The sequence below is a fragment of the Pseudopodoces humilis genome, chromosome 8, assembly GCF_049639895.1.
Source record: "Pseudopodoces humilis isolate 2021_Gansu_Grassland_sample_001 chromosome 8, ASM4963989v1, whole genome shotgun sequence".
Classification (NCBI taxonomy): domain Eukaryota; kingdom Metazoa; phylum Chordata; class Aves; order Passeriformes; family Paridae; genus Pseudopodoces; species Pseudopodoces humilis.
The window spans coordinates 28,870,361-28,942,449 of record NC_142207.1 but is presented as its reverse complement, the minus strand read 5'-3'; positions in this window follow the sequence as shown (position 1 = coordinate 28,942,449).

Genomic DNA, 72,089 nt, shown 5'->3' with positions numbered 1-72,089 from the left:
GAGTGGAGAGCACTCCCTGGTGTGGCTGCACCACTGTTCTGCTTGAAATCACACAGGAGGGCACCAGCCAGGGACATCCAGACTTCCTCTGACACTCTGCTGTGCCTACACAGCAGTGAAAATGTCCATGTGGAGATACCTAAGCTGGCTCTGTGGAAAAGAGCAGGACTCCCTAGAACAATATGTTTTCACTCAGGGCAGCAGTGCAGCCATTCCTGCCATCTCTGGGTAATTCATCACTGTGGGCCCCTGTGCTTTTATTCCTGCTGGGTTTCTCTGGATGGTGTACATGCTGGACACCTGTGGCCTGAAGACAATTCCACCCTCTCAGGGCTTCAGAAGAGCCTGGGGCTGCAGGGATTTTGGTTAGGAGGTGGGGTTCTTCTTGCTGGTGGGATGGGACAAGTAGATCAGCCTTGCTTTCACCCTTTTGCCTTTCCAGAAAGCCAAACCAATGAGTGCAGTGTTATGGCCTTGTGGTTTTTACAACACATAAAATATGTACAAGACAAAGAAACCTGTGAACTGCTGGCTGCCATGAAAGAATGATGCACTTTAGGCAACAATACAGTTAAATTTACTTTTTACTGGTTTGTGGAGGGGCTATACTTAGTGTTTTCCTTGTGGAAGGTGTCAATCCCTGTTAACTTTCCTGATGACTTTCCTCAGCTCTGAATGCTCTGCCCTGGATCCTGCAGGAGAGTTTCCCACTGCTAACATCTCAATTCCAGTTTAGTGCTGATGGTGGTGCTTGCTTTTCCTCGGTGGTCTCCCTCAGGCAGCTGGAGTAACTGCAGTCCCCTCTGAATGAGGGGCAGGGGGGATGCTCTGACTTTTTGTGCCTTGCAATGGTGTGTTTGTGTGTGCTGGAGGGGGCAGAGAGAGGGGGCCAGCAGCCTCAGCAGTGCTGGAGTGCCCTGGCTTCGATAGGTTTCTAAGAGAGAACTGGTGTCTTGGCTGGGTGGCATTGGGCTCACTGAGTGCTTGGCAGCAGCAGGGTGTTCGTGCACGTTATCAGCAAGGTCTGATAAAGCTGTGCTCAGGGAGAGCATGTTGTGTACAGGGAAAGATCTTTCCTGTTATTTCTCAAGTGTTTATATAAGGAGGGAACAGTGGCTCACTTAAATACTGAAGGAAAAAAAAAGCTGTTTAACTGTGGTGTTCTTTCTGTGAGAGAGTTTTCATGTTCTGCTTTCATCCTCAGAAAACCCCAGTTCACAGGGTTTATGTGCAGCAGGAAGATGGGATTCCACCCTGCAAAAGCTGCTGTAAATAGGAATTAGGTGAGTGAATTATGCGGGAGCCAGAACTGAGGAAATAGAACAAAGTAGTAATAGTCCTTTGGAAGGGCTTTATTATATCTAGACAGAAACAATAGTTGTTTTTAGAGTTTATGGCTGAAGCTGAGCCAAAGCCCTTTTGTGCCATTTGACCAAAGTGGAATAAGTGAGAAAATGAGACATAGAATAGCCTCTAAAGGCTTTTTCTTTGTACGTAGTTGTCAAAGAATGTACAAGTTGCTAACAGTTAAGAAAATACAACATTTGAACTAATTTCCCTAAAAATAAACTTTGACATATTTCTTCCCAAATCATTTTAACGTTAAACATTACTGCTTTATAAAGAAAATTAAATCCTTTATACTACATAAAGAGAAAAAAAAATCCATGTTTGGAATAACTGAAAGCAAAACTCCATCCTCATCCACCATAATGACCAATGCATATGTGTACCCAGAAAGTGAGAGATTAAACTCTACTAGGTATTTGCAGTTTCTTCTGATGAAGTTTAAGCAGATCTGGATCTTATTAATCACTTTCACATGCTCCTCTAGGCCACAAATTACTTCTTCACATGAAGATGTGACTGCAGATTTCATGTATACATTCTAATGCTCCCAAGATGAATGCAAGAGCAGCAGTGTCATAAAATATATTCATTGCTTGCATTTGTTGTTGGTTATTACTGAGAAGTAGTAATCCAATGTTTGCTACATTTTTTTTTTGCTACTCCACAAATAACTCGAGGCAAAGGTCAGATTTTTTTTTTTTTTTTCATTGGGGATGGGAATTTTTAGAAAAAGGATAATAAGGAAGAAAATATTCACAAGCCTGCACGTATATATTTTAAATTTGTTCTATTGAGAAAACGGTATACATTGGAAATTACAATTATTTTGCAGCTAGGTGCAGGAAAAAAATATTTTCTCAAGCTCAGAAGGTCTGAATGAAGAACTCATTCATAACTTTTGGTCTGTGCTCTCTGGTCATGGGTAAAGACAGGCTTGAGGAGCAGGGGGAGATACAGCTCAGGTATCTTCGGTTTAAAAGGAAGTAGAGCTCTGGTTTGGGAAGAGAAAATGTGGCTGCTTCCTCTGGTGACTCTAAATAGCACAAAACAGCACAAAAATCAGGGGGAGGGGTGGGTGAGAAATAATAGAGGCTTGTCAAGTTATTTTCTGTTGTTGTGTAAAATGTTATGTTGTTGTGTGTAAGCTGTTCACGGTACAGCAGATTCTAAGTTCACTGAGCACGTGTACAGCATCTCACACAAAGAATGGAGACCTGAAATGAAATTGTAACCTATCACTTTATTTGCTTTGCATCTGAAATACTTTCAAGCCCAGTTTTCATCAGCATGACAGTCACAGCTACACTTAGACAAGCAGTGATTTTCTGGTTGCTTGCATGTGCTTTTCTGGCAGAAGGCACTGGCATCGCAGAGCCCCTGGGTAAGAGGTGCTGTGCACCTTGGGCAAAGCTGCCCCAGCTTTGGGGAGGACAAGAGGGAGATGCTGTAACTTGCTGGCTGAAAATGGCACTACACATTTCATAAGAGGACTTTAGACCCTTTTCCCATTTTTTTGCAGAAAGATAGAGAACTGTGCTAACAATTAGGGCAGTTCTGAGGATTTCTCATGTCATCTGATTAGATTTCTTAGAGACTTGGGATATAAAATTCATGTTCATATGAATTCAGGCCAAGACAATAGTCTAAGACCTTTCTGGAAAAGAGAAGGCTTCAGGGTGACCTGATTTGGTATCTGAAGGGAGCCTTCAAGAAACAGAGATTATTTACAAGGGGATGTAATCACAGGACAGGGGGAATGGCTTCAGATTGACAGAGTGAAGGTGTAGGTTAGATATTAGGAAAAAATTCTTTACTGTGAGAGTGGTAGGGCACCTGGAAGAGGTTGTCCAGGGATGCAGACTCCCCATCCTTGGGAGTGTTCAAGGCCAGGTTGGATGGGGCTCTGAGCAACCTGGTCTAGTGGAAGGTTTCCCTGCCCATGGCAGGGGTTTGGAATGAGATGATCTTTTTGGTCTCTTCCAACTCAAACCATCCCGTGTTTCTGTAATTAACATGTATTTCACACATGGCTAGCCAGACCCTTGAGAATAAATTATTGGGTTGAATCTGGTAAGAAACTCTTTCATGGAAGAAAAATTCTTTACAGGCAGGACTGTTCTAATTTCCTTGTTCCTGAGTAGATCATACTTGAATCAGAGCCCTCTTGTCATCCAAAATGAGGTAGGGAATAGGTATAGACAGGCTTTTATATATGTGAGAGCCCAAGTGACATAGCTGAGGATCTGAGTGAGAAGCCAGTGAAAAAGGTGTTTTGTGGTTCTGGCAAAACTCTTTGCAATCCTTTTCAAAATTCCTTGAAGTAATAACTTCATCTTACTCTGCTTTGTTCTAGTGTCATTCAGTCCTTTTCTTTCACAACCAATTGGTTCTCTAACCCACTGCTGTAGACATGAAACTACCACTTTTATGATAGGAGTCCAAGAGTTTTAGCATTCAGAAAGTGTGTTTTAATACAAATGGTTCTCCCTGAATACAGTGGCAAAGCAAGATATTTGTTTGTCGTGGCTCAGAGCAAACTGAGAAATTAATACTGGAAAAAAAGGGATCTGTTTTTAGGGCTCACATGGAAAAGGAAAAGAGGTATGGGAGGGTTTCAGCAGAACAGAAATGGCATCACTTACTGCTTAATGCAGGTCTGTCTGGAGGAAACAATATGATTTTTATCAGGTTGACCCATCTCCTTGAGAACAGTCCACACTGTTCTGCAAGCTAAGGTTGTCATGGATAAGAATATCTGAGAAAAATCCAAGACAGAACTTCTGATTCATATCCTCATGTCAAAGGAAACAGCAGCTTTTAATTCAGCAGACAAAACTGAGAGCACAGGCTCTCAGTGGGGTGTGCAGGGACCACCAGACCCTCTCCCTGGGAACAGGGCCAGGCATAGCAGGAAACAAAACCCAGCCTTGCTCTCTGCTTGCACCAGATCTCTGCTTCCTGGCCACTGTAAGGACATCTCCCAAGCATTTTGGTAGCCTCTGTAGCTTCAGAACAAATTGAAGTCCAACACAGACATTTCCCTGTTGATTTCCTACAGACACTTTGAATAAGCTAAGAGTTTCACCTATTTTTTAGACTTCTAACAAACACTTGGGAGTGTACCCCTCTCACTGAACTTCTGATCCTTTAAAATGAAATTACTGTCACTTGGTAAACCAGATTAAAAAAAAAAATAAAAAAAATACATAAAGCAGAATAATCTTACCTTGCCCCCTTGCCCTGGTTTTCCTGATTAAACACTATTAGGATGGATATCTTCCCCCATGGGAATTATTTCCTTGAGGTACACCCTGTTGGACAGTCCTTCAGTTATTTGTAAAAGCTACAAAGGGATTTTTTAATGTTTCTGTGTTTCAGAGTTTGGAAATAATTATTTCAAACATAAACAGAGCTCTGCCCCTAAACTCATCAAAGCTTTTCCTCAAATAAACAAATCTTTAAATGTATATTATGTTATAATTCAGGCATTTAGCACAACCTCAGTGACAGCTAACTATTAGGCCATTTTCTCTTTCAGGTGGATATAAAATGGGGGTGCTAATTGCTATTAAGATGATATTAAATCTACTAATAATATGATTTATTCATCTGAGGCCCTCCAGTTTTATCAATGAAGGCACTGTGCTAGAGTGAAGACAAAAGGCAGGCAGTGCTCGGATCCAGCCCCTCCAGTAGCACTGTAACTGCACATGTCAGGATAAATCCAGAATTTTCACTGTCTAATGAAAGACTCTGGCTTTAACCTCCCTCCAGCAGGTGCCTAGCTTGGGATCTCTGAACTGCAGCCATCACCTCTCTTTGTGGAAACTTTTAGGCAGAAAGCTCTCTTCTATATTTCTATTTATATAAAAAAAATAGAGCTTTCTATCTCACTCCTAAAACCCATGTGGAAATCTTGCACATAAAGATTCTGCTGTCAATTTTTATGCTTTTTTTGCCATCATTGATGCAACTCCTTTTCAGAGGGAAGGTGGCAGCTGTGGCATTTCTGCTCAGGACAGGCAGTGCTCTCCTGTCTTATCACAGCTTGGTTCTATCATTCAAACCTTAAAGTTCCAGCCTGTCCCAAGTAAATAATTAAGATGAAATTTGATCAGCTGAGGCCCAGTGAGAACTCATTATTATGATCCTAAAGTAATGCCTCTGTAAATTGAAATGTAAATTTGGCAGGTAATGACTTCAGTAATGTTTTACTTTGGATAAAATCATTCAGGTTTGCATTAATCAGAGTTTTTGGGGTTTTGTCACTCATTAGTATAGGACAGAACTTTTGACTAGAGACAGCTCTCTGCCAAGTGTAAATCTTTTCCATCCTGAGGAGAATTCTGTAGCCTGAATTACTGTTTCTGTTTTGCCTTCTGCCACGGGGGCAATCAAACCAAAGAAATACCATCTCAGGCAGAGTCTTTGTCTGGGACAATGCCCACAATTAAAATTGAGAAAAATCCAGGAACTCTTAATGCTGGTTGAGTGAATAAGTTGTGGAAAGTCCTATTGCCTACCTTGAAAAAATAGAGGAGATAACTTACAAATTTAAAAAAAAAAACCAAAACTATTTTAAAGATTAGTGATAACTTTGGATTACATCCCATGAGTGGGAGCATCTACCTGAAGGTTCAGCTGCGTGGTTTTACAAACAGGGTACTTTTAAACAGATCAGAAGAGCATTTTGATTTTTTCCCTACAAACAGAAGGGAAGGCATAAGTATTAGAATTTTTTTTCTTTTTTTATTTTTTCATTGTGCTTTTAGAATTATTTTATATAGAAAATTATACAATTATATGTGATGATATAATCCAAGCACGTACTGGAAAGCCTCTTGATTATCTTTTTTATACAATATTTTTTACGAATCAAAGTCATTTGCGGGAATCTAGGAGATCAAGAACAACACCAAATTGTTTATAAAAAGGTGACAGCTGTATTTGTTCTGTAGAATGTCTTGCTGACTGTGTAAGCTTAGCAAAAACCTGAGGAAATAAATTCTCTTCTGTTTAGTTCCTGGTGAACCTCTCAGAAACATCTCTGTGGGCTTCATTACACAATGAAAAATGTGAAGACAAGACAATAATAAATCTGCAATAGTTCCCCCTAAATCTCCATTTTCTTCCTAAGTTTATAAAATTAAATAGAATCTTAAATTACTAATGTATATCAAAATTTAGAACAACAGACTTTTCAACACCAAGAGCAAGACAAACAAATGAAATTTTAAATACAACATATATACGGTATTAATCTTCTGAGCTTAATGAAGTGGGAATATTTTAGTAAAATCACTAAAAGAAAAATAATAAATACATTAAAATAATAGTCACCATTTCCTAAAGTGTTTTAAAAATTAAAAAATAATTATGAGTTGCACAGGTATTTTAAAACAAATAATTCATTGGTTCTAATCTCTTGATCTTTACACCACAGCATCATTCAGTGTTCTACCTTCCAGTGTAGAGCACAGTACAAAGACGCATAAACAAATACATCCTGACATGTTAAGTTACAATGCTACTTTTGGGGCTCATTCTGAGTACTACCAGGTTTAACATACAGAATGTTGCTTAATTCTACCCAAAATAAAATGCTTGCTAGTGAGGGTTGAATAAAAATTAGATTGTTGTCTGATTTAATTCAGAAAATCTCTGTGCTAAATAAAGATTTCCCTTGGCTTTTTCTCTGGCAACTTTTCTTCTAGGAACACTCTTAACAGATTGAAGGCTCAAAATATGAAGCTCATCTTTGCAAATTCCTCACAAAGTTTCTGCAAATAACAGCTAAATATTATCCCCAGTACAACAGGAATGTAGCCAAGAGTCACAAATACATCAGAGCAGTAGGGTGTCCTTTCCTTTGGATAATTTGCCTTCTTTCCTATGTATTTGCTAAGATGACTTAATGCAGTTCTGTCTACTAAAGCAACATGCAGAGTCCAAAGCCTCCAGGTCTCCTGGATCTAATGGTGCCAAGGAAATCCCTCCTGGTTGGTATCACTGGCTACAGCAGGGCTGATGATCTGTGGCAGGAGTTACGTATTGAGCCTGAGCACAGGGCTTGCACAAGAAAGGCAGAAGCAGAAAAGAGAAACAGCAGCTCCAGAGAAGAGTTTACACAGGTCCAGGACCAGCAGCTTATGAGCTAGAGTTAAGAAACCCCACAGTTTAAATGGGAAATATTAAAACACTGAACAGGACTTCTGAAAGAAAACTAGGTTCTCCCTGCTCTAGGGTATGAGTTATGACTATTGGATGTTCTGAGAAAAAAAGGCAAGTAGAGCAGTTTATGGGAAAATAAATTTTCTTCCTTTTTGCCAGAAGCTGATTCAGTGAGACCGTTGCTGCCTCTCCCAAACAGTGGGTTTGCTGTGGTGTCCAGTCCCAAACACAGCACAGGTTTTAGTTGGCAACATGCTGCTGAAGAGTAAGTGCAGCAAAAGGAATTTAAAGGAACACAAAATCTTTATTCCCAACAGGCTGAGAGCTTTTATAAATGGCAATTGTGTTTTGTGATATATCCAAGTAATACTTGGCATACTCCAGCAATGCACTAACATACACAATGTACCAAGTAACGTGGCATGGCACAAATAGATAAGGACTTTTCTACTTACAGTGCTTTTTCAAAAACAGCCTAACTCTGCATCTTCTGACCTAAATCTAACTGTAATAATTTGGAGTTTTTTAGGAAGTAATTTTCCAAATGAACTGTCATTCTAGGTGCAGTCACAATAAGATGTGCTGTTCAAAGACGATTGTAGTTCTGCAAGTTAATATTGTGATTTCTCAAAATAGCTTCAGCCAGTGTTTACAACCTGCTTTTGCCAAAGAACATCTGATTGTTGAAACAAACAGAAATCAATGAAAAGAGTGACCTCCGCCTTCCAGAAATGGATTAAAGTGCAATCAGGAAGAGCCTCCTCTCCCTGGAATCTGACTGGCTCCAAGTTCCATTTTCTGCATGTGCCTTCTGTCCTATCGCCTGTGCTGTGCAAAAAGCAATAACCAGGTTTGACATTATCTCCACCACTTATGTTTCCCTAAAATTACATTCTGCTTCTGGTGTTTTTTCCCAGACTTTATCAATTAGGTTGTTCTTTTAACCTTTAATTCCTCTTTCCCTTCTGTCCTCTCTGATTCCCTTTGGTGTATCACAAAGTCTTTGCTGATCATTTCCTAATAAAATAGCTCTGTGATTTTTAAATTTATAGTGAAAGCACTGCAGACTTCACCCAGAATATCCTACCTGCTAGGTGCCTGAGGATTATGTTTATACACTGAATTTGGAATGTTTGATTGTATATTTTTTATATCAATATGGGAAAGAATTGGCCAGAAACTTTCATTTTTACCTCTATCAATTTTATCTCCCCTAGAAATCAGCAAACAATTAAACCAATAATTTAGGATAAGTGAAATATTATTTCACATAACTGAGGTAAAAACATCTTGTCTTCCTTAGATGAATGTAGATAAGAAAGTTTCTGTTCTGAAAAGCAATGATCACCATAGTGATTGGAAAGATACTTTGGAAGGACTATTTTATTCATTTCCAGGTAATTCATTCTTGTAAAAACGAGAGGGAAAATATTTCTATTTACATAGGAAAATGATTCTGAAAAGATCTTAAATGCAAAATTACCAGCTTAGAGTTATTGTAATTAGTGCTTCCCACACTATATTCATGCCATCCTGTCATGGCCATTTGACAAATGCTGCAGATTTGGAAGCTTGGATAAGAAATATTGCTTTAGATTTTTAAAGTAGGAGTTTAGCAGTTGTATCATCCCACATTTATCAGGAACCCATATACAATCTAAATACTATGTGTATAAGACATGCAAGGCACTTTTTTTACCATTTCTAACAATGCTCTTTCCAAGTAATTAAAGACTCTATGGTGCAATAGGAATCAGCTACTTAATCACTGAAAGGTCAGAGAGGTCCAGAAACAATATTTAAAGATTCATTAATGTTGAAAAGGTAGGCAGAGATATAAATGCTCATTCATCTCTTAGGAGTGAATTGATGAGTCTTCTGTATGTACCCAGGCTCTGCTTGGTTGATTTGTTTGTTTGCACCAAGCAGAATTCACGAGGGCTGGAGTTGGGTGTTGCTCTCCCACTGCTCATGCTCCCTCTTGGGGGTACTCAACGGTGTCCAGTGTGTATGTTGTTGGAAATTAGAAAAGCAAAATAACATTCCTGCTGTGAACAAAATGCACCATAAACTCTTCTGTCCCTCTAAGCAAAGACCCCACCAGAGTATGGTGAAGAGAAAGCAAAAGCAAAGACTTAGATCCCAAACTGTGCTTTTGCACATTTAAGACTGTGTATGGATAGCGCAGAGAAGAAATGAGGGAATTTTTCACTTATGCTCATATAAACATGTTTATATACCTAAATACATATATATATTATACATAAAATACCTGAATATTTTTCCTATTAGAAAGACAGAAGTTAAACATTTGGAAATAGACTTTTTGGAGCAATGGGGTCCCAGGATGCCTTGAATTCAGAAGGTCTATTTTCAACTCTTGTTTTCTTTCTCCTACAAAGAGACTTACTTATTTCTACTGAAAAAGTAGTGAAATAGTGAACTGTCCCTTTCGTTAATTCATGACAACTCAATGTTTTTTGAAGTTTGTGAGTGGAATTTTATGGAATTATGATGGAACAAATAAAAAACCAAAATTATTCCTTTGAAGGGGGTGGTAATCGTGGCTAATGAAAGTGCAGTATCTGTTATAAATTAATAGAAAGGAATCCCAAATTGGAGTAAAGCAGTTTTGATTATTTTCTTAAAGTGCTATTAGTAGAAATTGATTTGAGATACTGACTCAGATCTTATTACCTCACTTGCTGCAAAGTATATTATTCTGGCCTTAATTGTGTCTTTCCATGTTTGATATAGTCAAGGCTGGACTTGGGCAATAATCACAGCTGATTATCATCACTAAAAATAACTATACATTGTTAATTTATTGAGTGCATTAATCATCCCAACAGTGTCCTGGAGAAAATTTATTAGAATGTCAAATTAAGTTATTGGATTAAAGAAGAAAGGTTGTATAAATTAACATCATAATAAACAGTATATATTGTGTCACTGAAAGATGATTGTGATATAGACATATATTTCCATATTTAATGTTGCAACAGTTTAACTCCACTTTCTGTATCAACAAGTAGGAAGAACCATAGTAGTCATGTTTTGATTTTCTGCCTTTGAAAGAGCACTTGTTCTAAATAAGCTGTGTCAATAAACTGAGGAAAGATGTAGTAGAAAAAGCCCAACTCACAACCCACATTTTGGTCAAGCACTGAAAGTTGTTCACAGGGGCTGTGGAGTCTTCATCCTTGGAGATACCCAAACCTGTGTAGACATGATCCTGAGAAAACAGCTTTAGGTGGCTCTCCTATAGCAAGGATAAGATGACCTCCAGAGGTCTTTTCTACTTTCAACCATTTTTTGATTTTGTGAAATTTTGATTAAAATGCCGTTAATGTTGCATGGTAATTCAGAAAGTCTCTCTCACCAGTAAGGTTTATTCTACCTGTCTCAAATAATTCTGCTGCAAGACCTGACTCACCAATCCATTCTTCATGTGAAAACCTATAGCAGCTCTTTTAATTAAACAGATGACACCTTTAGGAGCTTTTTAGGGATAAAGGGAAAAATAAACCCAAACAAAGAAAAAAAAAAAAAGGTTTTAAAAGAGTTTTCCAGGGAAATCAAGGCTCTGTCATATGTTACACTTGGATGCACAACCTCCAGTGCTATTTATCAATGCAATGTTCAGTCTGAGATAAAGATATTTATGCTTTTATGTAGAGGCACTGAACCTTGAAGTATGAGAATCTGAGCACAAGGAGAATTTGCTTTGGTGCTTTCATTTCCTTTTTTAATTAATTATTAAAGAATAAACTAGTTTTTATGATTTAAATAATCAGTTAGATCTGAGTTTCCTGAAAGAATTGATAATTCACGTACTGTTTTCCCTCTTCTCTGGATTGTTTAATCATTGTGAGAGTCATGTTCATATAAGTCCATTTCTTTTCTGCTCAGAAGCAGACCTGTGAAACTTTAAATAGTTACCCCAGTTAGCACAATACTGATGCTGCAATGAGAAGGATCTGAAAGAAAAAACAACAATAATTTGCGTTAGTATTTTTATTTCAATTTTTTTTAAGTTTGTTTTTTACAGCCATCCCTAGATATCCAAACTGCAGCTATTCAGTCTACCTCTTCAAGAACTTACAGCTCAGATCACCGCTGTATGATTTCTGTCACGTAGTTTCTTTATTAATCACTTTTTTCTTTCTCCCATGCTGTGTTGAGGGCTTGGGTGGGGTTCTTTGCTTTGTTTTTATTTTATTACTTGATATGACACTATTAATCACAGAATTGCAAATCTAAAACAAACATTAAGTCAAAGCCAAACTGTGCCAAGAGCTGGCTTTCATACTTAAAGTGACAAACCATCATATTGAAGTTATCCCAGAGCACATCTGTAGTACTGATTGCAATCCACACCCTGCACAGTCGTGTCTAGGAAAAGATTCTAACACTCCCCATGCTATTTCAGGCATGTTAGCAGATGATAAGATTTATCACATCCAAACAGAACTTTCTTTTTTTTTATAATTCCAGCATTTCAGCAAACATTTAGTTCAGACTTCACTTTAAACTTGTTTGTATTAGGTAGATACATTATTGCATTATTACTTCCCTTTCCTGACTGTAATTTTTTGCCATAAATGAATCTTGTCTTGAAAGACAAAATGATTTGGGTAATATAGCCTGGGGAGAGTGCCTACTTAGGTTTTCCATGTGCCATTACTAAAGATATGATATTCATTTAAAAAGGAAAAAAAATGCCTTCATACCCTGAGGAAGTTCAGGAATCAGATTAATGGATAATGGATCATTATCAGGACTATATAAACAGCTTTTGTATTGATTAATCCATGTTACAACTCTTTAAAAGAGCTAATAATTTTAGTGCCAGATAAGGAAGAGATTGCAGTTTCCAGTGAGGAAATGGCTGTAATTGCCATTCAGGTAGCGGATAAGAGATGATTATTAGACACCATCCATTATTATGATCCAGCAGTGAAGCTGCTGACCACAGAGGCCATTATTAAACAGACAAACATTGGTCTCTGATACCCTCTCAGTGTGCTAAAGTAACAACCAGGGATTGCTCTTCAGTGTGCATTTCAGCATGAATCTGCCTATTTCTGGGTATTCTCCTTGTCTCTGGACAATTTCTAATCACAACACCCATAAACTAAGCAGGGGGGATATTATTTCAGAATGTTCTGTTTATGATGTGATTTGACATCCAATCTCAAAGAAAATGTAGTATTTCATGATAATGTAATACTCCTCCAAAATAAAAATTTATAGAAATAAAGGGTATAAATTTCCCTGCACTGGCACATCTTCTACAGTCATTCCTGGGGAAACATGAAACTTTGGCTCTATAGAACTAATTTCTTTTTGTAAGACAGAACTAGCTTTGACAGCTTTGTAGGTCCATGTCCTCATCAGACACAAAATGTTATTGGTCTCCCCAAGAAGAAGAAAGGAACTTGATGGGAATTACTACCCCTCTGTGTTTGAGACCTATGTAAGACCTTCTGCTATAACTAAGAGTTTTTAACAGATACCATTTACTTTATCTGTAATTAAGGAAAGAGAGTCAGAATCTGGAAAAAGTTTATTTTTGAATAACGTTCCAAGTTGATAGCTCAAATCCTTTCAATTTCATTATTCTTGCAGAAGAGTAAAATCAAAACAGCATGTATGTACAAGAGCTGTTAACTTTTAACATTTAAATTTTAGTAGTATTAATAGAACTGTCCCATTTCTTTATTCAAACACCCATATATGAAATGCAGTTTAAAAGGTGTTTAGTGTTAAGTGTTGAGTCATCCATTTGAAACTGAATTCTTTATGGTAAATGGTGGCATTAGTGCAATTATGGGCAATTCACAGTTATCAAGCTAAAAGCATGCTCAAGTGGATCTAGCCAGTTCAGAGGTGATGGCTTCTTAAGGCAGCAAAAAGCTACTTGTTTCATCTCTATCCTTCCTTGTATTCTTGTCCACTGGTTTCTAGAGAACGTTTTAAGTGTCCCATAACTTTGAATTCAATTATTTTAAAACTGTTTTTACAAGTTTCCAGAAGGATTCCATTCCAGTTTAGCATTAACGAGGACTCACCATAAGCAGTTACCTGTAAAACACTTCCAGCTGGGCCCTGCTTCTCCACTGCACATCTTGACTGTAAAAGTTTTACCAACAGTTGCTGTCCTGTGTCAGCCTACAGCATTCATTATAATACTTATATCAGTGCACAATTAGAATGCGTCAGATTTTAAGAGACTGTTCCATAGCTTCCAGAACAGCTCACTGAAGTAAAATGAATTATCTAGATGATGTTGATCAGAATAACTATAAATAAGATGTGCTTGTGTAATGGCTTAAAACAAAATGGCCAGCATAGAAGTGGTTAAAATTTCTGTTCCCTTAAAAAATACAGCAACCTACTCTTCTTTTTCCACAACTTTTCCTCACCTTCCTTTGCAGCTGAGGAATTAGATATTTTGAGAGCATAAGAATACCAGACTGGAGTTAAAACCTGAAAAATAACCTCTTAAAATCTATACTGTACTTTCTAATAGAGAGCTTATTTTTAAATTGTGCCTATGTTAGATTACAAATTGCAAATGTTTTGGAGGCTATTATTCCCAGAGATGCTTGTAAGAAAGTATGTTTTCAAAAATATCCCCACAAGGTAAAGCATTACAATACACCATTGACTAATGGTATTAAAATAAAAATAGACCTAAGTATTCAGCCACAAAACAGGTACAGATGTGGCTTAATATATTGATAATGTCACTTAGAGTGAATTTTTCATTATACTTTCTTTTCAGAGCTGCTTTTAAAAGCTTTGTTGCTGTGGGGTTTCTGTGACTCTTCTCTTCCTTCCACTAGAAGATTATTGCCTGAGTGAGACCACTCTGGCTTTTTTTTTTTTTTTTCCCCAGCATTCTCTCATTTACTTGGATTTTTCTCATTACTACTAGATTCAGCTGATTTCAATACTTCATTGACCTCCTTTCTACCTTATACTCTCCGAGGACTGCTATTGAAAAGTTACACTACCATTATCACCCCTGAATTATTGCTCAGAGCAGCTCTGTGTTCACTAGTTCTTTTAATATTTCATTATAAGTAAAAACGTTGGTCACCTTTGTTACTCTGCTCTGAACTCAAACATTTCATTTATTTCTTTCTGAAATGTTAATTCCAGAACTTAGTATTATTTTTAATGCACATTTCCACCAAACTAGATTAAGAATTCATTAGTAAAACCACTTGAAATCACTTCAGTTGCAGAAGCACTGGGCTGAGCATTCTCAGCATTCACTGGAGCCAAAGCCAAATCTTTACAGTCTGAAGTATGTTACATCAAGCCAATGTCCATGATATTAAAAAATAAGAAGGCTGAGGCACACAAGAGAGAAGTGACTTAAGTACTTATGATTTGACATGTATTTTTTGATCTTTTAGCATTTAAATCATTTCAGATGTATAAAATTCAGACTGACAACTAATACAGAAACAACAGGAAAGTTTGAAGATGCAGACTTTTGGAATTTGAAATGGTGTGTTGCATTTTTTCTTTCAGATAAACCATCGCATAACGTGAGTAGCATTCATATTTCAACAGAAAAAAACATAGGTGGAGACTTTCCTGTTATCACAAAAGCAAGTTGGGTTCTGACTTTAGTGTTATTCTGACTTAAATGTAACAAATGCTTCATTTGAAAACTGTCAGCCATGTACAGAGTCTTCCAGCTGAAAATGAAGGGGGAAGAAGAAAGAAAGAAAGGACACCAGTCCTTTTTGTTACGCTATTCTTGCTAAAATAAAATGGCAGATAGTCATAAAACTGGAAGAAAACAAGTTGGTGATGTTTGTAGCCAGTCAAGCGCAGCTCTCCTTTCATCTGGATAATGAATCATTCACACATTCACAGTCAAGTTTTCACTTTCTTTCACACGTAGGTTTTAATCAACAGATTGACATTGTCTACAGAAAATTGCCTGTAATCAGGGCTGTCCTCAGCTGGGGAAAAGTACATCAGCATGCCACAGCTGCAGAAATGTGCAGGTTTGTAGGGTTCTCTGGTAGTTTTGGTGAGGGGTAACCTCTCAGCCTCCTTTTCCTCCCAGACTGCATGCATATTTTATCATCTTTATCTTGCTGTACAGGTCAGACAGCTACAGCCAGTCTCCAGATGGGATTGTTTATCACTTGCCTGGCAAGTCCTGCTAGTTTGCAAGTAGCCCATGGCCTTGATAAATTCTCTGCTGGGACAGAGGATTTGTCCTACGAGATGAAGTTCATTGTTTCCTTCTTACACTGCACCAGCACTCACGAACATGACCCAGTGGGTTCCCACTTGCAATCCTACAGCTGCCACATGGACTTGACCTCGAGCTGACTTTGATACAATAATTGCTAGAAAAGAGCCAGACTTGACAGAGTGATTTACTTAATTGTACACATATTTTACTGTGTGCTGTTTAAAGTAGCACATTGCACTGTTTACAACGCTTTACTAATATATTTGGAAAAGTAATTGGATAGCTCTAACTATGTAAAATTGCTTATATGAGTGTGACAATGTGGTACACTGCTGCTAAGAAGGTTTTAATCAACTCAACATTGGGTTCATTTGGTTACTAAGCTCCGATGTCTATGCTTCATTTTTATATTATAGGGAGGAAGCTTCCATAAATGTTGAAGACAGACTAAGTAAAAGTAATTATTTAGGGCTTAGCAGGGAGTGTAAGCAATAGAATGAAAAGCCATATGAGCTGAAGTAGAGATTTTTATTTTTTTTTTATAAAGTAATTCTTTGAGTATGAGCTAGATTTACAGGAAAACCGTGAATCATCAACATCATATGAAAGCAATACAGTAAACTTGTTTACTTGGAGTATATATGTGCTTCAAGAGTCACCTTGTACAAAAAAAAAATGAGCTTTAATTACAATAAAACATCTGTTCCTCTTATAAAATGGAAGTCAGCTGCTAAAAAATAGTGGGTTTCTTCCTCCTGCATTCTTTCCTTATGTTTACAGCTTTACAAATACGTAGTTTCTGAAAATGTTTTAAGAAATTTTATTGGCATAACCCATCCCCTCTGTGGGGTTTAGCTGAGGGGCCAGTTTGTGACAGAGATTTGTTGGCTTTGGGGACCCTGGCAGCTCTGGGATTGCAGGGCTGGGATCCTGGGTTTTGGGGACCCTGGCAGGCCTGGGATTGCAGGGCTGGGATCCTGGGTTTTGGGGACCCTGGCAGCTCTGGGATTGCAGGGCTGGGATCCTGGGTTTTGGGGATCCTGGCAGCCCTGGGATTGTGGGGCTGGGCCCATGGTCTTTAGGGAGTCTTGCAGCCCTGGGATTGCCAGGTTGGGAGCATGGCTGTGCTCCTTTAGGTCAGTTTGTTCATGATTCTCCCCAGCTTCTTGATGAGTACATGTGGCTTTGCTGGGCTGGATGGGTGTCCTCTGGCTCCACAGGAGGAGGCGGTGGTGTACATGGGACTTCCGAAGCAGCCCCAGGTTGCCGAGTCAGCTCTGGGTTGGCCACGGCTCTGCTGCTGTCCCCTCAGGCCCTGTCCCCACAGCTGTGCCCAGCCATCCTGGCTGTGGCTGTCCCCACACGGGGTCTAATCCTGATGCCAGCTGCCAGGACACAGCCCAGGCTGAGCCTTCTGCATGGAGGTGCCTGTGGATGGCACTGGGAGCTGCCCCGAGGGCCCTGCTGCCGTGCCCAGGTGTGCTGGGCCAGACCCTGCCCTGCAGCCATGCCAGGCACCTCTCCATCCCTCCCTCCCTCCCTCAGCTTGCACCCAGCCCTGGCAGGAGCTCGCCACTGCTGCATCTTCCTAGGCCTTCTTAAAACTTACTGTCTTGTGCAAGTTAAAAACAAAACAAAAACTGCAGGAGAGGGAGTGAGGAACAAAAATAAGGTGTTTTTTCCACTTAGTGTGCAGAAAAATTTTACGCTGCTCTGATCAGTAACAGCAAAGGCATTTACAGCACCGGTTTGTTTCAATGCAAGAAGCTTAATTTAGCATGACCTTATTCTCGGAGTTTGTTTTGTTTATTCCTCAGGGTGCTTTCCTGCAGCCAGTGAGGGTGCAGCGCTTCCTTGGTGTCCCGAGCATCCTGAGGCAGAGGCTGATCTCCCACAGGGTGAGTCAGGGCTCACACAGCCTTTTCTGGGCAGCTTTTCCTCTGGGCTGGGGGCACTGCTGCCACTTCAACACTTCTGCTGCCTTTGCCTTTTGCTCTGCTCTTGTCTTGAGGATTTTTTCATCTGGCATCATGGTAATTAAAGACAAGTGAGTCAAGCTTTACCTTGGATGAGGGAAGATGAGAGCAGAGGAAAAAGAGGCTCAGACGTAGCTCTTTTCTTTGTTCTCATCTATCAAAGAAGAACTTGCCATATGTTTTCTACTCTTTTGCCGCTTGTTACGTTCTAAATTTGACACCTATTAATTACATGTTACATTATAAAAGTTTTTCAGTTTTTAAAGTGATTCATATTTTCTTCTATGACTTCTTTGCAATGTTACTTTTTGATTTTGTAATTGCAGACTTAGATTTTTTTAATGTTTTTACATGAAATCTGGCATTTTTACCTGAAAAGTGTATAGGAGACGTATCATGCATGACAACTATATTAACTATATTTGATCCCGGTAATGGAAGCAGACATTTCTCCATTAAAGTTAATGGAAATGTAATGATTTATGCCAGCTGTGAAGATCTGTTTGGTTATACTTGCTATAGGAAATCCATTTGTTTGGTGGAATGACAGGGTTCATTTTTCTAAATAATTTAAAAATATTTATTTGAGTGGTTATTAATTCTCAATCTGTAAAAGTTTCTATTTGGAGGATTGCTGGTAGCAAGGCTACCTCACCACTGTGGAGAGACTGCTGTTTCTAGGGAATTACAGCTTTCATGGGTCTACAGGGTTTAGACCTACAATTATTGCAATGTTGGTCCAGTTTATTGAGAGGTGGTGGACAGAGTCAGGGTCCATCATCTTCTGTGTCTTCAGGGAGTTGTGATGATGGAAAAGAGGCACAGAATGTTGGGTTTGTTTTCAACCCTTTGAGAGGAGGGCTCAGCAAACACGAGCCTGCTTTTCTATGTGTCTTGTTCCAGAACAGCTGGAGCGTTTGTTGGTGGTGAAGGCTTGACCTTTGACTGGGAATTCTACACTGGTGTTGCCATACAGCCCTGTAAAGAGCAGCCTCAGCTGTGCTGGATGATGCACTTGGCAATGGCCTCCCCCTCACAGCTTAAAGCCATCCTTAGTTAAGGCTTCCAGGTGAAAGCGTTTGCCTTCTTTATTACTTTTCTTTCATAGTTAAACCCATTACTGCTAAAATTTCACAAGATAGAGCTTCTGTCCAGGGTTCTGCCCTGTACAAAGCAGCAGTATGTGTTTTGCTGTCCGTGCTGTTTTAATGGTTAATCTTTCATTTCTGCCTTTATAGCACGGTGTGACCTCTCTTCTGTGCTATATTGTGTCTGTCCTTGTGGACTCCTTTCACTTTGGTGATATTTCACTTTAATTTCTTCTCAGACCATATCTAGTCTACTGCTTTTTTCCAGTGGAATTCATGTTTCTTATCTGCAGGCCAAGATTCAAACTATAAATTTCATTTCTTTTAGTATTTTCTGCTAAGCTACCACATTTTGAGAATTACTTTCTGCTCTGATTTCCCACAGTTTTATTTTTCAGCCTTTTGAAGGAATGATCTCAACATTCAGACAAGCAAATTGCTAAGCATTTTCAGGCTTTGATTTAATCTATTGTAATTAACCTCATTACTTGATAAAACTGAGTTAGAAAAGTAGATTCCTTCAAGTGTGGAGTATACAAACCCCATCGTTATTTGTGTATGGAAAAAAATTACTGGCTGCTCAGAAAATGTAAAGTATTTTGAAGTTGGTTCTATAGCTCTTTAAGAACACTTCTGCTAGTGCTTCCTATTTCTTCTCAAGTCATTGTTTTTTTCCTTAAGCACAGAATATTCATTTAAAGATCAGATATGAATTCTACGTGAGAGAGATGAATACTACTTTCCTTAGGATTCTTTTGCTTAACTATTTTTGTACCTTAATTTTAAAAACCACAAATCCACAATAATTTATCTCATAATTTGATTGTAATTCAAAATTGAAGAAAACCTATGCTAAAGGGGTTGTCTTTTGAAGCTGACTTAATCTTAAAAGTTAATAAAGTTGCACTGTAGGCATTAAAAATAATTTAATTATTAGAGAAATTGTGATACTTTAAGAAATCTAGTAAAGCTTAGGCTTTATTAATGTGTGACTACCAGTGGAGGACTTGACATGAGGGTAAATTTGTTTTTTTAATACAAATGAAGGGACCTGGTGGTGAGAAGGGGTCACTGATGTATGTTTACACAGGTATGGATGTTCTTCTCACAACACACTGAAGAGTTTCAATAGAATATATGTCATTACATCTTAAACAGGTATTCTGTCAATTGCTTTAAAAATAATTGTCCACTGAAGTCTAGAGTTAGAAATATGCAGTTACAAGGATGGGTCTTTATATGCATAAATTAGTACATGAACACACATGTACCTGCAAAGTCAGTTCCATATGGAAATTGGAAAGGAAAAATTTATTTTGTCTGTCAAAAAATACTGTTCCTCTGAGCTTTACTTTCAGTCGAGAAGAAACACAGGTTTACATGTGGAATGAAAAACCCATACTGCTAAATGTGAACACTTCTTTGGTTTTATGTTTACTCACCATCTTAGGCTTCCTTTGATGGGCCCATTTTTGACTTAAATAAATCAATTATCTGTAGTCATTCCACACTCATTTTTTTGTCTGCAGAGGTAAGTAATCTATTAGGGAACAAATACATTGCTTTGGGATGAAATAATTACTTGTATAATATTCAAAATACTCCATAGGAATTATTAAACTTAGACATTTTTGATTATGATTTACAGAATAAACAGGCTTAGGAGAGAAATTTAGCAATGCTCTTGTATTGGTAATTTCTTTTCTACCTAGAATACACAAGCAGAAGAATTTACTAAATTTTCACAATATTTTTTGCTTTTCACTCTGGGAATTCTTTATTTCCTCTCCTTTTTCAAGGAACAACCAAGGGTGGGAAGGTTACAAAAGACTTTTTTTTTTGAAAAGCATTTCAGATCCCTAAATAATGGCTTAGGTAAATCTGTATGATTAGGATGCTTTGTAGCAGAGTCTGCTATGTAATCTGTCTGGTGTGTCACACACATGCTCTTTAGCCAAGATATGGGATTAAGTTAAAACAGATGTAATATTTCAGAATGCAGATAATGTGAATCCTCCATAAAATATGGTTTTATTTAACTAATATAATGATAGCATGGATTATAAGGCCTTTGAAATGATACCTATTTCTTTAGACTAAACATGTTATATTCAAATATGAGCTTTTGCTCCTTCCAAATAATGGTATTTTTATTGATTGGTATAAGGGTGTCTATGAAAATGAGATCCTACAGGGTAAAGTTAATTAAGAAAAAGAAATGTCTTCTGTTTTCTCAGTGGTCAGTGTGTTACTGCACAAAAAAAAAAAAAATATATAGTTGTTTGCAAATTAATCTAACTGCAAAACTTTATCTGTGCCTGGGAGAAGATGCTGAACATCTCAGTCCTCAACAAGGCCACAAGCATGTAGCTCCAAGCAGTGTCTCTAGCCTCAGAAGAGCAACAGGTTGAAAACCTTGATGTAGGAGAATGCTCTCCACACTGCAGGATGTAAATCTGTTCAGAGGCTTCAAAAACCCTGACTGCTCATTGCTTGTGGAGTCTCTGAAGATGGGGGTGGTCCTTGGGTCCAGCTGAAATACTGGGAGGTTGTTCAGCTGTTCTCCTCAGAGGTTGCATGGTGCACCTGTCTGAATTTTAGGAAAGAACTCAATTTTGTGGTCTGCCCAATTCCCTTCCCCTTCCACAAAAAGCCTTAGGAAGGCTTAGAGCCACTCAGTACAAACCAAATGAGTCACTTTAAAACCAATGATTTTCTTTGGATATTTAGAACTTTGTATGCCTAAAATTAAGCCTGAGACCTTTTAAAAAGGCATTTCCTTCCCTCTAAGCATGTGTCTTGATGAAAATAGCCTGATGCTTTTAAAGAAAGGACTCAGGATCTTAAACACCTATGAAGCATTGATTAGATTTATTTTAGCTGTGTGTTCAGTCAGAATGCATTATTTTTTTCCTCCACTAATGACTCAGATTTGCAGTAAGTGAAGTATAGTTCTTAGCTTGAAGTGCCAGTTTGTTCACTTTTCATTGCATTTACGAGATATTGTACATGAAATAATTTTTCAATATTGATTTGCTCAGAAGTGATTGCTGGTTGTACTGCTAATCATTACACTGTTCTTTATTTTTTGTTCTGTTAAAGATTTAAGTATCCCATTATAAGGCAGCTTGCTTTATAAGAAGCAGTGTTAGGCAATGATGAACTATTCAAAACTATTCCAGAATGAATTGAATCGGTTGTTGGGTAACTCCACACATCTTTCCACCAGCATATGCTGGTCCTGAGAACAGTAGACTTAAAGGAGGAGCAAGATGTAGATGCTGGAAAGCAGAGGTGGTGAGGTTGTTTCACTATTTCATGTAAATACCATTATTAATGGCAGAAGAACATTAATTTTACAGATGAAACTTTGTGGCAAGGACTATGAAGTTACCTCTTTGGAATCCTCACATATTCTAAATATATTCCAGTGGCTACATACAAAAAGAGTTAATTGCAATGGTCAGTGGGTCTAAATATTCACAGATAGGCATTTACTGATTAGTTCCTGGGCATGAGCTTAACTGGGTTATGTATTTGTGCAAATGCTGTTAGCACACAGCAACTGTGATATTAAATATATTAAATGTAGTCACCTAAGAGGTTTAAATTAATTCATCTCACCTCACGTTTTATAATAATGAGTACATACAAAGCTTGCTACTTGGGCATAGCTGGTTAAGCTGCAGTAACATGGCCATATTTCTAATCCTTAGAGTGTCGATATCAACATTTAATACTGTTTAATGAATGCACTTTAAATTGATATCTCCTGTTAATTTGGATTAACTTTCAAGGTGTCCCTATGACAAATGTGGAGAATATGATAATATTTGTTTTATTGTCCTCTAAACTAGCAGGAACCATTATGCCTTAACCTTACTGTTGCCTAAAAGCATCATTTGCAAGCATTATTTTCATGGCCACACAGTCTCTTATGAATTATATAAAGCACTGTTAACTGCTGTGTTTTTTATACAGGCAAACATATTTTGGGAGATCAATGAGTAGCATCTCTCCTGAGTACCCATCTACATTTTTAAGCAGGCTTCATTTTCCATTTGGCACAGCATTTTTATTAGATTAGTAATAGCTATATTTACAAAATCATTAATATTTTGTAAGACTGAGTGAATGTGTAGGGCAAAGAGATTATAGCCAAATAATTAAATGTTTAAGTCAATTTTACCTCTTGTTCTGGAGATTCTATTTTAAATTTTTTCGAGGAGGCAACAGTTTGAAATTGCAGGAGTTGGTAGTAAAAGGTGGAAACTGTTTTTCTGCATTAATAGGTACATACAACTGATAACAAAATCATCAATACATTTGAAAATGAGTGCTTCAAACCCTATGTAATATGTATGTTAGTGCAGGGATTTTGGGGTACATTTTCACCTGCACTGATTCCATTTAAGAAGCTGTGGAAATGCTCAGATGCTCATTTATTTACCTTATTCATGGAACCTACTGGGGCTGTAATCAGCTCATCATGAAACCTTGCACCAGAGGCACTAGTCCTCATTAATACAGCCAGTTTCTCCTACAGAAAGAGATTTAAGAACAATTTCACAAAACCATAGCAAAAATACTCCTGCTTCTCCCAATATTTGCAGTTATTCTATTTCCATTAATGCATTTTTCCACCTAGATATGTCTGTGAAGCTCTCCTTGAAAGACAAATGCTTTGAACATTCTAGGTAGTTTCTTGCTATAAAGGAAATATTTGCAATGGAATGAAAACTTTTTTCTTTCTTTTTTTTTTTTCTTTTTTTTTTTTGAAGAACCAGACTATTATGATAAAAGCTTATTGTTGGAGTTGACCAAAGGCACAAGACTTTTTCAGCTCTTAAGCTGGCTGAAACTCGCCAGTGTTACAAGACAGTTGTTTTTTATTTTTGCTGGTCTTAATGAACTCACTGGGCTTGTTCAGAAAAGCAAATAAACACAGAAAATGTGTGCTGAGGTCCTGACATTTGGACTTCAGAGAATTATCCATAGTTAAACTTCTAAACGGTGCAGCTGGCCAAGGTGCAATTCAGCATGAAGTCAGTCTCAGATGACTTAATGAGGGATCCACTGAAGGCAGGGATGAGCAGTGTAAGCACCAGGCCAGAACAGTGATTGTCACAGAAAAACACAAGGACAGGTGGGAAACTGAAGCAGTGGACCTGATCACAAAATATAGCCATGGTTTATAAATCTCCTTTTGGCACTCTAAGTGTAGAAGCAAAGGAAAAGAAAAGATATGGTAATGATTTGATGTCTCTTTTCCAAAGTTCACGACCACATTGTGTAGACAGTGGGTTTTTTCAACAATAGCAATATCCCCAGCTACTTCTCTGACCATTTTTAAAAAGGCAATGTCTCAATTTAGAAAGTTTTCATAATTTCCTTAATCATCTCCTGCTAAGTAAAAGGAAATGCTGGTCTCATTTAATTCACACTAATAGATAAATCAGTCCTAAATGAAGGTGGAGGTGTGAAATTTCCAGCTATGCTGGAAAGAAAACTAAATCATCAATAAAATATTTCCTTATAGGCATCTTTTCCATAATGTCTGTAAAGCATTAGGTTTAAAATAGGTTTATTTTACAAAATCACTATAGCATCCTTCTCTGCTAAGGAAGGAAAAAAACTCTGAAGTGCCACTGTTCTTAGACTTTTATTTATTAATGGCCACAACTTCAAGCCTCATGAATTTGTCGAGAAGACTAAAGAGAACCTCTAAAACTATAGCAGTGTTTTTATGCCACTGGGGAAAATCAGTATTTCTCTGATAAACCTGTCTTTCTGCTCAATGATCCATGAACGAGGAAGGATTTCCAAACAAGCCAATGGATACTTCAAAGGAGCTTTTTGTCTGTTGTGTCAATGGGCACATCTGAAATAATGCTGTAATTTTTAACAGGACACATCATATTGAGGTGCATAATTTCTGTGGCAAACCTGAAGTCAGTGTGATCTTTTACAAGGGTAGCTTAAGCAATATCTTATTTTATCCTCTGGCTGACCAACAGCTTGAGCTGCCCAGCTTAAAATGTAAAAGCAAAGCTCAAAGCTAAATTAGAGAGACTTTTGCAGGATTGGTCTAAGATTTTAAAGAAAGTAAGGATATTATAATGCAAACCCAGACCTCTATACAAAATTACTTTGTAACTTTTATCATTCAGTGTGAGTAAATGTGCATCTTTAATTTTGATTTGACAAAAAGTTGAATTAAAATGTGTAACACCTGTCCAGTATGCCCATGTGCTATAAAATACATCCTGTGAAAGTAGCAACTCTGCAGGGTGCTTTATAACCGCGTGCCTGTGAGATGACCACAGCTGATCTTGTTGCTGAGACTGTTCTTGGTTGTGGTGTGTGACACCACAACCTGATCTCACGGTGATCCTTTTGGCAAGGCGCTGGACAATTTGGTGCTCCTCATAAACTTTTCTATCTATTCTAATAGTTCCAAAATGGATGAAATAAAATAATAAGTCGCTATCTTCAAGATCTGTGGAGCAAGATCCATGTTTTGATGAGTGCATTTACTGGCCTTGGGTGTGATCTACCAAGCTACTAAAAAGAGGAAAAAAAAATTAAGGAATTGCAGCCAACACCTCCATCCCCCCTGTCTGAGTGAAAACTAAGAGCCAGCTATACTATTCCAATTCTCCGATCCTCCAATGTGTTTTTCTTAGCAGCAGCAGCTCTTTTGGGAAGTGTAACCATGGAAATTAGAAATTACTATCCTAACAGCAATTTGAGAGTCATTTATTGAAAAGGGTGCTCTCTTTGAGGAAAAGATAGGAGGGGCAGAGGGAATAAGTTGTATGAATTCACGTTAATGACCGGGGCTTGAAATACTGAAGAGCTGAACTACTATTTAATGACTGAAAATGGATGCAAATTGTATCAGTGATAATGAACCAAAGAGAAAGTGAAATGTATTAGGGAAAAAAAAATAGTGTGAATCGCCCAGTTTTGAAAACCTTTTTTGCCTTCACAATCCTTGCTATTCATAAAAGTACTTGATGGTTCTAATTGTTTTAACATCTCATCAAGGCTTCCTATATCAATGGGAATGTTCTCTCTTCCTAGATATGATTTAATGATTTAATCACTGTGGTTTCTTACTGTGAGCCCTGCTAATAGGGATCCTACACAGATTACGTAAATTGTATTCACTCAAGGACTGTAAATAGTGAAGCACTTAATTCTATTACCTTTTTTTTCCTCCTCAATTTAATTGAAATGGAACAATTTAAACGGAGCAATTAGAGAGCTTTCTGGCAGCCCAAGAATAGTTAAAATTATCTTGTTTTATTATGATTTCTTTTAGATTACTAGTGTAGATGGCTAGTTTGGAGCTATATCTTAGATTATGCGGATTATCGGTCCAAGTAAAATATGTGTGTACAGGCATGAAGTGCATTTCCTCCCAATTCCACCCTGTGCCTCGTCCTGTGGCTGACGTTTTCCACGAAATGGGTTACTTGAGGCAGGTTTGCTGTGTGACTGCTTGCAATAAGCAGATTTCACCCTACCACCTTGCCTGCCTTTTCTCCTGAAGCTGTTTATGATAATTCCAGCTGAGTATTCAGAACATGTGCACGGTATTGTTGCCTGTCACACAGGCTGTTTGGCATGAAGGCTTTCTCTGATCTTCTATTCCTGTTAATAGGCTATTTAAGATGCCACAGAGTCACATTTATTAAAGCCTTCGAGGCTAAGCTTACATGAAGAGAGCTTGCTGTATTTTCTCAGAATTTACTGTAAGGGAAGCACGTGAGCGCTGTGGCTGTGTTTGCACAGTCAGTTAATTTCTCTCAGGCTTGCAGGCAAACTGCTTAATGCATTCAGCTTTATCAGAAGTCTGATTACAAGCTATGGCTTATAAATATAGAGGGTTTTCCTCAGAAAAGTGCCTGTTTAAGGCACCATTGCAATAATATGTGTTGAGCTGGAGTTACAGTACATTTTATTCAGGTTTTATCAGCTGGCTCCTCCTCTTGACCCTCCCTTATAGCCACATATAGATTCTAAGGTTGTGCATCTGGGATAGCTTATTAAAGTAGTCCAGATTATGACTGTATTCTCAAGTTCACAAAGTTCATTCAGCCTAATTTTCAAAATAAATTTTTTTTTATCAGATGTCTATTTCTCCAAGGTGGTTTGTTCCTGAGTTGTTGATCCTGCCTTTGAGGCTGGCAGTAACTGGTGTGGCCAACAGAGCTTATTGTCCAATTTCAGTTCCATTAACATTTTAAACTAATTTTTGAGATATGTCTCCATAGTAAATCTCTACAAACAAGAGAAGAGATGGTGGCAGCTTGTTTAGGGAAAAGATTTCTAATGGCTCAGCTCCTGCTTGCCTCACTCACACATTCCCCCCTGGCCAGACCAGAAGGACAGTGCTGAAAGGGCCAGACCTTTTTATCTTGCCAGCTGGGGCTTTCCCCTTGCCATTCCCTGTGTGGTGGGTCATGATGTGACACGAGTCACTTCGGAGAAGCTGTGACAAATTTTGTGCCACAAAATGCACAGTGTGGGCATGTCCCGCTCGCTAGGATGGGGTACAAACTGTTTGGGACCTCTCTGGTACAACTGGGGTGGATAATTTGGATATCTTGAGGCTGGACAGCACCAGGTCACCAAGCCACCTTTGGATCATTAAATAAAAATATAAATGACTGGGGGCATTCTGACTACAAAATACTTTCCTTACAGAATTTCTATAGAATTTCTACAGTTTGAATTGTCTAAATTCCCTATGCTTTTTTAACAGGTTAATATTTTTGCAAATTATTCTCCATAAAAACCTTAGAGTTCAAATAAAGCAGCTGAGGATTCAAATTTTAATTTCCCCAAGTTCCACATTTTGGGTTTTTTTTGGTGGGGTGGGGAGGGAGAAGTGAAACAACCTTCTGCAAGTATCTAGGGATATTTTACAAACAGTATTTCCTGTAAATCTTGGTAAAAAAAAAATCTTTGTATTTAAACAGATCTGAAATTAATAATGTTCTTTTTATTTCTTGATTCAATCTGTGCATTAATATAACTTGCATTCACTACCCATTCTCCTTGAAGGTTTAGAAGTATTTTGAGTCTTATAATGAAGATGATTGCTCTGTTGCAGAACTGTGAGAGGTTTCAGTAACATCTATGAAAGCCAGTGTATGGCAGTGTATTCTAAAGTCATATATTGAATATATTTTTTCTGATTTATACACTTAAGTTTGCAATTTTACAAGTGTGTATTTTCCAGTCTTAATAGATATTTCCTGTTATTCCTGCATAAAAGTATTCATCTTCTTTTGGCAATCTTGAAAGGATTGGATTGCATCTATAAGGCAGATAAATTATAGAAGTTGCTCAGTCCTTGCAATCTAAAATTAGAAAGTCCAGGACAAAGGATGACCTGTATTACACTGAGCATTTGATACCTCTGTCCATCACCTCAACAACTTTTCTCTTGGGTTAGTACCAGAGAGATCATTAAAATCAGCAACCTGACAGACACAAAAGATGCTAGCACCTCAAAGGTGGCAAAAACAGAGCAAAGAATCTGCTAAATCTAGCTTAAATGTGAACTAAACACTTCTTGAACTGAAAATAATATTGCCATATAAACCCCATAACTAAAATGAGGGCCATGTAGGACGTCTTGAGTCATCAAAGGGGGATTTGAACTGTTCATCCAGGCTTAATCTTACTTAACAAACAGTTGTGTGAATTATCTAAGTATTTCTGAGCACCCAGTCCCTCAGGGAGACGTTGGTCCAAGGACACATTAGTGCCCTGACAATAACTTTTGCCACTTTTGCTGCAGCAGGTTGTGTTTTCTGCCTTTTTTTATTTATTTTTTTTTAACTTTATCTGTCAAATTCCCTGAGTGCACCTTTATCTCTTATTCCCAGCATGTTGGATGGGGAAAGTTAATGCTAACTCTTGGTTCCTGGTGAGGATCAGGTTATCAAGCAGATTAAGTGAACTGTTGGATTGTTAAGGACTTTTTTTGTTGTTCCCCTTTGTAACATCTGTCTTTAGTTCTCTGCTCCTGGTTGGCTATATCAGTGGGAATATTTCTGAAAGGATTCCTGAATATTTTAAAACAGATACCTCTCCAATTCACAGTTCTTGCAATTTATCAGAAAGTTTTAAGATCATCCAGTTTAATAATCCTCGCCATGTCCCGTGGTGTCCTTTGATCTGGGCAGTTTGTTTGAGATGTGGGCATGCTGAGGCACCCTGCACTGCTGAAACAAAGAAATGCAAGGCCATTCCCTTCCAGGCTTGAACATCTCATAACTCACTGTTCCCTGACAATAAGGTCCCCATCCCCACAGTGTGTCCCTCACTTCCTTCTTCCTTCCTCTTCTGGGCATAAAAAATATGCAAGCTCATCCTTAGCAGTGTTCCTATACACAAACCATTCACAGAATAATGTAATTTTTTGCATTCTTTTTTGCTGTGGTACACTCAGGCTATATCCATGCTGATGTGCCTTATATAAGAATTTAAATAGGTAACAGCAGGACAAGCTATTTAGGTCCTTTCACGTCCATCAGCGTAGCAATAATGGCAGGTAACTACTGCTGATGACTGAAATATGACTAAAAGATGAGGGAATTTTCTTTTGAGCTGTTTTTCATTGTAAAGCTGAAAGAAAGAAGGTTCTTTCCACATCAGAAAGTGAAAAATGTGATTTGGAAAGAGGTTAGGTTTAAAAATAGACATGAGACCTTAAGGAAAGGGGAGTGCTCCTTCTGTAACCTAGAAACTGAAATCCCTAAAGAAATATCCAATACAGCAAGACCTGAAAAGAAAGAGAATTTTTAAAATACAGTGAAATAAGTAGAAAAAAATAAATATAAAAAGGAGAGAGGGAATGCAAATAAAATGGTAATCACAGGTCTATAGCTCTTACTCATGTGGTCCTTTGTCCATCACCTTAACAACTGTCTGTGAAAAATGTGGGAAACAGGATTTACAAAAGCTTAACACATGACTAAATTGCTTGTGTACCTGGATTTTGTGGTAAGAATTGTGACTGAGTGGTTCTGGGGCTTTCTATACATTGGAAAATAGGTCATCGTGCTACCATTCTTTATTTAGAAGTGTTGCAGAGGGCACATGATTTTTAGTCAGCAATGTAAAAATCAGTGCTGCCAGTAATGCCAAAGGGAGCTTGGTATGTACAACTTGTCAGTAAAATTTGGCTGGAGTATCTGGCGCTTCCAAGGAGGTACAGCAGTGTAACAAAGTGAAGAAACCCTCCTCTCCCTGGCACTGCACGTGTAGTGGCCAACTCAAAGTTGCAATCTGTGCACTTGCCACTGAGTGGATGAAGGCTGTTGACAGATGATGCTAAGAAAGTGTTTAGTGCACTGAATGCTTTTTTTTTCTTTTTTTTTCACATCAACTTTTACCAAAAAGTAAAATGAGCAGAGGAAAGTAGAGGAGGAGAGAACCAACAGCCAAAAAGCCTTTCAGTCTTGAAGAAGGAAAGAATAAAAAGCAGAATCCTTAACCGCTGTTAAATCTGGTGAACCCGATGAATTTTGTCTGCGGATACTTGAGGTCTGCAGTTGTCATTTTTGAGGACGTGTGGAGGATTGGCAAGGGATCAGGAAAATGGAAAATACATCTGCAATGCCTGCCCCTGACTGGGAAAAAGAGGATGGAGTGGTTGTATGCTGCTCAGTTTCATTTCAGACTGCACACTTCAGGAAAAGACTGAGTTCTTGGATTAAAGGCAAACCTGAAGGGAGAGACCTACCTTGTAAAGACACAAAGGACTTAGGAAAGATTTGTTTCAAGCCTCTTCTTTTAAGTTTTCTCCGTCTCAAGGGTTATGTTGTTCCAGGCAATAATAGTAACAACAAAACCCCCTTAGAGTAGAAATTGGAAATAATTTTCCAGATGACAGGCTCTCCTTAATGAAAAGCAATATAGCCTGGCCTGAAGACTCTAATTTTGGCTTGGGGCCACTTCACACCAACACTAAAGGTCTTTACAGGCAGGAAGAATAAGTGTCTTTCTGGAACAATATAAATACATTTAATCCTCTGCTGGGGCAGGGAAAGAGCCCACAAGAATTCTTGATGCTCTTTCAGTGACTCTCTTTCCAGTGGTGCTGTGCAAAAGTAGACCTTGTGTTCCTTCAAAAGCATATGGATTTAGTACAAATTTCAAACATTGGACTTGTACAGTAAGTTGAATAACAACTCACAGGAAAAGGATTAATTGTTCATATCTGCTAGAAAATAATGTTATGATAAATAGACTTGAAATTATTGAGAAATGCACAGGTTGTCATTAGATCAGTATCAAAAGATGTGCATTCATGTGCTGAATATACAATTTCATGATAAATAAATGTTGTATGTGACTCTGCTGTGTTGCTGAAACAAGAAATTATTACATATCTTTATTTACAGGTAAGCAGTATTCCAGCTGACTTGTATTCAGCAACCAAATCAGAGGAATGAGATAACAGCTGAAACTTATGGACAGTCTTTAATAGGAAGTGAAGAAATTAGACCAAAAATTAATCTTGCAATATCTGGCCTCATTGTTGCCAGCAAGGTTTTTTGTTAAGCCTTATAGTGTGAGTTATTTTTTCTGTGTTAGTCCAATACATTGAGTTACTTTGAAAGTAAAATGAAATACAGCCTTTCATTTTTCCTTTATATTTCCTGTGAGTTTCTTTATAATTCCTATTAGTTTCCAGTAGTCATGTTGTCAATCTGTCAGCATTCAGCAAAATAGCTCCCAAGCCAGGCAATAATTCATGTCTTTCATTCCATATCTAGGATGGTCTGTAAATATATAACTATTTCTAAAAATTCTCTCAAAGTTTTGATTTTTGTGTACTTGATGACTGAGACTTTCTTCACAGCAGATAGTATTTGAGATATATTTTGTTTCCATTCAGAAAATATATCTCTATTCTGCTTATTGAAAACAGTGCTCTGATTTGAAGAATATAGTTATATTGGCTTGGCTTTCACATTGAGAAATTTCTGAAGATTTAATTGTGACTAAAAGGCTTTTTTGTTTGTTCTTTTAGAAATATATTCCTTAGTGTCTTTTTTCCATAATAAGTTATTTAAGTTCTGTAACGATTAACAGTTGGGAAACTACTTGGACTTATAGCTTAATGCACTGAGCAATGGAAGAATATGATGCAGCTGAGTTTTAGACATTCAGCTTTTATTCCCTTATATTTTCATTCTTCCTTCCATGAAAATATGCTGCCTCAAAATTTATGTATTAAACTTAAAACTATAACAAAAATAATGTTCTTGACTACCATAACTTTTCCTAAAAACCTCAATATATGCTTTGTGTTTTTCACAATTTCTAAATTGTTCAACTTCCTTTTTCTATGCTTACCTGTTTATTGACAGTTTAAACTTATAAAACCAGGTCACATTGTTGTATAACTTTACTTTTCCTAGCAAGATGGGCTCTAGGTATTTATTGTAGCAATCTGTAAGGGGTTCTGTTCTCTCTGGTTTTTGCTGGACTTCTTTGTTTAGCTTTGTTTCCAGCAAGAAATACTCCACGAGATAAAAATCAAGAAACTAAAATTCTGCTGTTCACATGAGATGATTGCACAACTCTATGCCACAGAAATGGAGGAATTCCTCAGGTCCAGATTTTCCTGGAACAGGATAAGAAAAACCTTGGACTATGTCAAATTTCACAGTTTGAAAAGTGCATTTAAAAAGTCATTAAAATAACCCCAAAAACCCAATGTTCGCCATCCACCCCTGCCCCCCCAAAAAACCCAGAAGCATTCTGATTTTCTGTCAGAGTTGTAGTTGCTCCAGCTTGCACGTTGGTTATCCTGCATTTCCATAAAACACAACTGCAGGGCACAAAAAGAAATGTCACTATTAAAAGAAGTACAGCTTGCCAGCAACTTTTCCTGAAGTTCAGCTCACTGTGATTTGCTTTCCTTGTGGGGTAAGTGTAGAACCTTTGTCAAACACACCCCACCTCTGTAGGTCAATGAAATATATAAATAAATGAAGGCAAATAGGAGATCCTGATGTTTATGTCAAGGTAGCAGAAGTCTAGATTCAGGTTCTGTTTAAATGACGTTTATCCAATAATGAGGACCAGGCAGAATGATGAATGTGCTTCAGTGTGTCTGTGCTGAAATAGGTTTATAAACAAGCACCTGCCATAAATCACAAAACCAGCTTTGTCAAAAGTAACTAGGGACCAGATGCATCTTTATAATTACGTGTGACACCCATTGTCCTGCTTTCATATCCTCTGTTCCTCACTTAGATAATCTGTTTTATTTTGTTTGTGGTTTCAATGATTTGCATTCTGTTTTGAAATGTGGGCTTATGTCTGGGGAGCTCCTCATGGAAGTCTCTGCCAGTTGCATTAGGGGCAGCAAAATGTGTAATGTTCAGTGGCTAAATGCTACAACTCATTTTTTCAGGAGAGAAGGCAAAACTAGCCACTAATACTTCCACAAGAACTTTAACCAGTCTTCCCAGTTTAAGTATTTTTATTTTTTTGGTTTCTGGAGCTTGGCCTTCAGGTAGGGGAAACTTCATAATTGTTTTCCTTGGCTACATCTCATATTTGGGGTTATGCTGATGGTCTCAACTCATAAAGCTATTTTTTATCTGCAAAATTGTAGAACTCATGAAGGTTTTTGGCCCTCATTTCATTTTGAATTAATCTTGCAATTTGAGATTAGCTGGCTGTTTATGGTCCCAGATAAATGGTAATTTCTGGTTTAATTTAATGGGGGCTAGGATGAGAATTCTGTCTCCCTCTTTGTCTTTGCTAATTTTTATACCTTATTATGTTGTCAGACATTTAGAAATAGCATTCATGCAAACAAAGTTAGGCTTAAAGCAGGCATCATACAAGAAAAATTAAAAGAAAAGGGACTATAAAAGCTTGGAGGTAAAACCTGATTGACTTTTAAAAATGTTTTTGTATTTCCTACTGTGGCTATAGAGCTTAGCTGATGCACAATCACAGTAATGTGTTCCTTCATATTGGTTTACAAAAGAGCTTTGCAGTAATCATGGAACAGAAAGTACAGAGCTAGACAATAAATGCCTCTGCTCTTAGGTCAGCCTATTTAATTTCCCTTTCAAATCCAATTGTTCACCTGCTGAGGTTATTAAATATAAGCATAGAGTCTGTATTTGAATACCCTGTCTGTGCCACTTCAGCACTCTGTACCTGTTGCTTTGCCATTACTGATGCAAATCGCCTCTGAGGATGTTTGTAAGAATATTAATATATTTTATTATGTCTTTTACTTACACCATTGCCCAGAGTTCTTTTTTCTTTCTTTCTTTTATTTTTTTAAAGCCAAGATGTGCACCAGGCCATTTAATCTGATGGGTTTACAATTTAAATGTAGGATCAGCCTCACAGAGTCTATCACCCATCAGCTATTAAAATATTTTTTTAATAAAAAATATTCTGTTGTGCTATGGCACGTAGCCATTTTGGTTATTATCTATAGAAATATAGCAGTATAACAGCATAAAAATAACCCTTAAGAAAATGTGTAAGGAAAAGAAAAAGAAAGAATAAGGGTGGAAAGATACCACCACCCATGGAGCCAGTGACAAGTCTTGATGGTTGTAATTTCAGTGTCTGTGGGTCAGTGGTGGTCACAATGCTGGTCACATTGGCATGATAAAAAGTATTACCCCACCTTGCAGGATCTGCTCTTTGGCCTCTTCCCTTACCTGGCTCAAAACCTGGCTTGTAGCCTGTGGTGGTGGATGTAAACTCATGAATTTTGCCTGAGATGGCATTACCTCATTCACCTGACCCTAACTGAGGTCAGAACAAGAGACACCAATGCAGAAGAAATGTGCAGAAGGCTGACATGTATTTTCAAAAATTTTGGGGCTGGGCTTTGTTCTTTGTAGCATCATGCTCATGTGACAAGCTTAGCAATGGCAAGATTCATACAAAAAATATTTCATATATTCAAGTTGGAAAATTTCAGTTCATCTCTTTCAGTATACATGCAGAACTTGGGGCAATAATTTCTCCCACAGGAAAGTTACTCTGAATCCTGCACAACATAAGCTTTACTTTAGTAGATATTTTCTGTACAGAGTGCTCTTGGACTCCAAGTGTCTCTGGGGTTTAGCATAAGGCACTAATAATTTCTTCAACCCATTCATCTTTATTAAATATTACTCTATTATGAGAAGAAGGTTTGACTAAAGCCCCAGCTTTTCCCCCTCAGCCTTCTGTATTTTTAACACACAGATTTTGTTGCAGTTTGCATCTTTTTAGCTTCTATTTTACCTGTGTTTCAAAGCTTATTTTGAAGTGGGAAAGACTGCCAATTAAGAATTTTCTTATTGATCACAAAAGAAGTAAAGAGCTTTTCTTTCTTAACTCAGTACCAAGCATTTCACCAGAATTTTCAAGTAGCCTTTAAGCAACTGTCAACCATTTACCTGTGAGGAAAGATTTCAAGTTTTGTCATGCAGTTAGTGAGGCTTTTAAAGGCCACAGCATTCACAGGCTGAGCTCTGGCATGGAAGTCTCTGCACACACAATTCTCTTTTTTCTAAGCATATCTGCAAGTAGTCTACCCAAGAGAGGAGGACTCAATTAAATTAGAGAGGAGACACAACAATAAAAATGCTGCTTCAAGGGGAAGAGGCAATGCTGTGAATTAGGAGCTCACATAAACACCTGAATAATGGACTTATTTTAAAATACAGCCTCACTTGTATGGAAACGTTCCTGGGCCATATCTAGAACATGCAGGCACACACAAACATTTATTTTGGTATGAAACTTTCATCCCTGTCTAAATATACATCTGATTCAACTCTTTAATGAGGAAAGGTATTCTTCCCTGCTTGTAGATTGTTCTGTAAAGTTTTGGTTCTAGTCTTGTCTCACTGAAACTTCATTTTTCAATTATTTGTGCAATAAAACTCAATTCTGGTAGCACTTTAAATTACTGTAACTTAGCAGGTACCTGGAAATATGCTACTCCAGCCCTTATGTGTTGCCTTTAAATTCTTCTTTAAAATTAAAAATTCTTGTTTACTAAGGATGTGTGCATCAACATCTGCTACCTTCCTTTCCCATGAAAAATAAATTCCGAGAAAAATGCAACAAAGTTTGGAGAACACTTTTGTGGTTGTTAAATTCCTGAACTCTGGTGTTCTAGTAAAATACTGTCCCTTGTCATAAGCAAATACTGTCTTAAGTTGCAGCAGAAACATTGTAGGAATGCACAAAGGAAAGGAAAACTGTTGTTTACTCGGAGTATGAAAGTTGTATTCAGACATGAAAGCAAGAGATGGTTTCAAGCCTGTGCTCTATATCATTGCCTTTTTAAAATGCTCCTATTTTGTTATTTTTTCACATTTTAAGACTTTTTTCACTAATATATGTCTACCCTAAAACCAGCTTATGTATTTGGTACTGTATTATTTGGTTCACAAATTAAGGTCATCTGTCCTCCTTTTCTGGATCTTCAAAAGCAGTATATTGCCTTTCTGATAATCATCAGAACTCTGTGGTTTATAATAAATTGGTCTCCTTGAAGAATTAATCTTAATTAAGCCATTTAATTATCTTTTATAACAGAGATAGAGAATTTGGTACTGGTTTCCAGGCTGGTGTATCTTTCAGACATAGTGTAAATATAAATTCCCTATCCTCTGTGTACTCTTAGGAGCCAGGTACATTCATACACACATGGACATTTCTCCACATCCCCATGGTATGATGCATAAATAACATCTTTGTCTTTCCAGGCATTTAAGGCATTTTATTTTCATAATTTGTAGATTTACAGAGTTGATTATAATAAGGGAAAAAACAACATAAGAAGACTTTGGGTTCTATTATGTCAAATAAATGAATGAGAGGATTTATGCGATTAATTCTTGTTATCACTAATGGCCATTTTAATTATTATATGCTTCAAAGATATAAAATGCAAATTTGAAACTGAAGTATCTGTGATCTTCTAGTGAGTTACCTATATGCAAATTGCTAAATGATTTTTAATTGGTGCACCTCATCATTCAGTTATTTTAACAAGTCTGGTAGCTAATTTTCCTAAAGTCCTGCTGCTGCTGCTGCTGCTGCTGTTTATCTCTCCCTTCAGTAAGGAGCAGTTCATTGACACCAGCATCCTGAGTCCTATTTATCATAAATAGCTGCAAATCAAGATTAATTCCCCTGGTAACCTGCAATTTAATTTTACTGTTTGACTACGAATGCATTCATTTTGCATCTGTGAAGAACCTAATTCTGATTAGGAACTCCTCACTGCACTTTGTCTGTATCATGCTCAGAACTGAGATCATTTAACTGTGTTGTGGAGTTCATGTTATATTGAATAACAATAATGACAACAGATGTTATAAATTCAACACAATGTTTTTAAACTGTGTAAGATCAAAAATCCTCAGATTGCAAGACAATTACATATATTGTCACTAAGCACTGTCTAGGCTGATATTTATTTAATTTCTACCATAAGCAGTAGACACCCAAGAAGAAATCACAGTAGACATCAAAAAGAGAAAGCACATTGTTCTTAGTTTAAAGTTGCCACAAATTATTACAACTTCTGTCCCAGTCCTCTTCTTAGAGGATAGAGAGCATGCTCTCTCTACAGAAAGTGCTTTGGGTAGTTTGAGTGGCAAGATCACGTGGGTTTGATGTGGCTGTTATGGCTGGATTTGGGTTATGAATCCATATCAGCATCCAGGGAGGTACGAGGGCAGCATTCCCAACCACCACAATTTACACATGGGAATGGAGAGGTTCTCCATTTTGTCTCCAATTGTTCATCTCCTGTTGGGAAGATTTGCTAGATAGCTGAGAGAAACACCTCCCATGTTTGAATTTGCAATGCACCATGCACAGGGTTTTATAAGGATTTGGATTTTTTTCTGCTATTTTTTGGTTCAGAAATGAGGCTTCAAATCCTGTCAGGACAGAGGGGCTTTAGTTTTGTTCATCATTATCAAACAAAGCAGGATAACAACTACTAATTATTAAGATTGACAGTAAAACATTTCCAAGCTCTACACTTTTAAGTTCTTTGCCTTTACAACTTTTAATTCTTTTTGAAATCTGAAAGCATTTTACTTGCTTTTTTATGTCTCAGTTTCTTCTTCTTCTAAAAGCCTTGAAGACTCCATGGCCTAAAAGCCCAGGATCAGAATTTCAAGGCAATAATGAGCTATCACCTATGGTCAAGCTTGACCTAATTCAGCTGCAAGCTCCCTTGAGCAGCTCTGTTCATATTCAGAAAAAAAGCATAGTTCCTCTTTCTTAAAAGAGCCTTTTCTGAAGAAATATAATATAGTATTAAAAGTAATCGAAATCTGAGCAAATTATCTAGCTAGCAAAATTATTTTCATTTTTTTCCCACCTTTAAATATTCAAGCATGAGGGTTTGATGTTTCTAACATATTCATTATATGATACAGTTTTCAAACTAAAAAAACCAAACCTAACAAACTAACTCAAGCAACTAAAAAAAATCCCAACCCTAAACTGAAATAAATAAAGTAGTCCATAACTCAGGCTTCTGCAAAGTAGACAGATAACATTACAAGTTGTTTATGCAGATCACCTGAGGACAAAGTATATAATTAAGAAATATGTAAATTGAGGAAAATAAGATTTCAGTGAATTTTCATATTAATGGTTGTACAGTTCAAAGTATAAAACAACTATGTAGTATTTAGATTATATTGGTTCTGCCCTTTAAACCTTTCTTCATTCCTTCCATATGATTGTTTAGCAATTTAAGTTTTTGTGTTCTATTCCAATTGGAAATTAAAATGAGTGCCTCAGCTGCAGAAGGCACGACATTGCTGAAGTATGGTTATAGTTATTTAATCTTTCTTTCATTTCTTAAGGGTGTCATTATGACAGGAAAAATTACCTGTTTTCTGTCATCTCCTCAGAGATAAAAATGCAGACACCTTTATTAGAGTGCCTGCTCCCCAGGGAATTTGTACATCACAAGACAGGTTCAAAAAAGGTGGCAACAGTTTGTGTCTTGATTTTGTGTCAGGTGGGTTTGGTGAGCTCAGGATCCAGCAGCTATGGATAAATGAACAGCACAGTTCCAGGCTGCAGAGCACGGCATGATGGAATTATAGGAAGAGGAGATACAACAGGTGCATCCTTTGGGCTCCACTGGGCCACAGGAAAAGAGCAGAATTGTTTACTGAGAAACCATAATTAAATTCATTAGGGATGACTCCCCCCTACTGAGTCAAACTTTTTTTGCAAGGCTTCTGCCCTGGAGGTCATAAATCAAAAGGAGTACACCCAAAATTGAGCCTAACTGGAGGAGATTGTGAAAGTGATGGATTACACAGGTCCTTAGCATCCTGCCTTTGCTTCAGGACTTTTACATTTACTTCCTTTACCTTTTCTTTTTCTTATAGCAGCATGACAAGAAGTCTTAGAAGTAAGTGTTCTATGTAAAACTTTTACATTAAATCAAAGCCCCTCGTTCCAGATTCATGCTCAGGATGAGTGCAGGAGCCACTCTACCCAGTCAGTCACATTTTGCTACATGCAGACATACATGCATCCATCCACACAACTTGTTGCTGGCAATGGTAATCTAGGACTAGATTAGATAAGCAGATAGTCTAGAAATCACAACTGAATACAAATATAGATGATACACATCTCTGTTCTATTGGTTCTGCTACACATTTTGCGGGTTTTTTTTTCTGTCTGTGAATGCATAGGGGAAAGGCAAAGGTGTATGAATTTGAGAAGTTCTAATTTTAACTATGACATCACATTTTTCTTATTGCTTCATCTTTAAAACTTTAGACATGCTGTTAAAATCTTGTAGTAATATATTAACAAAGTAACACCATTTTTATTAGTAGTAGTATTACTAGTATTTTTATGATGACAGTGGCAACCAAAGCATTTTTAGGCTGTGCCTACTTCTCAAAAGAGAAGATAGTTCACTTCAAATCTAATATAAAGGAAAAAAATTTCATTTCTGGAAAATAATCACCAATTATTCCTGTCATACAACTTATCATGTCTTAGACTGCTTCTGATCCTTTCTGAAGCCTGAGCCACATTTAGAAAATGTATGTCATAAACTATCCCTGGAAGTGTTCAAGGCCAGGTTGACAGGGTTCTGAGCACCCCAGCCTAGCAGAAGGTGACCCTGCCTATGGCAGAGGGTTGGAACTGGATGATCTTTAAGGTCCCTTTCAATCCAGTCTGAAATTGTCAGAAAGTGTCTCACTTCACACCAGTACTGCTGCAATTGCTGTGAGAGTGGACAAACAACAGTGTAAGGATTTCTGATCCATGTAATTATTGTGTACAGCCAACAAGGAACTAAAAAGAACATAATTTTGTGCACAAGTAATGCAAAGGAGAGGCAAACAAAAGTTTAAAAACTAGCTGAACTAAATACATACAAAAGGTTTTTTTGTGGCATTAACCCAGTACTGTGCTGAAGAAGCCTTCAACCAAATTAAAGAATTGCCTTAAATTGATTTAACCTAAGAATTAGATTAATATCAAACTGACACTGCAGCTGATCTAGGCAAAACACTCCTAGCACAGATTATTTTAACAAAACTGTGCTTTACAGAGTATAATTAATTCCATCTGTTCCCTGCAGCCTTCCAGGAAGTAAAAGAAGGAGGAAATGCAGCTACAGGGTTTTTCTGCCCACAGTGATGTCACTGAGAGCACACCTTCTTGGAGCTCTGACTCGGAGATCTAGCCTAACAGAAGTTTGGCTTGTAGATATCATAGAAGAGTTCCCCAATAATTCTACCACTGAAATACTCAGGACTTTTTAGCTCTTTCTCAAGAAAATTCTTTAAAATAGCTTTAAAAGAATAGGTAATTTGTAGCATTCAAATGGAAAGCATTTCCTTTTGAGAGTGCACAAGAGCTTTCTACTAACTTTTCTTCCTTTTGATTCTGCAAATCAGTCTTCTCTTCTTTGTCTTTGTAAGAGACCTTCACAGGTTGCAGGGGAACCATGCTGCCCATAATTTGCCCGATGGGATCACAACAAATAATAAATTGTTACACCAAGCCCATCTTAGCCTTCTCATGACAAGCTTTTCCACGGTGTGAAAGCCTCTGGATACATTTTTTTACTGCTCAAAGCAGAACTTTAAGATGCTACTCCTTGTTCTGTGTGCTAGGGGCTACGTGCAGAGTATGAGAGAGAAAAATATTCCTGAGAAGTTATGCTACAAAGGAATGTAGGAAACTGTCTGTTATTTCGGTTTGCCTTTTCCCCAATACACAGAAAATTAATATTCATAGATAAAATTGGGGACGGAATTAACAATGTTTTGAAATAGAAGAAACTCAGTGCATGCCAGTGTTTTTGGCTCTGCAGCAAAGCCCACATTTTTACATCTTCCCCAGAAACTATTTGATGTGAGGCCTACCTGATAGAAATGGCTACACAATCATACTCCTTCTCTCATTGTTCCTCTTTTTCTTGAAGTTTCTTTCTTTCCAACTTGCATAATTACTAAGGCCCAACAGCAGGAATGGAAAGTTTTTTGTATTTCTGTTGCACCACCTTAGCAGACTTTAGCATTGTAGAAAACTTCAGTGTATAATTCTATGGACTTGGAATACATGCACAGATGAAGTCCTTCCAAGGTAGAGTAATTAAAGCAATATATTCTCCTCAGGATAATATCTAAGCTGCTCTACACAAAACACAGAGAAATTAATCTATTTCTGGGCTTTTGAGTAAGGTAACACATATACATGTGTTAAAATGAACAGTAACATACCTCTAACCATAACAGATTACAATACATGAGCTTATTTTTAAATTAGTCTATTATAGTTGCTCGAAGCCATACAGAACACAGTTTCAATTGCTGATCCCACCTCTTGTTCTTTTTTTCTGCTCATTAGTTATCAATAGAAAGGAGTGAACAATAACAATATTTATTTTTTAATTGCCTAACTAGCCCTGTTTACTAGGTAACTAAATAAGCTTATACAGGAAAAGCACTTTAAGTAATGCATTTTGGAAATGTCTACAAGTAACCTAAAATTAGTTTCCAAACCCAAAAGTATTTAGCTTCAACCTGACTATAAAAGACTAGGAACAAGTGCCTGCTTTTAAAGGTTTTCTAATAATATACTTTCCCTTTTCCACTAAGGTAATATGAGATTAAATTAATACTTAGAATCTCAGGACTGTGAATAATATGCTTTTAAGCAGAAGGAGGGAACAGTTATTTGGCTTTCTTCAGCTAGAAAATGGTAGATCCTTAACAGTTTATAAAACTGAGATGTTAGACTGGTTACTAGAATTTACTTGGTGTATAATAAATGCTTGTTACTTTTCAAAGTGAATGACATCTTCTACATTGATCTATCCTACAGGATCATTGATACAAATACATTTAGTGGAAAAAATTATGTTGGTGCCTTGCTACACTTGGTTTGCACCAGAGAAATTGCTTTAAATGCTTAAAACCAAATTGTAGCCAGGATAAAATCTTCATTCTTTGAAACCTCTGGGAATAAATACTCTGTTGTGAAGGAAAGACTTGAAGCACTTTCTCCTTTAGCCCTTCTGTTTTAAATTGCATTTGATGCTGTAGTTTCTGCTAGTTATCTTGCTAGTCCAAATAACCACTCAGATGAAAAAGGTAATGATAGCAGTAGTACCTGATGGATAACAGGTAACATACATAATAGAATAATTAGGGATTAGCAGACAATCCCTTACTATTTGCAGCCTAATCCTGTAAGAGCCTGCCAAACTCACACTTCATCTCCATTTTCCTGATATCACTCCATTTTTACCCTTAGGCCTCCATCTTCATTCATTTCCTATAGTTCTACTCCATTAAGTAGATCACCCTGAAATAGCCAGCTCCATTTTTCAGGCTTCTGTTCTGGTGCCAGGGTAATGTTTCTCGTGCCCTTCTTCCTTCTGTGTCTCCAGTGAAGTTTATCATTCTGTATTTTACACTGGTCCAGAATGAGATGTGTGAGCAAACAGTGAAATGTAACTAGTTCTGAGCACTAAATTAGACTGCTTGCTTCATTGTCCTTTCTGAACTAGGTTGGGAAGTTTACTCATCCCAGCCAGAATTTTGCTTACAGAAGATTTTCATTTGTCTTTTGTAGCATATTACATATTGTTTTTATTTTTAGCGGATATGTGAAGGATTAGACCTGAGGGACCTAAGCACTGCATTGTTTAATATAAAACTTTGAGGCTCCCAAATAAAATTTAATCCAGGAATCTTAGGACTCTGGCAACATTGGGGTGACATTTTATTTTGAGAACAAAGCTGGGAAGAACACTGAAGAAGTGGGAAGTAGCTGTTTTTCCCTTCTGAATTGTGGCCAGAGGAAGCATTGCTGCTGCTGTGCTTCTGTACAATAACTTATTGCTGAGCACTTCCCCAGGATGCAGAAGTTAATTACCACTTGTCTTTGGGAAGAATCACAGCCAATTCTTCACCTGTAGCAGGACTTTTTAAGCTGCAGCTAATTCCAGGCTCTGGGGAAAAGCGCTGTGCTCTCTGGGAGTTCTGGAGTCTCAGGGAAAGTTCCCAGACAGATACAATTTATTGCCTAGTGATCTGTGAGCAAGAGAAAGTCCCAGGTTCTGCTCCCTCCTTGTTTCGTGTGCTTTTGACACACATAGTCACTAGATAAAACATATAAATAACATCTCAGACAACAGGTACCCACGGAGAGAGTTTCCAAATCTCTAATCTTCAGCTACCCTTTGGTAAACCTGGTTTTATTTAGGATATACATATTGGTCCTTTAGAAGACAAATAAGTTGTGGCTTTCTGGCTGCCATTTAACTTGTCCTTTAGCCAGCCTGCTGAGGAAGGATGTCCAGCTAATGAAACACGTACGTGGAGCTATCCCTGCAAAACCAGCTCCCTGGGCTCCTTTGGGCCACTAGACCGAGGAGCAGCCTGGTATGACAGCAATGAATTTGCACTATTCTGCTTCACTGATCTACCCTTTGTAGAACACTTCTCTAGGGCTCTCTTAAAAGCCATCACACATGTTCCTGCATCTCCATTACATCCTGAATGATATGCTGCAAATCGGCCGTGCTGCAGCACATCTGATTAAAGAAGTAATTCAAATCGTGGAGACTTAAATGTGAATTCGTTGTCTGAGTTTCTGGGAAGACTCTGACACACCTGAAATGTATCATTCAATTATAATTACTTTATTAGCAACATTAGATTTCATTAGAATTAGTTCTGGAAAAGGAGAGGGAGAATAATTATTTGTTAAAATTATCCTTTTTTTTTCCTGGAGAATGAAGGGGAGATTTCCATGGGTAGATTTTTTTTTTTCTATATTTGATTTTTTATACACCTACAGTGACACTATAGGAGTTATTCAATGCAATTATTTAGGGACAGGAAAAATATACATTCTCCAACTGTGCCTGTATTAGCAATAACAACTCCCAGGAATGTAAAGATAACTACCGTGAATTCATAGATAATTTATTATAAATCAGAACTAATCGCACATTCCTGGGGTGCCAGTGGCCTTGTGAGTTTTTCAAAGTCCTGCTAGCTGCTGAGAGGTAAACTCACAAGGAAACCAGTCAGAGGAAACGCTATTCTGAAAGCAGATTTCTTTCCACAGCTCCTCATCAAAGAGAGGCGAGTAGCTGCCAGGGAATGAAGAAGCAGAGCAGCTGCCAGGGAAGGAGGTGCTGATTGTGTGAGTGTGGCCCCAGTTAAAGAGGGACTGCTGTCCTTCAGCACACAGCCCCTCAGCACCCATGTGAAATACATTATTTCAGCTCAAACTAAGGATCACGGGCATTTCCCAGCTCCTGAGCTGAAGCTGGTGCTACAAATGGTATGCTACCAGATATGTACCAGATCTTTTAAATCCTTCCTTGAGACCAGGATACAGATGCACAATTAATGTATCACTGGGGCAGAACACAAAGAAGAGAGCAGTCCCACAGATGGTGATGTGCTTTAATACAGGCCTCCCTCTCCTAAGCTCCTCAGCTTCACTTACATTTGCTAGGGCTGCATCAGATGAGCAAGCTGCTGCTTCTTTTACCCCAGCTGCTGGTGCTGCTGTTTTGTAGACAGATTTTTGACAGTGTCAGTTTAGAATAACCCAGGAACACAACATATTAAAGGACGAATGGTATATTGATTGAGCACTATACATCATTTACACTAGTTGTGCTCTTTTCTACTCTATTATGCAAAAGTATAAAATGCTGAAGGACTAATGTCATTGCTTTGGTTTTACGACAGTAAAAAGAAAGACATTAATTCTGCAACAATGATGAATGGCACAGTCAATTCAGTTCATTCTAATTTACACCAGTTTGACTAGGATGAGAATTTGGAATATATTTTATAGTTATTGGTACACTATTTGCAAGAAGCAAGTGGTTTACAGGTGCATTTATTCAGATGAGCACGGCATACTGATGGCTGTAATACAGATCATAGTCTAATTCTGGCCAAGATAATATTCTAGTCTGAGACTGAAACATGAAAATATACTGATGAGATTTATTGTTTCCAAAGCACAAAATGGAATCTTATAGCAAACCATTGGTAAGAAAAGATCTTAAAAGTTGTGAAGGACTAGAAAAAGAATAGCATTGTGCATATGTAAGAACATTACCCATTTTATAAGGAATGAGATCGCTATTATTTATTTACCAAAACAGTCTGAAGTAATTAAAATGAGATCAAAAATGTAAGCTAGGTGTGAAGTGACAGATATATGTGAATGGTATATGTGCACTTAAGACTGGGCTTTGCAATCACAAGGGCTGGCAGGGAACATTCAGAAATATATCAATACTATTAAAAGTTTTAAAAAATGTATTAAATCTGTTTCTGACCAAAATACTGACAACGAAGTGCAAAATAATAACTAAACCAGTAACTTCAGAAAAAACATAATATTGCTCCAGCATTCTTATCTAGGAGGTTACTGACTTTTGTGCCAGCTGATGCAGAGGATAGATGTGTCAAAATGCTAAAGAATGTGTGTATGTGGGGGTGTTATTGTTTGTTTTGCTGGTGGTTTTTTTGGAATTTTTTTTTTGTTTATTTGTTTGTTGGTTGGTTGGAAATTTTTTGTTACCTTCAGCTTATTGGTAGGTATGACCAGATTGAAACTTCTTGAACTCAGAGTTAAGAAAACCCAAAGGTTGGGCAATGTTTTAGATTTAGGGAACTATGTGTTACAAGGAAAGCTATTTCTGGCATGATGTCTTAGACTTGTAAATATGTTCTTGTAAAAAATAGGGCTGCTGTTCACGTTATCATTTTTCTTTGTGCAATCTGGCCACGTAAATCTCCTCTAACAGAATGCTTTTCTGGATTGGATCCCAGAGCATAAAAGACACTAAGGGAACAGCAATAATCACAGTGAAGCCTCACAGCAGTAACAGAAACACTTCTATCAGCAGCAACAGGATAAGTTGGGAAAAAATGAGATGTTATTAGTGCAATTGAGAGTATATATCATCAGAGCCATCTTTTATTCCTCTCAGCCACATCACTGCAAGAAGAGGACATATTTTTCATGCTCTAATAAAACTGGATTCATATCCTGGAGAGGGGATAAGGGGAGGATACTCCAAAATGCATCAGTAAAACATTGTGAAGTATTAAAAAATAGTTAATGGTCCAGATTACAGTTCTTCTGAATTTCTTCATCCAGCTAAGATAGCTGCTTTCTCATGCCCTTGAGGAACCTTGCAGTTTCCCAGAGCACAGCATTCCCCTTAAGAGGAAAAGATCACAGCTGAAATATGTGAGCCAAGCTCTGGTTACACGTAGCAGCAATTATACACTATTACAGGTTTTCTAAATTCTCAGCATCAGCCCTTCTGGCCATGAGTGCCCTCAGCAGCGCTTCCTTGGGCATCTCCTGCTGTGCTCATGGGCCTGACAAACCCATTCCAGCTCAGCTGGGGATCAGGCTTTTCAAATTTTATCAGAAGCCCTTACCTTCTCCCTTTCTTTCTCCTGTGATGGCTTCAGTCACTGGAAACAAAAGCATTCTGAAAGTTCTTGAAAATCCCATGTTAAATAACTGTGTGCTTCTGGAGGAGGGCAGCCAATAGGCCCTGGCTGCTACAGGATGATAATAATTAGTTATCTATTGTCAATGGTTTGCCTTGTTTTGCCTTTTATCAGGACATGCTGTAGCCTTTGAAGTTTTTATTGTGGCATTCCATAAAGCATCGATACAAAGTGAAAACTGATACACATAGACATAGGGAAAGTAATTTAATAAAGTCATTGAAAAGAGCAGATTCAAAACTGGGACTAGAAATGCCCTTGTTCTATCTTCTGAAAAGAAAATTTCATTAAGTTACATTAGTTCTTGAAAATTTCTTAATATTTATGAAGAAATATTTTCTTGCAGGAAATAAACTGCTAAAGCTTCCAACAGGTTAAAGAAACCAACGAGACCTAAGCAAAGTGCTGGGTAATTCCCTTATTAATTCTATGTTTCTGATTCTTACTTTGGTTCAGCTCTTGTTTTCACTCTGCTTTTCTGCTGAGTGACAAGAACATAAGGGCAAAGAAGCAACATGCCATTCAGGTCTATAGGTTTATTATTTAGTGCAGTGCAAGAGTACTCTGTTACTTTGTTAAAGAATTGCAAATTTCTGTATTCTCCATCTTTTCCATCCTCTTCTCAGAATAAGAAATAGGGGCATCCTCTTCCTTGAAGTCATTAATCCAAGTTGAAATGATTAGCAGCACCCTACTGCTAATATTATCGAAAATAAGGTTGAGAGTTTCAGGAAATCAATGATGCAATCCTCCCCAAATTAATTTAAGCAATGGGAATGTTGGCAGATTTAACTTGTGATTTTAAATTTCCTCTGATTAAAGTTTCTATCTCTTTCCTTCTGCTGCTGAGATAGGAGAAAGCAGATTTCTGAAAAACTGTCAACACTTTAATTTCTTGCCTGATGTGTTAGGAAGATTATTCCACTTTTTCTTAGCAGCAGTTTATATACATTCTTCTTTTTAAAAAAATATTAATCAGTCCCATGGCTTTTAGTGTCTATAAGTACAAATTTCTAGGCTGCTGATCACTTCTCATGACTCTCTTCTGAGCTTGAGCTTTGATCCATGTCTCTAAATTAGTGTTCCACATCAACGACAGCATTCCAGCTGGGGTCCTTTTGGTGCTGTATGATGGCACTTGAATGCTTCCCATGGGATCCTCCTTTCCAAAGCACTGCTGAAATCACATTGAGATGTTCCTCTTGGATAAGATAAAGATGGTGACAGCTCATCAAACAGAACAGCTGAATGTATCACCAAACATTATGCCAAAATGTTGAAAGAATCATTTCCCTGCTTCAGGTATGGTTCTCAAAGAAGAAATCCCACCCCTATAAGAGTTTCTGTGGCACCAGCAATAAAATAAAAGTCTCTGTAATTTTCCTACAGTACTAATCTCATCCTTCCCAGACCTCTGCAGTCAAACCCATTCAAATCCAATTCTGTTATATCAAACGGAGCCTCTGTGGTTATGACTGTGTCCTTTTCCATGGAGTTTTAAAGTTCTCAGTGGCTTTGTGCATTTTTGCTGCAAAGGTCTACTAAACACTTCCATTTTTTCAGGTAAAAAATTACTAGGTTTATAAACACAAAACCCACCCAGTGCTCAAAGAGCATGAGAACAAATACCACACAGCTGCTTGGTAAGATTCTGTTCTGATAAAATAAAGGAGTTGATTTTATTTCAGTTTCAATAAAAACTTGTTCTCTGATGTGGCAGCACAAATAGCAAGTAGTGAGCAGTCAAAGGAAGCAGCTCCCTCATGGCTTGGGGTGTTTAGGCAGTTTGGCTGATTCTATGTGTAAAAAGGAAAACCAGACTTAAGTCACAATTTTGTGGACAAATGTCTAGCAGAATTTTTTAGCAAGAATCTGAACTGATTGTTGAACCTTTTCTACTCAGCGGGCTCCATTGTACCAGAGAAAGGGGGATGTCAAAAAGAAGAAATATCATTTAAAAGGGTTCAAATAGAAGGTTTACCACATCAATTAGGAGAATTTTGGAGTTTGAAACAATATCTGGACCTATATGATACTGAGTCGTACTGCAAAGCCATACACAGCCTGCTGGATTTAGAGTTCCTCTGAACAGTGAACAGGAATGGAAAGGAACCTGGTAAACTGAGGAACAACTCCAGATAAGAGGGTCTTTTTCTCTTTTGATTTACCCTAACTAGGGCAAGGATTTGGCAAGTGAACTTCACAAGTTGTTCTAGTGGAAAAAGTCTGATGGTTTCTTATTCCCATGTATTTAAAGAGCTAAAAATTAGGCTGAAGTAATTGCTGTCACTCAAATTACTACAGAGACGTTAATTTAACAATTTAGTTTTACTTTTTGCCTGAAGATTAATTGGTCTCACAACACTCTTCTATGTCAAACTCCACCCATTCCCATGAAATTCCTTTCTGCACTTTATTAAATTCCATATCCAGCTGATAAAGTTGCTCTCATCTCAAGGAAGTAGAAAGTTCAGATTATAAAAAGGTTTAAATCACAACTTTAATATTGCTTTTGGTGGGATTTCCCATCTTATATTTAAGTTCCTTCTCCATCTCTCTCAATATCTTTAACCTCACCTGTATCAGCAAAATAATGTGCTGGCATTTTGAACTTTTAAGTTATTATGTGACTGTCTTGCATGGGTGATTTCTTCAGCATCAGCTGAAAGGCTGGATCCAATCTTCCCCACCCCTCATGTAGTCCTTGGGACTGTGTTAAGATTGATATGTAAAGAAGTTAAGCTGAGAAGGAAAGTGTACATCAAATAAATCCATCAAGTATTTTTCCTGTTCTTAGAGGCTCTGTCTCTTTTTGAAAAATTGTACAGATAATTGAGATTCAAATAGATAAATAAATGCAAGAACTTTCCAGAGATTACCCAGTAGTTTGACTGTTTGAGTATATGTGCTATGTAGCTCGCAATCAAATTAATCTGCTTTCCAATAACTTTGTTGTTTGCTGCAAATAAAGTCACATGGAATTGCAAAGCCACCAAAATTCACCTTCTTACCTAAAGGTACTAGAACACAATACCAGAAAACTCTCTGAGTTGTCAAAATATGTCTTTAAGGTATTGCAGAAATAAGCTTACCTTTTTTTTTTAATTTGTCAATGCCAGCATAAAAATGTGTATTTCTTTTCTTTCTGACATTCCTAGAAAGGAAATACAACTCAGCAGAAAACATTTTATATTTTTTCTATATTTCTGCTCCCCAGATTCTGTCACACTAAAGTGCAAGATACTCATATGTGAGTTCCAAGTTTACTTTTCTTTCTCACATACACGAAAAGCTGAAGAACTTAAAGAGTCTTGGTGAGTTAAAATCAATATATTCTGCAGTTTTTAATGAATTTATGCTAATTCACGCTAGCAGAGAGTGTTCTAAATCTCTCAAGAGCAAATGTTCCTTTTGATTGCATTTTGCTGTTGGGTGTAAGCATTGTTCCATCCTGACATGATCAATGCCTATGGTTCTTTCCAGATGCATATTTTCCCTTTCAGGTAAGCAATCATTTCATGGTGTCAAATGTTCCTTGCCTGTGGAAGTCCTTATAAAGCCACTTCTGAAATCACTTACATTCAATAGGGCATGAGAGCATACAAAGGATGTAAAGAAATTGCAAGGTTGTGTTAAATTCTTGATAAGGCCACGAAAACATCCTCCAGTCATATTGGGAGCAAGAGCTGGGGCTGGGTGTTGAACACCAAAGGAGAGTTACTCCTTTTCAGTGCTGGCTGAAAATATCTCAGCAAAAAACAGTGACAAAAATAAGGTTACAGAAAACTCCTCAGCAGAACTACAAGTTCCTGGAAGCTCATATTTTTGTACATTAGGGATGTGGCATCAATCAGGGTAGCAAAGCCATTTAGTTGCACGGTATGAAATGAAGTAAACTTCTTCCACCAGCTTGTAGAAAAGGAAAAGGTGAGGCAGGAGGGTCATGTGCTGAATGTGGTACAGGACATCTGTGGGAGAATGAGAAAACTAAACCAAATTTTAGTGCCAGATCCTCTGCAGGAAGCTGTACCTTGCTTGCTGATATAATACTCAAATCAGCCTCCGTTGTCCTTGAGGGCAACCTGAACTAATCTTTATTCTTCATTGATCCTAAAGCATCTGAAACCTGGCCATTGATATAATTTGCAATAGCCTCAGGTTTGTGTCTCGCTACAACCTAGATGACAAGAAATCATTGACTGAGAGCGATATCTGGGGCATGCCCCCTTCTGCTATTTCTTGCCCTTGGTACACTCTCTAAAAATGAGTTTAAATGCTAGTTGTTAAAAGGAGAGTTCTGTGTCCTTACTTCAAAGTCTCGATGCATGAAAACTCCATCATGTCTGCCTATTTTCTTGGAGATGTGGAAGGAAAGGAAAGAATATTCAACATAATTCAACATAAGGTTACAAAATCATGTTCAAAAAAGTCTGCAAGAAAGGAAGGGAGAAAAGAAAAAAAAGCTGGAGTAAAGCTCTTGAATGGTATATATTTGGCATGTGTTTTTAGAGGTTGAACGGATATGAACCTGAAAAGCAGAACATACATTTTCCTGAAATATGAGAACACATAATCCTAACATTATCCAATTCAATGAATGGATGTAGAAGCTTATTTAGAACTGTTATCCTTCTCCCAGAGTTAATACTGCAGACACAGTTTGCTCCAGCAGCTTTTCAGGAAGGAAAAAATAAAAAAAATAAAATCCTCACAAGAAATTAAGATGAAAGAACTTAATAATGAACTCAATCAATAAATAACATCACCTAATAACCTCCCTTTCACAGATGTCTCTGACCTCTGTATGCAGGGTTTTCACCCACCACTGGAATGGACTGACAGGGAGTGAAGCCATAGCAAATTGAAATCCTGAGGATTTTTGCACAATGTAAAGGCAATGATCTTCACTGGAATCTAGCCAGAACACAGAGGCTATTAGACCTTCATTTCACAACTGCTATGGGATTGTCAGTGGCAGAAGAAATGCTTTTTCTGCATCATCCAAAGGATGACACTGTTAGTAGAACAGAGACTCAAATCTGTCATGTTCTCTTATTTAAGCAGAGACCTGGCTTGACCTCTTTTAGTGCAGGAGATTCTGACAGGCTTGCAGCCTCAGGTGAACTACCATGGCTGTGGGCTTGCTGCCAGACAAGAGACACTGAACCTTGTAAAGAAATCTATCCGGAATAATTGGAAGTCAAACTTTTCATGGAGAATTATTACAGTGTATTTCCGTCTCCATTTAAGTAGTTTGGTCAGATCAGCATTACTGAAAGAGAAAAAGACAAAGAAATACAGGTATGTACACAACAGGCCTATTGGGGAGTTCTCCAGGTGACTTCCCTTTTCTTTCAACCCTGTGTTTCCCTACTCACAACCCTTCAGACAATCCTAAGTAATGCTGGTCTTTTCTTTATTTGCCATTTCTTTTCCTAGAACATTAAAAAATGAGAATCAAATTTCCTTATTCAATTTCCTATGCTGTAGATGGTAAAATCAGTTTTGAAACTTAGCCTATTAATGAATTTTATTGGTCTTGGGGTGTTTATTAACTTATTATCAGTTCCTGAAATTGCAAAGCTTAGGTGGAATACTACCACATAGATTCACCAGATGGCCATGCAATAGGGGCAGCTTTTCCCTGTTAACAATAATAATTGGGGAATAGCCTTTAAGATGTTAATACCAATATGAACTTAAAGAAGATAAATGAGAAAAACATGAAAAAGCTTCTTCTTTAAAATAATTTCCAGTCATTCAGTGTCCTTTACTTTAACTGATTGATTTCTCTCATAAAATGAAATTGTCCACCTTTGAATATCTTGACCATTTTAAAACTGCACTGTGCATTTTAGTAAGCACACCAAGCAGATAGTTCTGTGGCAGTTGACTTCCAAACAGATAAAGATTTAACTGTGTGGTTAATTCTCAGCATGCTAGAAATCCTACTGAAGCTGAGAGGGATTATTCACCTACTTAAATTCTGTTTATGAGTTTAGCTGAATTAGAGCCAACAAGACATTAAATTCATTGTGAAACAGTCCAAAATGCTTTCAGGAAGCATATACTGTATGTATTCAACCCAATACGACAGAGGAGAACTTGTGGAATGCAACATTGCCCTGTTGCTAATCTTACCTACTATGACTGATGGATTTATAATTTTATTGTGTGACCCAGCACAATTCAAATCAGATTTATTTTTTTTTTAACTAGCAAATACAAGCCAGGCTTTAGCTGAACCCCCTACTACTACATTCAATAAATGTAAGTAGTTATTTAACAATCTTTGAAACAAGGACTTTCTTTATTACTTGTATGTTAGTATAGTGACTGAGAGACTTTATTTTTGGTAATGGTTCCAAGTTCTATTAGTATTGTTAATGAAACACGAATTATTGACATGTAATTATAGTTTGTATGACAGTAGAACAGCAGCATTGTCAGGTTTACAGCCCTCACTAGTAAAAATTAGGAATTTTGTTTAGCATCAACTCTATAGAGAAATGTGCTCTATTAAATGCATTCTTCCATAATTTTGTGTCATCTTCTAATCCATGTTAGCCATGGCTCAGCCTGCTAGGCTTAAGCCCAGTGTTCTGCAAATGATTTGGTGCCAGTAGGTCTGTGCAGTGAAAATGGAGAAATAGTGACCATTTAAATGTGCACTACAGCATGGCCAGCTAGAATGTCTTTCAAAGAGAAAAATGTACAGTAACAAAAGAAATATCATATTCAATCATTTATGAAAAATAAACAGGGCAACATTTCCTCTTTGCTCTCCAGTGTGTACTCAGCATGCTCTTGTGAGTTGTAGCATAGCATTTTATTTACAAAGAATGAAGTGAAATATCAATAATTGTTTCTCTTCTTTGGATGGCCTCAAAGTATGCTGGCTGTGTTTTGAAAACCCTGTACTTCCCAGGAGAAGGAAGCAATTGAGTCAGAGATTTCAAAAGGACGTAAAGCAGAAAAATGATTTGTCTACGTGCAATGTGATCCCTCACTGCGCTGCATTTAATGGTAATGCATCAGTGAGTGCTGGCAGCCATCCCCTGCATTTATTGTGGCTCCATGGTTTGGGTATTTATTTAATGGAGTCAACAGTCTGGTCTGATTCTGCTGAACTCATGTGAGATGCTTGGGTAGTTTCCTTATTTGAAAAGTCAGGTAAATAAAATGAAGGCAGGTTCATGGCTTTATTATAAAGAAAATAAGGATCTTAGCTTATCCTCACAATGAATCCCAACCAGTGTTTGCCAAAGCCTGAGGGAGCCAGATAAAATTAAATCTCCTTTCTATTCCTTTCTCACTCAAAACTCACTTCATTCTTCAAATTCCCCGCCTCAAGCTTAACAAGGGTAGTGATGAGAAGCTGTTCTTATGATTTCCAACTTCAACAGAAACAGCAAATATGGGAAATCTGCCTCTCCTTCAAGAAAGTGCAACGTTCCCTGTATTGAAATGTAATGTGCTAGAAGTTAAATCGTGGAAATGTTTCCTTAAGGAATTATATTCATTGTACAAATTATACACATGAAGTGATTACCACATAACATGATAACATTGATCCACAGATTTTTAAACCTACTTTGGAGTAACCAAACTATAGAAAGTGTTAGCTTGGTAGATTTCTAGACTTCAGTCATCACTATGTGTTTTAATCCTGACTAAGGCAGGGTGTATGCTCAAGACAGGTCCTGTGTGGAGAGGTTGGGACTTACTTAACCCATTAAGTTGGCTTGGAAAGAAAGGAGGTTGAATCTTTAACTTTTCACAAACCTTCTCTGGACAGGGCATACCTCCCTTGACAAGACTACTAGATCTGAGGTATGAAGGTTCACAATGCCTTTGCAGTTGCCAGACACCTGGAAGCAATTTTTCCTACAGGTTTTGTTTTGTATATTGACCAGCAGGTCAGTGGCAAGGTCAGTGCAGACATGACTTGTGGAGCTGTGGTTATGAGTTACCAACACATCTCTAGTAAGAGTGTTATTTCTGTCAAACAGCTGACCACGTTTTTCAAACATTCTGCAAATTCTCTGAGTACTTTCATAGAAACAGAAACATATGAATACTTCAGGTGAAAGTTAGTACTCCATTATAATGAGATCATATTTTATTATTTAATTTGCCTTCAGCCAATAAATAATATCTCAGCTAAACTCTCAGTCTTGCTAACCTGCAAACATCTCCATACGCCAAGAGCTTTCACCTGCAAGAGTGTAAACTTCAGTTTGTATTAATGCTAAAGTTAAATTAGGGCAACTGCTCCTTTTTTCAATAGTTCCATATTTCTAGTATTTCTAAGTATTTCTAAGCTATTACATGAAAGCTATAACGTAGTTAATGGTTGTTATTATTATGTAGATGAGTCTTTATTAGACAACTGAATCTTCTGACCTAAGGAAGGCTGACATACTTCTGGAAGGATTGCAACATTTGCCAGTTAAAGTTATAACAGGGAACTTCCAGTGACTTTCAGATTCATTTGTGACAAAATAAGTTCATCTTTTTCCTTCTGCTGTTGGAATAAGAAGAGGTTTTGTTCTTGACTGAAACAGTTATGACAGAAGAAAGCCACAGTAATGTCCCTTACACTATGGCTTCAGCAGATCCGTTTCCTTTGCTCCTGGGAAGTGATCATAATAATTCATTGCTTGTATGGCTACTTCCAAAAATATCATTTTTACCATGCCAAAAATAAGGGGTAGAGAAAAATGGAAGAACCAACAGGAAAGCCAGAGCTGCAGAAACAAAACTACTTTGTGTTACCATATTTTAATTAAATTTTTATTCAAACTGGAACCAGAAATGTATGTGTATGAAATTGGTTCTATTTCAATTGAAGAAAAATTATAGTTTTGTTTTTTTTTTCTTTAAATTAATGTTCATTTCAACTCTTTTTTAGAAAAAATTACACATTTTGAGGGATTTGAACTGACTTTGAAGTTTGGATTTTCTTTCACTTTTATTGTAATTTTAACATCAAACCCTTTTGTCAAATTGAAGCAAACCTAAGGGGTTATATTTAGACCATGAGTTCCTGGTCTAAAGAATCACACCAACCTTAGAAAATTTTAGATTTCTTCTGTAAACTTCAGAGTTTTGTGCAAGCCTACAGACAAGAAAGGAAATTCTGGGCATGTGATTCATTCTATTTTCATACATACTGATTTTGCATGACAGCAATTTCACTGGTGCCATAAATTAAAAGAAAAAAAAATGTGTTTGTTTTTGCAGTGGAAAATGTAGTAGCAGTAATGTAGCAAAAGTAGTGTTAGGTGAAAGAGTTTTGTGCTTTTTACACAGGAAAATTCCTTCTGAAATTAGAACGTTGATTTCAATGAGACCTTTAACTTGTCTTTCAGTGAAGCCAGGTTTAATTTCAAGCTCCTAAGGCAGTATCTGTTCATTTCAGTGAACAAGTTACAGAGTTTGCTCAGCTGTTGGATCACTAGCCTATGGATTGGATCTCCAGCTGTGGAATATGGTCTCAATGGTTTTAAGCACCCAAAGAGGGAATTAGTGTTGATGCAGTGAGAGAGCCATTCTGGAGATTGACAGCCACTATTTATCTCCAGTAAAGGAACCTTCAGGGCAGCCCCAGTTTAAATTCCCTTGATCCTTGAGTGCTAATCTTCCTAAGTTACTGTTCCCTGCTGTTAGAGGAGAGGAACTAGTCCCACTGCTGTGCCTTTGGTCTGAGGTGACCTTGAAAGATCTGTCCATAAAGAGGGTCACAAAAATAAGCTGATATTTTGCTTCTTAATGTTTGGTATCCCACAACCAGTGGGCCCAGGATAGGCCACTTGTTTCAGGAATTCCTTTAAATTTACAGGTGATGAACTAACATGGACTTCAGTCTGCACAAAAGCTTAACAGCCCATCACAAAGTCTGATCAGGACCAGAGGTGGCTCTGACGCTTGTGAAATTAAACCATGCTGAGATTTCAGTGACTAATAGTTGTGAACATTTATGGCCAGTAAACAGAACCTCTGAAAAAAAACCTGGAGCTGAGCATCAGGCAGCTTCAGCTGTTACAAACACAAATTTATATTGCTCATTCTGAGACAGTAGGTTTCCGTTTCCTCTTCTCATCAGACTTGCACGAAGCAGTTGACTCTCTATGCAACATAAATTGAGATAGATCTGTAAGGGATTGCAGTTTAGTAATGCCAAGGTTCAGAAATTAAAAGAGAGCATAAATCTGGTGAAAATTAATGCAAGAGAGACTGTAGCCTTCACCCACTGTAGAACTCTGTCTGATGTGGGCCAGATTGTAGCTTAGCCCTTTCTTCTTTAGTAAACTGGGCATGGTGGGGTGTTTTTCAGGGCCTTTGTGCCCTCTGTGCAAAAGCTGTTTCCAGCTGTCTTTCATATTTAAAAAGTATCACTTACCAAATTGATCATGGATTATTTAATAATCTTTCTTGGTCAAGGCTTTGGTTGTATAACTTATTCAAAAGTTGGATTAATATAAGCGTGCTTTAGTTTTGTCCTTGATATTTTATGCATTGGAGTTACATTCACCAGTGATTCTTAGAGAGGATAACTCCTGAAAAGTAGCAGTCTCACTTGCTTTCTCTCCTTTATTTTATTTATTCCTTATTTGTACATAGACTTCAAGATTTTACTTCATTACTGTAATTCTGACTTTTCCAGACTAGCTCATGCATGGAGATACACACACTGGAATGAAAGCATTTTATCATGTTTTTTAACAGGAAATTACCTTCCAGTTATACAAATTAGCCAAATCAAGTAGATAAATGCAAGTGTGAGCAACAAGGAAGAATTATTTGGAACTCATTTGTATTCAGGTTATCACATTCATCATCTTCAGTCCTAGTCTGTGGTCCATTGGAGCTCCTAATAGTGTTTGTACTATTTCCTTCATTTTCTGTTTCCTGTTATTTATCTTTTCTTTGTTGTTTTATCTTTGTTACTGTCACTCAGCCTGACAATAATGTATATAAAATCATTAAACAAACAAATAGCTGTTAAGCCATTTCTTGGCTGATAACTAGCAAAAAGAGGTTGTATCTTTCTACAATTTATGGTTTTACTGAAAGTAAAATTCACTGTAACTTCACAGCTCCTAGCTGGGAGAAAAATTGAGAAAGAATGGCTGAGGCAGGAGAGTGGTTTGTTTATGTCAGACTGGTGGAAGTTTTTTTCTGACTCTTATCAGGGCCATGGTATGCCAGCTTTTCCCAGGATTCAGGTATTCCCAGCAGAGCTGTGGGACTGTGGTGTTGTGTGTAACTCCAGTAGGGCCTGAGGCATCGCAGTTCTTCATTCTGAAAATTAAAAATAAGGCTAGAAATGTCATAACAGAAGTTGAAATTAGCTCATCACGATGAGCTTCTGTTTGTGTACTCATGTTTTTAAGCAACTGAGAACAAAAATCTATTGGATAATCTTACAGCTGCCACACTGAAGCTGCATATTCCCATTCAGACATATGCAGCTACTCTGAGGCCCATATGTCCTTAAAACTGACAGGATTCTTTGGAAAAAGCCACCTTGGCACTGTCACCCTTTTAACAATGTGCAGTGACTCCATAAGCTGAGACATGTTAGCAAACAGAGAGTTCATGGAATGTCTGTAGAAATTACTGCTTTGGATCATTACATTTGTCAGAGATTGTAAGAAACCCTAAAATGCTTCAAAAACAAAAAAAGCTTGCCCAGAGTAACCTTTTAGTGCACTGTGATTCCCAGAGCTGCATGGCCAGGTTTGAATGACAGCAAATGACTGAAGTCTGTGCAATTTGTTTTGAATAGACACGGAAAGATGCTGAATAGTCACAACCAGGCTCTGAAACCTAATGCACTGTGGCTTCCTGTGCCCACACTTTGAGCTGTGAATGTGTGGGGCTTGAAGCACATGCATGCATTCACCTGCTGCTGTTGAATTTACTATGAATTTTTTTTAAAAAAAAAATCTTTTCCACCCTCAGAAGACACCCAGATATAACCAGGAGAGAAGGCTTTAAGAGACAGCACATCCAAGTTTTAGCTCACAAAGTTCTATTTTAGCAGCAGCAAAGCCACCTCTCAGTCAGAGAGGAAGTCCCAATTTTGTGGTATTTCCTGCAATTGTAAGTGACCATGTTCCCAGCCCGTGGGTTTAAGAGTGTCCAGTGTGGAAATGAGGGCACAGGGGAAGGGAGCTGATACACAAAGGGGTGTGGGAAGAAATGAGCTGAGCCTGAGAGCTTAGGAGTCATCTCAGGTCACTGAAACCTTCTTGTAGCTGGGGATCCTCTGAGTAAAAACTGAACAAGAGTATCAGTTGAGTTACTAAACCTTCTGTGGAAACCAGCCTCTTCACTTAAAATTCTCATCTTTTCCCTTTAGAAATGTGCAAATGAAAAAGAGCAAATTTAATCTCCTGTTTTAGTACTTCTGCAAGACTTAAGACTTTAATAGACACCCATGCCTGTGAATATGCCATAAGCATTCTTCTTAGCTCTCAAAAATGTCTTTTTAGAGGCCAGAATTGGAAAAAGGGTTTAAAACCGTTGTGTCTCCAGCTGCCTCCAGATCAGATCTATGACATCTGATTTTTCTCTGCTTACAGAAGCAGAAAACTCATGTTCAGTTTTACCATGTGTTTTTAAAGCTCAAATTAAAGAAATAAATAATTTATCAGATGTAGGGGGAACATGATTTTTTAAGGGAATTGAGGAACACAACTGCACAGCAGTGAGTCAGGCATGTCTGTTGCTGTTGTTTTCACACAGAAACAACTCCATTCAGTAAGGGTAAGTGTCTTAGCAGACACTGACTGTAATGGACTGTAGTTACTGGGGGATAAACCTCATGGTTACCATAGAGACCACTTTGCTGTAGTAAATTAACATTCCCTAAGTCAGGAGTGCATCACAGAGTGTATAAGAGCAGTGCTGCTATGCTTCCTAACCTGTATTATAACTTCTTAGAGCGGTAAATCGGCAGACGGACAAAGTTCAAGGTTCACAGGAGAGCTGAGCAGATATATCAAGTGACCACATTATTTACCAGTCTTCTGCTCAGCAACACTCTCCCACGTGTACTTTAGCCTTTCATGATGCTTTAATTGGTGCCTCAGGTGATGTTGGTACAGGGGTTTGTTGCTGTGGGGTAAGTAGGCAACACAAGAACAACCTGCTGAAAGAAACCTGCAAACTGAATTTATGAAATAACAATACAGGCTGCTTCCGTGGAATCAGGAAATCGATCTGACAGAAATCACTATGTGCAATGCACTCAGAACTAGGGACACATTCCCACAAAAGTGTTTGAGTCAGATTCATTACATTTGTCTTATGAGGGATAGCTTTCGTCTGTAAATTCACCCTATTTGTGCTTAATGCTGCGTGGAGTGAAAAATCCAGGTAGAGATTTTAGGAACGCACAACTGGGCTACAGCATTAAAAGAATATGATTAAAGCAACATGCACTAACTGTGATGAATTTTATGAAAAAGAGAAAAGAATTTACAATTGAGATTGTCATAAGATCCTCCCCACTGGAAAAGAAAAACACTGAAAGTGAAAAAACACACCAAAAAAACCCAGAAGAAAATTATACTCTTTTTTGGGGACTACAGGTTTGAGCAACTGGTGCAGTTATTATGTCAGGCCACATACAAAAAATATTTCAGAGAAATAAACATAAGTAAACATAAGTGCAGATACACTACAACTCTGGGTATATTACCACATTGTGTGATATTAAAAGGTGACACACACCACTCAGGAGACAAATGTGATAAGTGTCACAGTTTTCCCAGCGTGCAGAGGTGAGAAAACATATCATGTTTGCTAAATTCTGCACAGTCTGCCTGGCTCCTGTTTTACAATGCCACCTTACACTGGCTGGGATTGGATAATGAATGCAGCACATTCAGACAACCTTAAAAATTTGGTTTTATATTTTTCTATTCAGTTTCTTGCATGGGTACATGTCTGCTCCTCTTATGCTGTGAGTGCACAATGAATGCCCTGGGAGCAGGCACAGAGCAGGGATAATGCTGAATGTCCAAAGCCTGTACCAGGAACGCTTTACCTTCAGCCACATTTTTTGTTGGCCACATACCTCACATAGGTGTAAATAGCTACAAAAAGCACTGGAACATTACAGACCAACAGAGATGAAGGGAAGAATAAGTCTGGGGAGAAAAATACTTTGAGAAAAAAAGGAGATGCAGGCAACCCATGGTATTGAAAGGTGGTGAGGAGATTTAGCTGTGACACTTCACTGTCCTCTACTTTGATCACAAGGAACCATCTTCCTGAGGACCAGGAGTATTTTGTTTGAGCCAAGCTTGTTTCCTAAGACGTGGTGACACATTTTCACTTGGTTACTCTGCTGTACTTTCTGTCCAGGAGATACTGGATGTGCACAGCTGCCAGGATTAGGTAGCAGTAGTATTTTGTAACCAAAAATACCACAAACATTTGGAAAATTTGAAAAATGAAGCCACTCTGGAAAGTCTGTGCCTGTCTACTTGGTCCCCAGGCAAGCAGGGAGGCTGGGTGGACACTGGCACCCTCAGGAGTACATGCTAGTAGGGCCATAGAGCTATAATCCATGTGCTTTGAAACTGGGTCCCTTAAAGCAGTGCCTGTGTTGCTATTTTCTTTTCCTGCCAGGTACTAAAACTTAATTACTTCTACACTGTTTAATAAAAAAGTATAATAAAAAATTAGTACCCATAATATTAATATAAATATTTTGAATGTTGCAGTGTAGGTCAAAAGAAAAAAATTATTCCAGTTCAAAAATAATCTTTGCTTCTTTCTCTCCTCTCAAAAAGAGAGAAATATCTGGGTTTACACTGAATTTGTCTAGTAAACAGTTTTATATGATAACCATGTAAACCCATTGGGCACATAAAGAAGGGAGGAATTCTTTTATATGTTGCTTTTGCAACCAGAAGCAGCATTTTTCTGAAATTTTTGCTAGGAGCACTGAATTTGAGTCTGAATTGAGGCATAGATACATCTTTAAAAAGTTAGGGTGGTCTTCAAATAAGTTAAATAATTGCAATTCTTTTGCTTTCTGAAGAAATTCTGTGCCATTGGACTACAGCAAATTTTGTAGTGGCTCCAGAGCTTTTGGTTACCATTTCCTGCTGACAATCTCTCTCTGTTTTTGCCCTAAGAGTGACTATTAGTGACACATACCTGGTCAGTTGCTCTTTGTGTATGTGTATAATGCTGTGGCTTGGAAACTCAGGTTCAGCAGCAGGTGCTGCCTTTAGAAACACAGCACTTTCAGCATCTGCTGCTCAGTGACTCATAAAGAGCACTGACAACCACTGGGCTTGGAGTTTTTGCCTTTTTGCTTCAAAGAAAACTGCTGCACTAGATGCAACACAAGGAGAAGGAAGGTTTCAGTCTGCCCCGGGCTTTGCAGCTTTATTTAATCGGGAACCATGTTCCTCAGCTTCTTCCATTTGAGAGGGTTTGGTGGGGACACACAGACAGATTAACATGGCTGTTTATTTTTATGTCTATTTACTTGTAGATTTTCCTATAGAGAGGGTAGGGATGGTAGCCTACAGCAAACTCTGATCTCATGAAACAGACATTATTCTACCTTAGCAGCAGGAGAGCAAATTCCTCCCTCCCTAAAACAAAAGCTATCAGTAGCTAGTAGCAAATTATTTTAGTTTTGTCAGGGAGAATGGGAAATTAAAAAGACTTTTCCTTCCTTAGATGATAATGTATCTTTTACTGATTTTTGTAGGCTGTAGGATAATAGGTGCAGAGCTATGTTCCTTTATGGAGCTTTATCTCCTTCTAACCTTTAGTTAGTTAAATAAATGTACGGTGATGTTTGGCTTCTCCTTAAGTTTTTTGGCTACATTTCCTAAACCTCCAGTGGCTGTCTCAGCACCACACTGCCTGTATATCTGTAAAACCAGCTCATGAAGATGAGGAGCATCCCAAAAGAGTTTGTTTGGCTCATTTTAGTTCATTTATATTTAGAACACGTAAAGTTCAGTTGTGCAATTCACAACAATTCCAAAATGAATGAGGGAAATATCATCTGTGCTTTCCCCACGTGCATGTCCAGTAGAAGGCAACCTCTGTACAAAACACAATATTGCTTTTATTCATCCACAACATATCAAAACAAAAATAGTTAAAATGGGAGCTGTGAAAAACTAAGTGTTGGCAATGAGCTATTGGTACCTAGTTTGGTTTTTGCTCTATGGTAATTTAGAACCTGATCCTTCACAGCTCCTACTGGAGTCCATTAAGTTCTGTCCATGGTCTTACTGCTTCTGAAAACCAAAATTTTGATGAAATGTTCACAGCCAGTGAATTGGGTTTTGTTGTTGTATTTTCAAAGCACAAATATAGAAATGAGCCTGCAAACACTGGCAAAATTAATCTACAACTTGGTTTGGTCAACAGAGCACAAGTAACTAAATATGTGTAAACTTATAGAGAATTGTTTGTTTGTTTTCATTTTCAGAAGTTTCACTTGTTTTCTTGTGGGATCAAGATAAGCTAGCAAATAATAACTGCTCCCACAAGAAACAGGAACAAATCTTCCCTCAACATAATACACAGCTTCCCCTGCTCTGTGTATTGACTCTGGCACACCTCAATAATTTGTTTCAACCAGTGAATAAAATGCTTTCTGAATATGTTTATTTTACCTATAAAGAGTATCTGTATGTGCAACTGTATTTACACAAAGCACATATGATTAGATTTATGTGTAGGCATGAGTATGTAGATAGATATCATATTTTAGTATTACTAACAACCTAACTGGGTGTTACTTTCAGTAGTAGGCACCTAAATATCTGAGAATTTGGAGAGGTAACATTTTTCCCTTCTTTTTTTACTATTATTATTTTTCCCTGATTTACTGTGCAAGTTGCAAGAGTGGTGAAGTGGGTTATGGGGATTTATTGTTTGAAACTAGAAGTTTAGTGGGTCTGAGGTAGGATTCAGGCATGGATTGAGACAAAAACATCCTGAAAGGTGATGATTCAAAATTCTGTCCTGGTCTTGATTCCTACTATCTGAAGCTCAGGAGACAAGTCTGCTTGACCTCTAGTAGCTTCAGTCACAGGAGCACATGCATATTTCTCATAACCATATTTGTAATGGACAAAAAAATCCTGTGTGGCAATGGAGAGCTTCCTAAATCCCAGAATAGAGAAAACTCTTATTGCAGCGTATCCCGTAGGATTTTCCACAGAGTCTTCCTGTATTCACAAACAACCATCTGATTATGTTTCAGAAAAAAACCAGACTTGAAAGTCTCCTCTGTGAAGAGAGGGATGTGTGAATATCACCAGGGGAATGGGGTGGGAAGAGACTGGAACAGCTGCACTGGCCTTTTCTTTTTCTCTCTTCCCACTGTCAGCACTTTGCTGGAGGAGAAATCAAAGAAGGTGCCCGAGAAATTTAGATAATAATGAGGGAAACTATGGAAAAGCATCCAGACTTGTAAAAGCTGAGAGCAAAATGATGTAGAAGATTGAGAATCAGGTGAACAGCAGCTTTGGAGGATAGCTGTGTGACAGTGGAAACTAAATGCAATTTTAAGCAATAGTATATGGCCCACAGTTTGGGACTAGAAAATTGGGAGAAAATTTGAGATTTTCTTATAAAAATTGGTTGTGGATTTTTTTTTAAAAAGGAAGCTTAAAAAGGAAAAATAAAAAAATAGAGAAAATTTTCCTGGGCCCATCTGGAGCCTAAGTGGGAAAGAGAGCAGTGAGGTGGGTAAAATGGAGATTATTGTGGTGGGTTTGGCATTTTTCTGAAGAAAAACAGATTCTTAAATGTCAAGAGTCAAGATTATTAAGTGTTCAGGAAGCTGTTGAAGAAGAGAGCTGTGAGAGCAATATGAAGAGTGTGTGGTGAATTGCATGAAAATATGAGTTTTAAAGAGAAAATCTTCTGGGAGGCTGGTAAAATTAAAATGGAGGACGAGGTGTTGGCTGAAATGTGTACTCTCCTTTTTTCCTTGTGCAATGTTATTGCTGATTCCTGCAGAATGTTTCAAGGTGTGAGAAAATCATTCTTATTTTTTCAGTCCATGTGTGGTCACAACCTCGAGTCCTAAGGGACATTTTCATGGTATGATTCACCTTAGAAACTTACACTGTAGAAGAATTCAGACTTATACTGGCTTCAAGAGATACCATCTTGTTTGAGTGAGGATGTAGATTTAAAATGCTGTCCCTCCCTTGGTGTCTCCAGTCACATTGGTTGCCTCTTGCTAAATTCTGTACCAGTCTTTTCTAAACTTCAGTGCTATACAACATTGGAACTGCTTTTCTATCTCATTCCATCTGTCCTTTCACTCCATCTGAGATATTTAACTTCAGTGTACAGAGGATTCGGCTTTTCACCACCTGCCAGGTTTTCCCCAGCAGCCATAGGTGCTTTGCTCTTCCCTGCTGCTTCCCATGCTCCACAGAAAAGCACAAGTTTTGAGCCAGCCTTTGGGTTAATGGCCATGTTAAAAACGTCCCTCTGTGAAGCATGAAAGGCAATAGAGAGCACCAGTGCAGAGCCCCAAGAGACAGATGGAAGAGAAGCTGACCTGTGAAAATCAGGCACCTGATTAGCAGCCAGGCTGTGAGCTGGCCCACCTTACACAAACAAACTTCACCTGGCCACAAACAACAGCTCAGAACAGCTCTCAAGCCTGAAATCTTGGTGCTCAGCTTGGAGGGAGGAGCAGCTGGAGCTCCCTGTGAAGCCAAGCCAGAGCCTGTGTGAGCACCCTGGGAGCAATTCCACTGCCACCTGTGCCTCACAAGGAGCTTCACAGGTGGGGCTGCTTCATGCCCACTGCCTGCAGATGTGCCGCCCTTCTTCACATAAAATTATCTGACTCAGATGGGAAGAGTCTAGTAGAGTGGCAAAATCTCCCATGTCTTTACTATTCTTAGTACCAGAGAATAGTACAAGATTTTCCAGCAGTTTGTGTGGATGATACAATGATACTTAATGGATTTGGGCTTTTTTTGTGATTGTGTGTCAACAGGATAAGCTAAAAACCCCACAAAAAGGACAAAACAAAAGAAGGCCATCTTACTGATATTGAAACAGCTTGTTCTATTTGCTTTGGTTAGCAGTCAGATCAGAACTTTGGCTAATGGAATGGCCATTTTGAAGCAGATATCTCTATTCAAAACAATAAATTATAGCAAGAGTACTTTCCAACTTCTTATATTCAGGTATTTTTTACAACCCTAAAATTAAATGAATTGCCAGTGTCCACAGTAATGTGTTTTTATTGGTCATGCAATTTAAAGTGTGTGTGTCACCTTAGTTTAGAAAATGCTATGGACTCCTCACTAAAAAATTTGAATTAGTAAGAAGCAGAAGTTTCTGCTTTTTTCTCCCTTCCCTTCCCTTCCCTTCCCTTCCCTTCCCTTCCCTTCCCTTCCCTTCCCTTCCCTTCCCTTCCCTTCCCTTCCCTTCCCTTCCCTTCCCTTCCCTTCCCTTCCCTTCCCTTCCCTTCCCTTCCCTTCCCTTCCCTTCCCTTCCCTTCCCGCACCTTCCCTTCCCTTCCCTTCCCTTCCCTTCCCTTCCCTTCCCTTCCCTTCCCTTCCCTTCCCTTCCCTTCCCTTCCCTTCCCTTCCCTTCCCTTCCCTTCCCTTCCCTTCCCTTCCCTTCCCTTCCCTTCCCTTCCCTTCCCTTCCCGCACCTTCCCGCACCTTCCCTTCCCTTCCCGCACCTTCCCTTCCCGCACCTTCCCGCACCTTCCCGCACCTTCCCTTCCCTTCCCGCACCTTCCCTTCCCGCACCTTCCCTTCCCTTCCCTTCCCTTCCCTTCCCTTCCCTTCCCTTCCCTTCCCTTCCCTTCCCTTCCCTTCCCGCACCTTCCCGCACCTTCCCTTCCCTTCCCTTCCCGCACCTTCCCTTCCCTTCCCTTCCCTTCCCGCACCTTCCCTTCCCTTCCCTTCCCTTCCCGCACCTTCCCTTCCCTTCCCTTCCCGCACCTTCCCTTCCCGCACCTTCCCTTCCCGCACCTTCCCTTCCCGCACCTTCCCTTCCCGCACCTTCCCTTCCCTTCCCTTCCCTTCCCTTCCCTTCCCTTCCCTTCCCTTCCCTTCTTCTGTTTCTTTCTATCCTAGCCAAACTGAAACCACTGGCCAGAGGAAAACAAATTTTAAGGACTAGCAACAGGAATGGTTGATGTAGAAGGCCTTTATTTCTTTTTCATGCATGAGAAGTGTGATAAATACTACTAGCATAACATTTTGTACCACACTCATTTGTTGTCTTCATGGACTCCCATTCTTTTCCTTTGGTTTGTATCTTTCAGAACACCTTGAGCTAATTCCTGTAAGTAAATATTACAATATATTAATTTATTCTGTAATAGAGGATTTCTCTCAGTTTGCACACTGGCTGGAGCACAATAAATGCATTTTAAAAATGCCACAGAGAAATGAGGTCAGCTGTCAATATCTTATGAAAATAGTGAATTATATGTACGGTTCTGACTGCATTAATTAGGATAACACTGGGATATGATTGTAAACTCTTTAGATACATGCTGTCTTCTATCAGCTTGTCATCTGAGAAACTGATTGGTAGATTATTCTAAACATAATGTCAAGGGTTTTAATCAAAACATTTTCCCTCTTCATAAGAAAATCATATAATGTCATCAGCAAAAGTATTTGCATTCCCATCTGTAGATAGAAGGATTTATAGAAAAGGGTTGGGAAAAAGGTAATAACAGGCCTAGCAAGTGGAGGTACAGGACTGGCAAGGAACAATGGATTAAATGATATCATAGAAGAAAAGCTATTTTCTTTAATCAGTAGTGGGTGACCCTCTGCAAAACCTCCTGTATCTAGTACAAGTTAAAACTTGGAAATCGCCTCATGTCTCTGAGACTTTCCCAGTGGAGAGAAAAAACATACACTTGGCTACAACAAAAGAGTTGTTTTAACAGATTCAGCAGGCTGGTGAGTGTGGCTCTGCAGAATGCCAGGCAGTCAGATGGGGCTTTGCCCATGAACACTGGAGGGAGAGGCTAAGGAAACATGAGGCAGAGCACTGAATGGATATGTCAAAGCCAGACTTATACAGGCATGGTCGTTTATGTGTGTTTATGCAGAATAAAAGGGATTACTGGAATCGCATACGTGCTGGAAGCACTGTATGTCAACTCCTGGCTGGCTCAGTGCTGGTTCCTGAAGAGTGATGGAAAGGACTCTGGACTTTGACACCTTTGATCTGTCTCAGTCTAAGGTAACTGACTTGTACAGCTCCCTACAGAGAGAGCAAAAGGCTGAAAGCCTGGGTTGTGTGCTCAGCAGCAGATGGAGGCTATAAATGGCTTCTCTATCACTAGGAAGGAGTGTTCCTCTGCTTTGTCCAAATGCGATTGATATAAGAGCTCCCACAGGTTCTCTGTCACTGGACAGAACTGCAAACTCATTTCAGCATGTACATGCAGCCTGATGTTTGGGTTTTTGGGTTTTTTTTTAAAATCAGTCGCAGCATTCAGGAGTGGCTTGATGATTTTTGACTTAGGATCCTAACTGTGTTCCCAAAATTGGAAGTGGTCAAATCACGTTTCCCCTAGCCCATGCACAGAGGGAAAGGAATCCAGTATGTCCTGCCCACAGTACAATTTTAAATAGAATTCCTTATCTCCATGGGTAGTATGGACTCCCAGATCAGGTACTGAAAGCTCATGCTTGCTGGGGTTAACATGAACATTTGCACAGGAAAGAATAACGCTATTGCCAGGTGCCTCCCGAGCATGGGGAGATTGTACCACTGTCCTTGTGTTAAGACATTTGTATTCCAGGCATAGGAATTGTAATTTCAACTAACTGGAAATACAAGACTGAGGGCTTGTGGAATGTGAGTGGCTGTTTAGCAATGCAGCCTGCTGTAATCACTTCAGATCTCTCTTCCAGTCTCTGCACTCTCTTGTAGTATCAAACCCTGCCCAAGGAAAGTGCACCAACACTCAAACTGTAGTTTGGGGGTGTCTCTTGCTGCCTGTGCTCCAGTCTTTCAGGTGTGGTCTCAGTTCTTGATAGGAGATAGAAACCCTGGGGGCTCAAAGAGACACTCAGCTTGTCCCCCAGGTGACTGTGGAATAGAATATTTCTAGGAATAAGGTCAAGTTGGAGAGGAAAAACATTTCCACGCCCCAAGGAAGCCACATTTCCTCATTCTTCCACACTGCAAGCAAGGAGAAAAGAGGCAAAAAAACTATAATATAACCAAACTGGTTTAGCTGCAGGACAAGAAGGAAATAGATAAGACACAATATCATTTTTATTTTAAAAAGCTTGAAGCATTTGCAAACTTAGGGTATGGGGTGACACCTGGAAAAATAAATCATGATCCCATCTGTTTTTCCTGTACCTCTTAGGTGACTGGAAGTGGCCAGCACCACTGAGGTTGTTATTTTCCATACAGCAGTTGAAAATTTTGTTTAAATCTGAAGCTGGCTCAGAATGTTTAATATGAGAAAGTGTGTTTTGTTGTCAGTTATAGTATTTTAGTGCTTTTTACATAAACAACTTCCTTAGTTTTAAAATTAACTTGCCCAGATACCAAAAAAAGTTGTCTTCTTCTGTGATACCTGAAGATGCAGTTCTTGTTCTAAACTTCAGTTTCTGGCAGCAATGCTTTTACAACAATCTGTCATGGCACACATCTGCCCTTCTAAAACACTTATCATAAAAAAGTCCTCCAAGAAATCTCTGGAGGGATTTATTTCTGAATAATAAGGGTTTCTGAAGAGAGGGAGTGGAGGTATAATCAGAAGTGGAAACACTCGAAGCAAGATCTCTAGAATATACTGATTCCCAATGTAATCTCACTTAGGAAAGCACCTGAAGTGTATGCTTGAATCTTAGTAACTACAAAAGCAATAAACACATTTTCTAAGAAAGAAAGATTGGCTCATGTACTTAAAATGTGGCTTATGGCTAATATTTTGAAGAAATATGTTCTATATTAGGTCAGTGATAGAAATTATGATGATAACAGTCACTGACAACTCTGTTTCACAGACTCTTTCTTTCTCTGTGAGTGTATGACTTTCATTATACTATCTTCTTGTGTTTCACCTGTTTCTTCAAATTGCATGGATTACCCATTAGGACACAGGAGAATCTTATTGGGCAAGGAGAAAAGCCTTGTCACAAAGAAAAATGTGCTGCTCTTTTAAAACATTAGTCTGGAAAAAGATGATATAGACTGGTGGAATGGTTTTCTTATCTCTCCATCGTCTTATTTCTGCATACATCATTTATATATATATTATTTGTTGGCTCCTTAAGTTACAGTAATTGCTTTAAGACATTCCTTAAGATGGATGTAATATGAAATGTATATAAAATGGTTTTCCAAAGTGGATAGCAAGATGTCCAAATATTGTTTCAAATAAGGAGTAAAATATAGAGCTGCACCCTAAATGCTGCATTGTAAGTGAGCTTTCTTCAAACGTTTTGGCGTAACAACATCACAACATCCTGCCAGAAACAAATGGAATAATTAAACCTGATTTGAAGCATCACAGGAGACAGACCTGGGAACTGGGTAGAAATTCTCTGCCCAACTCATTTCCTGTAACTCCACAATACAATTATGTGTGATAGAAAGGATTATTCCCTGCACCAGGTGTATTTGGTAGCGTATGGTGAGGTCTGAAGGCTACCTGCCATAAAATTGCTACTTTTGGCCAGTTTCTAGTACAGTAAATATTCCCAAATCTGAAATATCTAGAAGAATGAAGGTGTCTCCCCATTTCCCCAATGACTCATGAAGTTGTCTAGCACACTAGCCTTGTTAAAAGATGTTTGCTTAGATTTAATGAGGAGATTCTCCAGGAACTTTGCTGTAAAAACTACTGGTTATTTTCTTTTCTTCTGGTTTATTCTTTTTCCTATAGATAAGAAACAAACAGTATTTCTGTGTGTCTTAAAATAAGTTGATGGGGCAGAGTGGGCATTTTAGAGCCATACAAATGTCCTAGAGTTTTTGTAAACAAGAATATATGTGGCAACTATATCTTACCATGACATCTTTATTTTCACATGATCTGCTTTCCCTTCTGGTGTGAACTGCAATCTTCACTGTATTTGCCTTTTTGCTTTGTTCTGAATGTCACCACGTACCATGAGCACTCCTTGGGTGTCACCCTACGGGGGTCATGCAATTAGACTGTAATTGAGCAGCTGCAAATCCATGGGAGGCTGTAGGGCTACTATCTGCAAATGGATCAGAACAAACCAATGGACAGTTGTTTCCCATGATTGGAAATTGCTTTGTATTGATTTGAGCAATAATCCATGCCATGACATATATCAAGGACATTGGAGCTGATGCCAGTCATTATCAAGCTGCAGATTGCTGCTAAGATTATTTTACATATCATGTGAGACTACAGAGGAGTGATATTAGATCACTTTTTGATAAAATTTCCTATGTAAATCAGACCATTCTTTCTTTTTTTCCTTTGATTTTTTAGGAAGAAGGACTAGGTTAATAAAAAAATTATTTTCCCCACATAAAAAACTAGTTTCAGGGGAAAGTTTTCAATTATCAATACACTTCAGTGGTGTTACGTTGGATTTGCATGGATTTAAATGAAATCAGAAACCTTCCAAAATAGCAACTCATTGACTTTGCTCTCAGAGCTTGCTTTAAAGGTGTTGACAGTGGCCTGTAGGAAGGTAAAGAATGATGGTTAAATTAATGACGTGGTGATAACTTTTCATTTCCCCTTCAGTATTTTGAATAGTCTGAAAACATTTTATGGGTATTTTGTAATCTACCAATTACTGATGGGAAATAAACTAGCCCTAATCAACATTTATAGAAATAAGCACAGTTATTTCAACAAATAAACAGTAAATAGGTTTGTACTGTTAGCAGTATATCCAGTTTTGTGAAGCAAAATGGTGCTCCAGGACAATTCCAGGTGACCATAGTCGGTGGCAAACTTGCTCTGGTGTTTTGAGAAACCAATATCTCAATCATTCAAGTATTTGTCAAGTATAGCTCAATACAGAAATTCAACAGAGAGATAAAAAGTATAGTCCTTGTATGAAAAGATTTTGATCTGAGAATAGTTACTCACTGCTGAATGGTTTCATTTCTAAATTTATCAAGTTAGCTAAAAAAGTAAACAACAATAATAAGACAGTAC